The 72,089-nt window shown below is 38.1% G+C and overlaps 2 protein-coding genes across 3 annotated transcripts; one reads left to right on the forward strand and one right to left on the reverse strand.

The window, feature by feature from the left end:
• The first annotated feature begins 15,810 nt into the window (after positions 1-15,810).
• LOC104248019 (sterol 3-beta-glucosyltransferase UGT80A2-like) lies at positions 15,811-32,109 on the forward strand. 2 transcript variants are annotated; one of them, XM_009804193.2, is made up of 15 exons: positions 15,811-16,477; positions 18,226-18,404; positions 19,525-19,767; positions 20,080-20,191; positions 23,790-23,960; positions 25,121-25,184; positions 25,398-25,455; positions 25,553-25,730; positions 25,821-25,862; positions 29,645-29,775; positions 30,060-30,162; positions 30,268-30,344; positions 31,019-31,066; positions 31,153-31,302; positions 31,540-32,109. In XM_009804193.2, the coding sequence occupies exons 1-15, from the start codon at positions 16,312-16,314 to the stop codon at positions 31,711-31,713; spliced, it is 1,896 nt and encodes a 631-aa protein (XP_009802495.1). In that variant the 5' UTR covers positions 15,811-16,311; the 3' UTR covers positions 31,714-32,109. The 2 variants fall into 2 exon arrangements, with proteins under 2 accessions (XP_009802495.1, XP_009802496.1); XM_009804194.2 differs by lacking the exon at positions 25,821-25,862 and having other exon boundaries at positions 15,812-16,477.
• An 853-nt stretch (positions 32,110-32,962) lies between these two features.
• On the reverse strand, positions 32,963-44,486 carry LOC104248018 (protein LUTEIN DEFICIENT 5, chloroplastic). The gene is made up of 16 exons (XM_009804192.2): positions 44,262-44,486; positions 44,019-44,184; positions 41,371-41,578; positions 41,173-41,244; positions 40,951-41,061; positions 40,563-40,754; positions 40,280-40,441; positions 38,360-38,455; positions 38,179-38,280; positions 37,617-37,649; positions 37,449-37,529; positions 37,285-37,367; positions 36,201-36,332; positions 33,805-33,865; positions 33,589-33,654; positions 32,963-33,417 (listed from the first exon to the last, which is right to left on the reverse strand). Exons 1-16 carry the CDS (start codon positions 44,356-44,358, stop codon positions 33,223-33,225), a joined length of 1,857 nt encoding a protein of 618 aa, XP_009802494.1. The 5' UTR covers positions 44,359-44,486; the 3' UTR covers positions 32,963-33,222.
• Between the last annotated feature and the right edge of the window lie 27,603 nt (positions 44,487-72,089).

The following is a 72,089-nucleotide window of genomic DNA, read 5'->3' on the forward strand; positions in this document are numbered from 1 at the left end:
ACCAGTTCAAGCCAAAATGACCTACGACTCTCTAAATCAATATCCGGACATACTTCTAGGTCCAAAATCACCATACGAAACTATCAAAACCATCAAAACTCTATTCTAGAGTCAATTATATATAAATCAATATCCGGTCAATTCTTTCAACTCAAGCTTCCAACTATGGGACTAAGTGTCCTGATTCATTCCAAAACATCCTCGGAACCAAACCAACCACCCCGAAAAATTATATAACCATAAATGAAGATAGAATAAGCAATAAATGGGGGAACAAAACTACAATTCCCAAAATGAATGATATGGTCGTTGCAAAAATCCAAGGTCTTTCTCTCTCTACACTTTCTCGTTTCAGCATTTAAAAAGGAGTAGGATGCGTAGCCCTTCTACATAAGTTATGCATGGGCTACCTTTCCTTCATCCAGTTGGTTTATATTCTGGAGTTGCCTATGCAGGACTCATGTAGTAGCTTAGCTGCTCTGCTACTCTTTAAAAAAAATATCATTACTACTTGTACAAATATTCAAGTAATAAACGGTTTGAAGTGCTGAAAATTAGGCACATAGAACTTTCATTTGATAGATTGTCCACCATATAATTCTTCATATCTTTCCTTTGTCCTTCCCCCCAATTTTTGCCCTCTCACTAGTGGTTACTCCCGATCCGATGCCCCCTCTTCAATCAATGTTTTGGCCTTCGTCTCTTTTGCCCTTTTAATTAGTTTTTTGCATGTGTAGGGGCACTTTTTTAACCTAATCGATAGTTGTTAGGATGAATCACACGTGGGAGAGATATGAAATCTCTGAGCTATGGCTTCCTCACTTGACCTTCTTTCTAGCCTTTTATTTTGATTTGAAATGGCACAATGTTTAACACATGTAATTGGAGTCTATTTCGGGTAAACTGATTCCATTTTGCTAATAGGGTTCCAAACCTTCCCCTGAGATCTAGAATCTATAAATACCTTTTCAACTCAAGAAATGCTAAAGCTATTTAGAGTTGGTATTTCTAACTAAGTCGGAAGGAGGGCTGCTCACTCTCATTCCAGGAATCAGAGGAAGGCATTCTGTCTGGTAATGAAGTTAGAAGTTTCCGGCCCAGAGGGTAGTTCAGAGAGAGAAAGTTTGATTGATAAGGGCATTCTGTGAATGGAGGAATTGGCACAAATCTGATCTGAAGTAATGTGTTGCCGCGAATCGATTCTTGATGCTTGAAAGCAGCTGTTCCAGATAGTTTTCTTTGAAAGCTGGGCTCCGTCAAGCCTGTACGAGTAGTGAAGAAGTATAGAGTACTTTGGTTAGTTGTTGACCAACGGAAAGCATGGGAGATAAAAATATGCACAAACGAAAAAGGGCTGGCATCTTTTATAAGAAAAGACTTTCTCAGTGGAACTAAAAAAAAGAGTTTGAATAGGAAGGTGCCTCTAGCAGATTGCCCTTTCTTTTCCTATCCTGGGCTAGGTAACCGTTAATGGAATATCCGAGGCAATAATTTTTTGCTTTGTGGAGCGCAAAGAAGCCAGGCGAAAAGCGCACATGAAGATTATAAATAATATGTTAAAATCGAATCATCGACAAGATGTTTATCAGAGAGATTTTATTATGGGATACAATCGAAGGATTAGATCTACAGCCGAGATGGGGCCATCCCTGGAGTCAAAGAGTTATCACCCGATGTATCATTGACGTGGACGGGGCTTCCTCGCATCATACCGCCGTTTCATTGAAAGTGGTAGAGAATGGGAATAGAGAGTTGCTACCATAAACGAATGAATGGGACTCCTGGTCCTGATCGAACCATAGATTTCGTCAACCCGGGGAATCGGCAGAAAGAGATGGGTCGGATACTGGAATCTGCCCAAAAGTCCTGACTTTTTCGAGGCAAGCCTTGGTTTAAATGAAAGAAGAGATCATTCTAGCGATTCAGTTCCTAGAGGGTTCCAAACCTAGCCTTCCAATATGAGAGCGAGACAAGCAAGCCTAAATCCATCCAATGAAGAAATCTGTGTGTAGGCAAGAGAAACCCCTTTTTTCCCTCTAAAGCCCCTCGCTCCACTCATTTTTGAACTTCTAATCAGACCTGGCTGAACTTTCCACTTAATAGATCAAAGGGTCATTCATTAGCCCTACTAGGTCGTTCCCAACGTTTAGATTGAGTAGACATCAAAGGGGAGAGAAGACGATAGCCTGCACCAGCTAAGCGTTGTAGAACAGACATTGAAATGCTGTATTTACCCGCTAACTACTTTAAAGATTAAGAGGATAGAGGGTCTCCCTTCCATAGATTTGATAGGGATTGATTCGAAAAATATGGCGCGGGTTTATCTCTCTCGACCAGTTCAGGTTCAAGGGAGGGTGATCGAGGGGACCCATACTTTCGATCTCTTCTCTATGGCGGGAGCTTCCCTGAAATGGAACTTTCATGTTGGAGCAAGAACTAGCATGAAAGTCGATCTATTATGACCAACCTTTCTTCAAAATAAAGATATATAAACTAAAAGAAAGCTAAATCGAATCGAAATAGGATAAAGAACGCACGAAGGATCAGAGAGAAAGAGGATTCTAAAAGCAAAAGGCCTAGAAGACTAGATTAGGCTCGAACTTGCCATAAAACCTCGGGGATAAAAGAGCCAATCAATCCAATGATCCCCATCCTCTGAAAAAAGAAAAGGCAATCCACACCTTCTTTCACCTTCAGCTGGCCATCGTTTTCTGGCAAATTCTAAAGCTTTCGGATCTGCTGTGGATAATTCCAGTTCCAAATTGATGCCCTATCGAGAACAGAAGGAGCGAATCTCTCTTTCGACGGCATCCTTTCGCATTGGCGGCAGTGTAGTGCCACAATCCCATTCATCATTTTTGATCTACATAAGCCAAAGCCCATAGCACTGGCGACGTCTCCGGCATAAATGTTGTGGTTTTGAGTTCCTTGGCTTGTGTCTAATAGTAACCACAGTGTTTGTTGTAGACTTCAGAGAAGAGAAAAGAGGCATTCGTCAATGTAGGAAGGCCAACCGAGCGAAGCTCTTTCTTTTTTTTGGCCATGCCGTGAAGTGAAATTGCCTAGAAATCAAAATGAGGTAATATAATTTTTCATCTAAATCCTTTTTGGATAAACATGTCGGGTTCACGAGGTTCTACCACCGCAGGGCACAATCATAATAAAAAAGAAAGAGTTCTCTCTTTTTTTCCCATGTTGTCTGTTGGTCAACAACCAACCTATTTATAGTGGTTTGTTCCTGCATCAATAGTAGCTACGTAGTAAGGAAAGGAAGTGAGGGCACTCATTCGAATCGAATAGCTGAAACTACTATAACTCCTATTTTTCTGCTTTAAGAGAAGCCTTTCGCTATAAGCTGAGTTCCCAAGTTGGGGAGTACAGGTCCCAGGTCTTTCCTTTCCTCTATGGCAGGAAGTCCCTCTAGCTTGATCTGCTGTGGAAACCCGCCTCAAAACAAAGATTCTATTTTCAATAGTTTCAACGGTTTGAAGGAGCGTAGCCTTATTCAAAAGGAATTGATAGGAAGACTTTTCTCTCTCCGATTATCTCCTACAATAAGTTAAGAGGTAAGAAGGAAGGAAGACTATTTATGAATAGCCCTTTTCAGTTCCAATGCATCAGAATTCTCCGATTTAATAGAGTCAGCAAGATCCGGGTGACCAGAGTGATCAGCAGCTTGATCAGCTTAAAGGGAAGTTTCACAGGTTTGTGAAGACAAATTCTCGTCACTCAGTTTTCAGAGCTGAGCCAACTGATTCAGTGGTCTCCCTCTCTCCCTATATTTCGAACCAAGACTCTTCTTCAGACTTAGGTTCTCTAGCTTCTATTCTCGGGGTACGTAGATCCACTTGTCTTCGTATTCTCCACCCATTATTATCTCTATTATAGAGATGAGATGTCGAAAGATAGAGATAGAATCAAGACAGATCTTCTTTCTTCTATCTCTCTTATGGCATTCATATTCTCTTTCTGCAATTGCTGCCGAAATGGGGAAACTGCAAAATGAAATTCAAGAGCACCGTAGAGTGCTAAACTTCCTTTTGAGAAGTGTTAGTGACCCATCATATCATCCGAAGAAACAGAAAATACCAAAAAGTTCGAATTCATAGCTAATAAGATTGATTCAATTTATGATACAAAAAATACCTTCTAGTTATTATCAAGTTACTAAAGAGGCTGATATGTTGGGATTCTTCTAGTGGTGGATTTAGACTAAACACAAGGGGTTCAAGAATTACATTGATTTGGGGCACTTCTTCTCCTTATTTAGCTTTCAAGTGGGAGAGGACTATTCCCTCTTTTGGTCTATCTACATTCCAGGAAATTCATACGCTCCACGGACGGAGCAAATATTGGAGTCACCTACTAGTAAAGGGAAAATGGAAGTGCGCTCCTGCGACCAACACCATCAACCCCATTTTTCACTGGGTCAAAGCCTAAAATCTGATGAATAGAAGGAAAGGAGATCAGAAAGATAGGCGGGATATCCAAAAGAATAGGCCTTGAAGGAAGGCATGAATGAGGGAGACTGGTCTAAGGGCAACAAGATATGCTACAAGGTTGAATCAGTCCACTAAGGGCTGATCTTATACATCCATAGTTGTGGATCTCGATCCAAAGGTTCTTTCTTGATCTAGCTACAAGGATGGGGTAGTATGGAAAGAAAAAATGTGGAACCTAATTGAAATTACTACTAGTTGGACCAAAAAAAGGATTTTTTCAAGCGATTCTCCTCGTGATCGAAGTTGACCCCAGAAGTTGGGTATTCCTTCTTAAGAGGACACTAACCCTCTCGATCTTGCTAGTCGGGGGCTCAGTCTTTCAAGATTCAATCTTTCCCCTTCCGGTCCCAGGGAATCGCTCTTATAATAGGAGGTTTACTATGTCCCCAACGACCTCTCATTATTATTACTATTTCACTTTTATGCTTCAATTAGGCCTATATTCGCATTTGAATGATACCAATTGAGATGGCTTTTTCAGGGACTGGCCTCTTCCCTGAGACAATCCCTGGGATTCAAAAGAGAGAGAAGGAACTTTCTGTGTCCTTAAGCCATTAGGTGTAGGCGCTTTCCAGAGGTGGAATCTTCTATTTCTTCCTATTTGACCCGAAACCGATCGATCTAGCCATGAGCAGGTTGAAAAGAGCTCTAACAGGCCTCATATCTGGGGAAGAGAGAAAAATAACTAGCATAGGGTATGAAATCCTTGTTGATCCTTCTCTCCTCTTGCTCGACGAACCAACTTCAAGCCTTGATTCGTCCTCCTTGCAATTTATAATGCATTAAGGGGACAAAGACTAGAAACTCTTCGCTGAATGTGGCTCATAACAGGTACCGGTGCAGTGAGGTAAAGGACCTCAAAATCCGACGACCTTGATTGAAAAACTCCCAATTAGGTCAGTAGCTGGCCCAAGATTCAAGGCTATTCCTTTCACACCGCTGGCAAATTCAACCAATTCCCCAGCTTGAATCTCGTTCAATCCATAAACACGTGCAATCCCATCTCCAACTAAATCAAAAGATAGGAGAGCACCCCTTCTCCCGAAGTTACGAGGTCATTTTGCCGAGTTCCTTCGACATGGTTCTCTCAAGCGCCCTAGTATACTCTACTTGTTCACAGGCTTCTGATTGAACTTTAAGGTAATGGGAGAGAAAGCAATCGACAGATAACTGGTAAGTAAAGCTATGGACTGGGTTCACACTCTAAGCCAGTACTAGTAATTTGAAACAACGATAGACATCTAGCGCATTCACTCGTTTTTTCTTTCTGATAGGCCAACTCAAAGAGGGAAATGCAAGAGGCGTTAGCGGTCTTTTTCTATGATGTTAGAGATCTTTGTCTCGCAGAGGGTGAAATGGCGATCTATTAATCGCCACTCCTTGGACGAAATAAGGTCTTCCCATTGTTTTTTCTCTCGGTATCTCTATTGAAATAATCTACTTCAAGTATTGCCTTAAAAGCTTCAATCTCTTCCTCTGAAACGAAACTAGAGTTCGAGTACCTGCTGCTTCAACCTCAACCCCTGGTGCAAGTGACGATTCCCCTATTTCTTTTATGATTCCTTCTCTCACTTCTTGAAGACTTTCTTTTTCATTCAATAGAGAATCTCAATCCTTCTGCCTCACCTTCTGAAAGGGTAGTAAGAAGGGGGGTTCAGGTGCGCTTCTTCTTCCTGCCGGTCCCTCCCATCCCAGGAATAATTGAAGAGAGTTATCTCTAGTCACCAACATTGGCATAAAAAAAGTAGGAATGGATAAATAACACATAAATCGAGGGCTATGCGGATCCTCAGCCTTCCTTCTCCTTTCAGGGAGAGCTAATGCGGGTATTTTGGTTTGTAGGTAATAAAACCGACTATTCCGCTATGAGGGAAAGGAGTGAAAAGCTATGTGAAGTAAAAGAGGAAAGGCTCTCCGACTCAACAAAATGGTGTACATTATGATCTATCTTATCCTTTATAAAGCTAAAAGCAAGCCATCGTTTAGGTTTCTAAGTAGCTAAAGTTAAGATAGAATAGGTCATCACATCCTGGGGTTGAAGAATGAGCAGCTTTAAAAAGGAAATGGCAAGCAGGAAGGAGTCATTTAGAGTTAGAGTCCATCCATGGAGATTCTAGTCTTGATCCTCAAGTGTGTGTACCTGCAAATAGGTTGAAAAAGCTGCTAAGAAGAAAAGTTTTCTTTTCTCTTGCGACCTTCCACGCCAAGGAGGGTTGAAGGGATCGATCCCAATAGCCTTTCACGAGGACAGCCCAAACTAATTTACTTTTTTTTGGAAAGGAAGGAATGCAGGGAAGAAGTCTTTCCTTTCCACTGGTTCTTGAAAGCTATCAATCCCCGCTTCTCTTGGAAAGCTGCTACTGTGAACAACAAAGTAAATGATGCTTCCAGAAACCGTCGAGGTTCTTCCTAGGAAGATTCCTTCTTTTTGTCCCATTGAGAGGATGATCCCTGGCCATCGCTTGTGGTGTTAGATCAAAAAGGTGACCACATCCTCTTTTTTTTGGGGGGAGCAGAGCAGTCAAAGAATGAACCAAACTAAATGATTTTTCTAGAATGGCTATTCCTCACAATTGGTTTAAGCTTTGAAGCTCATTTTCCAGCATTCCTTTCAATTCTTTCAACCGATTTGGCAACTTTCAGCTATACAAAGTTAGGTGATTTACCTCGGTCCGAGACAGGTCAACAATCGTGGAAGGCCCAGGATGGTCGCTATAACGTCTTTTTCGGCACGGTAACAAGGTCCAACGATGAATCTAACATGGAAGACGGTTATTGTTCCTTAAACGCTTTATTCAATTCATTCCTATCCTTTTTGTTTTCAGTCTCGGGTTTCCTTTCCTCTCCAAGCCAATCGATCGCCTTCTTAGTTTACTATGGAACCCGCATTTTCCCATCGGTGGATGAAGAATCGCGAACATAATAATTTCTGGTTCTGCCTTATTCCATGAGATCTAGAAGCACTTCTGCTACTTTCTCTCTTCCCTAGCGCTCTTTTTTTTTTACTTTTTTCAAAGGGCAATGAAGGACTTCCTTATAAGTTCTCACTCGATCGAAAGGATATAACACATGCGGTTGGACGGTGTCTTTCTCTGTTTTGTTCCTTCCTCGGCAAGCTTGGGAGTTTCCTGATGTAAGCTCCCTAGGTATGGCTTCAGAGTTTATGTAAATGCCCTATCTTCAAAGGAAGCTGCTGACTTAAGGTATCCCCTGATCCGAGGGTGAGCTAGAATTTCATATGGTGAAGAGGAAAGGAAGAAGTCATTGTAAAGGAAGATGACATTTACCATTTCCGCTTCCTGCCTAAAGGCTTATTGGTAGCTCTTAGGTTCTCTGTCAGTAGAGTGATTGCCAAAACCTAGGTATGTTTTCGGAGAATAATAAGAAGAGATGGTTGTAGCTTTTAGAGACTATCCTCTGCAGCTGTAGCTACGTGGAAGCCAGCTGCTTAAAGACAGGCCCCCTAACCATTCCGCTATTCCTGCCCTAAAGCAAGGGAATCCGCTCTGACCCACCACCCTGGTAGGAATTGCCAGATTTACAGTTTCTGAATCCTTGTAATACAAGTTCTTTCCTCTAACGATGGCTACGAACTACGCGAACTGAACTGTCAAGGCTTTCAAACCAAGACTGAGAAAGCTCAATCAATAAAGAGTATTTTAGTGGAATGGCTTAACTTACTCCCCATACGAGACCGGAAAGGAAGAGACCAAAGGCATTTAGTTCATCTTTGAATAGGTAGCCCGGTTAACTAGACAAGCTGGAGGGACTTCCTGCCATAGAGGAAAGGAAAGACCTGGGACCTGTACTCCCCAACTTGGGAAATCAGCTTATAGCGAAGGGTTCCAACGAACTGGACCGGGAGAGAGAAAGAATTATTTTTTCAAGGCTGCCGGTGGGCTGGGCCCGAGCTCGGTTAAGCACTCTTTCAGTGAAGTAATGCCTTTAGAGCCTATAGTATAGCTGAGTAGCTAAGAGCTTCTGGTAATTTAAAAACGTAGGAATTGACTTCTTTTGCGTTAATGGGGCGAAAGAAGAGATCTTTCTAGCGATTCAGTTCCTAGAGGGTTCCAAACCTAGCCTTCCAATATGAGAGCGATACAAGGTAATCGACCAAGTAATCCACATACATGATAAAAGAGCATTCCAGCCCTAGTGTATTTATCCACTGGCATTGAAGGCGCCTTCCTTCTTCGAATCTTTTGGTATGTATTGCCCCTAACTATAGATCAGATCCACCAGACAAGAAACTCAATTTCGCACTGCTGCTGAGTCGTCAGACTTATCCATCAAGGGATTCCTTTTGAAAGTTTAGTACTATTATTGTTGGCATGGAAGGAGTTCATCTTGAATTGCCAGTATAGTGATTGGAGGTCTTCCTCACCTGTTCTAGTGACATAGGCCCATCCGGTCGAGGTAAATGGATTTAGGAATACATACCCGGTTCAAGGGAAAAGACAATGAACCTTCAACAGGCATGGTACGAGAGGAATTGTGCCGGACCAATGATACGAGCTTCTGGAATCCAATGGAATCTTCATAAAGTCGATCATTACGAGTGTTACGATTCATTCGATTGGCAGGTTCTATCTTTCGAGCTTCTTTCCATCCTGGGGATTTCTTCTCATTCCGTCCGTTCTGCTAGCTGGTGTCGCCTTCGCCCTATCTAAGCAGATTTCCCCTCTCCTCTACGGAAGTAATCTTTTAATCTATTTCAGTTCCTGTGTCTGTCGCTATCGCCCCATTCTCTCTCAATTGCCTATCCTTTCTAGATGAGTGGGAGTCCCTTAGCAGTAGCTTCCAACACTTAAGATTGACCTCCTCAAGTGCCAGATATGATCTTTTTTGGGGTTAGTCTGACTGTCCTCATTATAGTTGGTAGGCGTGTGAGTAAGAGTGTGAAGGGAGAGGACTCTGTGGGCGGAAGCTACTCTGTTATCTTGCTTTCCTCATTCGCACGAGAGCGCTCCGCTAGGATACTATCTTGGTTACCTAGCATTGAATTAGGTAGGACACTCGTCCTACTTCATAGATAGAAAAAGAACTAGTAAGAGCTCTTCTATTTGAGATTACGGAGTCACAAGTAACTGATTGTTAGAGCGTAACTGTCAACCTCGACTCATTATTCTTGAAGGAATCCTTTAGCTACTAATCTAGCCTTGGATCTATCTATCGATCCATCTGTTTTATACTTGATCTTGTAAATCCACTTGCAGCCAATCGATCGACGTGACAATCATGCCAGCTTGACAAAGCCTTTTTCATTCAGTCTCCCAATAAACGAAAAAGGATTTCTGGTGACACGAGTGACTAAAACACCAGAAACGGGGACTACCCAAGATAATGATAGAGGCAAGAACATATATTGGTAATGAAAGGCAATGTACTAAGAAAGTGCAACTCTATTAGACCTTTATCTGGAAAAAGCTGGAAGAAAGGCGAGAAAGAAAGGGCACCAACAATGCTACGATATTTCGTTGCATCAGAGAGAGGAGCACCCTCGTATGCAAAGAGCTTTAAGCCAGACGCAAGGGGTGTGGGACATGGCTTGGAGTCTTGCAAATGAGTTCGAGTAATTCCAAGGTGTATTTAGTCTGAGTCAAGACTAGAGAAGCCTAACAAGTTGCTGGCTTTTCATCAGCCGTTGCACGCTAGCCTTTTCCCAACCTAGTAAAAGGGCTGCTAGGATCTTCTATTGAACAAGTGGACTCCCCCCTTTGACTTGAGCATTGAATTGACTCTTCTTCGATAGCTTTCAAGCGCTGAACCCTATCCAATTCATTTCGTAGTCGTAGCGTTCGACCTGAGGAAAGTGAGGTCAGATTCAGAATCCCTAATGTCTTGGTCTTTACCTTCGCTTCGAGGGACAAGCACCGCATCTAGGTAAGCAACATCTGATTGAATTGATTCACCGGATCTTCCATCTACGAAAATGGAAGACTTTGTTGTACCGGGTTAACAAGAGACGACCCTCTTTATTCACTACAGTCCCGGAACAGAACAATCATATGTCATAAGAAAAACTATTATCCAAACTGCGGTTTCCTCCAGTCCGTTCCCGGGTTGGGTTAGGGGAACATCCGAGCGATTGCCTTCACGGATCCAAACGCACTCACAAGGCGCACAATAAGAAAAGGACCAATAGAGACTCGGCCTAAGCAAGCCTGACCGAACACCCGAAAGAAGTTCTTTCTCCATCGAACGGGAATGGACGTAGAACGAGGAGGCATTCTTCATAGAGAATTCATATACATAAGAATTATATAAGAAGAAGAAGAATCTTTGATTTTTTTTTCTTTCTCCAACCTTCGAAGATCCTCCTGCAGGCAAATCATCAAAGTCAAGAAGAAGTGATGGGCCTGATCTTCCGATATCGATATCTGATCCCTAAGCTGAGCTCCATAGGCTTGTCTTTCTTTCAGAACCTTGTTACTTTTAAGCTGTCTTTTTGCCTGAGGCTTTCGGACAAGATTACTTACTCCAGTAGGCTAGAAAATTGCTGTTTTTCGGAAAATACTGGGATGACTAACGGGGTTGGGGTTATTAGTTTCATTGTAGGAGAAGGTATCAAATATATAGGGGGCGGACGCATCTCTTCTTATCTTTTCTTGTATTTAGCTTATGTTTCAGTCAAACCAGATAGTCCATTTCCTTTCTTTTCTCGCTCCTCAAGAAAGACGGCTAGAAACTTCCTATTAGGAATGACTTCCTTTCAGGTTGTGTTGTTACAACCATACTTGGAGCACGAATTCATACGTAAGATGCCCAGTTGGATCACTAATTCGTAGATAGACAACCTCTATAAAGGATCTCCCTCGAAAGGAGAATAAATACCATTGTAGCTAGGAGTGGTGAGCAGCACGGAACTTGTTTCAATCAAATGGCATAGTATAAGGGTAGGAGGCTTTCCTTTGTTATAGAAATCCACATACAACATTCTGGAATTTCCAAAGGTTAGTACTTGCAGGTTCAATCTCTCTTACTAGTATAGAGAAAAGAAGTCTACCTTTCTCTATACTAGAGCATACGGGGAATCAAATCTAAAAACCAATATATGAACAAGAGAGCATATGAGGTAATAAAAAGAAAATCAATCGAATAGCTAGTCCTTCCTTTCTTTCTCGATCAAAGAGCTGACGAAGGGGATGAGCGGAATAGGGAGTCTACTGGACGCGGTTCAACTAGCAGAGACTCTTGGACAACTGGAGTAAGAAGTCCCCAAGTGAGCGTCTTATGGGGGGCCGTCAAGCACATACGATACGGATCAAGGGAGATCTCGTTGTTGCACAGCTCAGGTCGGAGCAAGGTGCCATCGGACGTTCAACAGGTAGTCTCATGATCGGACACTCATGCCCCGACATTGTCATTGTATACTCCCGCGGGTCGGAAGGCGGCGGGGGAAGGAGGGGGACACTAGGCGAGTCCGTATCATGGTGAAGATAAGGTAAGGCTGTGATTCTTGCTCAAAAAACAGACCGAACGCTTCATCACTCGACTCTAAACCAAATTAAAAACACTCGGCTATAGGATGATAATTCTTCACTCCGGAAGGGTCGGTTCCATACCGAATGGCTACCCGCTTTCGAGTGAACTGAACTCTTGGACTGGCTTCTTTCTTCGTACAAATGCTCATTTAAAGTAGAATTTTTGCAAACTTATTTGAAACTTTAGTCCATCATACAATTTTCAACTTGGCTTGGTCTTAGGACTCTTCCTAGGCCCTAAACCGCTTTTAATGTATCTTGTACACCTATTATCATATTTATGTGATATCATTTATATTATTAACCCTAGTTCATACACGAACTAATATAATTAGTATATCTCAATCTTCTTTATCCTTTAAATATTTTAAAAAAATTCGGGGTGATATGGTGATTACCTTGTCTTTTTCTCCCAGACAACCCTTTCGATTTTATACCTTTGTTTATCAAATATGCAAGAACAGTACATCATACTGTGATTGAACGGGCAAACAGACTTTAATCCTATTTTAGACATGTTTATTAAATAATTTTCAGTTTAAATTTTAAAACCATCCATATTTTTGTTTTTCTCGTAATACTGAATAACATTATTTTTTTTTTACAAATTAAGCATTTAAGTTTAGTAAGTGACCCCCAAATACTATCCTTCAATTTAAAATTATAGTGGTAGGTTGCAAAACAATTATGGGAGATAGTATTGTTTTTATAGTTAATTGGAAAAAGATATAGGAATGGTTACTTTTTGGTTATATGATTTTATTTTATAAGATAAATTTTATATTTAGATGTCAAAAAGTATAATTAAAAACAATAATATTAATGGGTTCCTAAATTTGTGGAAGTTGAAATTTTTTCGAGATTAATTTCCTAAAGTAAACACTTAACTAAAGTTAAGATGCTTGATAAGTTAATTTAATTTAAGCATTTGAAGTTTAAAATAAATAAGTATCAATCATTTAAGTATGCATTTGAGGATATGGAGAGAAAGTAATTGGGGAGGAGTGGGATTCGTAGCTTATGGCGGCATTTTGGTTCAAAAATTAAGAAGATTTTTTGTCAAAAAAAGTACTTCTTTTTTTTTTTGCAAAAAATGATTTTCAACAAAATTGAGAAAATATTTTTTTTTCTATTTATTGAACAATTTAGCTGATATAGTAAATAATATTGATTATATCACAAATTAAGGGTAGTTTATAACCAGTCTTCATCCATTCAAATATTTTCAAGATTTTTTACAACACCACTCGATTTATACTCACTTTTCATAGTTGAAATTCTAAGGCCCATTCTTCAAGCTTGCAATAATTGTAAATTTTAGATGGTATTTTAATTTATTCCGTGAAATCTTGTTTATAAGAGTTATATTACACCCCATATTTTCGTACGTGAGAGTGCGTTATAAGTCAATTGACGTAAGCTTAGAAGTCAAATCATCTTTGAAAGTACATAATGTAAGTTAATCATATTACTTTGGAGGTCACAAATATTTAAGATCATGAATAATAAGTACCAAGAGGGTTGGAAGGCTTAGAAACTAAACGAATTTAAAAAAAAGTTTCGTAGAAAGTCGACAAGTTAAGAATGTAATAACATATACTTTTGGGGTGAGACTAGGGTTCTTAACATGATAAGGAAGTTATGTTATCAGTTATTTTAGTCATATGATAGTTATATGTTATATTTTGAAGTCAAGCGAGTTGTGGAATAAAAGTTGGCAAAGGTCATCATAAGTCACATTCATAATGTGCTGAAAATTAGGTCAAATGTACTTGAGATTTTCTCCCAATATACTTGGAATTATGGGATGATCCGCCTACCAAATTGAAGATCTACGAGTCTAGTTTCTAACTCATTGAACTATTCGTCGATATGATATTGGAGTAGATAGATATTCGCGTTTTCGCGAGACTGCGCAGGAAGCCCCTATGAGACCCACTTAGGCGATTGATGATTCTCCAACCTTATCGGAGCAAGGCTTATTTGGGTTTATTTTTCGACCCAACCAGATCCTATACTCTCCCAAAATACCCTCAAAGCAGTCTACATGATTCTAAAGTGAAAAATAAAGATAAAAACATGAATCCAACGCTAGAAATCTCGTGATGCTTGCTAGGTCGTAGTTCTTCATCTTGTGACTATTTTGGAGGATTCTTCAAAGTGAAGTAACCTCAGGTTTTGTGTTGTTCTTGTTGATTAAAGTAAAAATCAGTCCCTCCTTTATATATATTGGAGTTTCAAGGTGAACTACAAGTGTTTACACACCAACTTGAACACCAAAAGTTGATTTAAGAAGAGAAGTATTGTGGTGCCATTGAGGATAGTTGTGGGCTGTATTCAGCTGGAAAATCGTGTTGTTTCTACTAGTTAAGGTGAGTATAACAACTTACTACATGTGCTTGAAGTTGTTTGTATGTTGGTTGCATTATTTGAGCAAAATACTACAAGAGAAGATTTGAAATAGTTTGAGATGTTATTGTTTTTAATGGACTATTTTGGAAAGGTTGTTTCCATGAACTTTAAATGGTTGAAAACCTTGAAAAATGACTTTCTTACGATATTTTTGTTATAAATATATTGTCTAAATATCGAACTTGATGTTGGTACTATGAATATGGAGAGAAAGGACAATATAATAATAAAAAGTTATACTTGTTGTTGTTGTTGGATTGTTGGGCTGTTTGAGGGTGAATTAGGAGATGAATAGGAGGTTAGAAGTCCTCCCATTGTACATAATATCATACTAAGTATGTCGTTAAGTTAATGAATGAATGACTTTGGGTTAAAAGATTCAAAAGAAATTCAATCCGAGCTTGTCGTTCGCCATGTTAAATTGTAGTTTCGTTGGTGATGTTTTATTCACTTATTGTTGAGTAGCTTGTTTGTGTTGTGATGCTGAAAGTATATAGGTGAAGGTTGTATGGGTTCTTCTTAGTTTATGGACTTGGGAAAACAAGGAAAATAGAGTATATGTCGCCTGTTTTAATATAAAATAAGATTATCGTTCGTTGTACAATAGTTGCATCTTTCGTAGCTTAACAATAGCATTATTATCGTTGTTGTAGATTAAGGTGCGACGAGACGAGTTCAACGTAGTTATTGGACAGATGGTGATAATGTATGTTAAGTCTGAACTTTTTTGTTCATTTGATCCTATAACTACATGCGTTTGATAACGAGACATAAATGGCAGTTTGTATTCGTCAGCTTATGTACATTATCCTAGTCTCATAAGTTATAATAGTATTCTCCCATATCGGGACCTTATATTCATTTAAGTATTATTATATAGACCCTTTGCATATATATAATGTGTAGTATATATATAGTATTATAATATTTTCATCACTGTCAAGCTATAATCCGTCGGCAGGCCCTATTGGGCAGTATTATAGTATTTTCAACTCTATCGAGCTATAATCGGTGGGCAGACTCCTATTGGACAACCTCAAATCAAATAGTAAAGTTATATACTGAGCCTATTGTGGTCGGACGGACGCCTATGAGCGAGTTCAGAATGGCCGAGATACACATCCTAGTACGGCCGAGCGCCTATGAGCGAACCTACTACGGTAGAGCAGTTACACATACCAAACCTTATAGGGCCGGACAACTTTATTTTCTATTCATTAGTATAAATCGCCATGTAATGTGAAACAATTGGGAATATTTAATAGGTGTTAAGTAATTTTTTTATAAATATTAAACATAATTATTTATTTTACTAACTTTATTTTCTATTCATTAGTATAAATCGCCACGTAAGGTGAAACAATTGGGAATATTAAATAGGAGTTAAGTAATTTTTTTAGGAATTTTTGGTGCCGGTGCCGGTGCCGGTGCCGGGTGCAAGTCTGTAGGAGAGGGAGACAAAAGGGTAATGTTGCGAAGGAAAAGGGTCGCAACAATAAACAAATCTGTACATAGTGCGCATACAACACAGTACGTGGCCTCACCTTGGAAATAACGTGTCCCCCCCAACCGCTCTCTCTTTCTCTGTTTCTATTTCTGCATGAATTTCCCCGCCACCCACTTTCTCCTCTTCCAATTCTTCACACACACACACATATATATATTTACACATAGCGTCTTCCCCCACCTACTATTTCTATAATCCTAATAAAATCACTTTTTGTACTAGTAGTAAGTATACCCTTACCTAATTAGCTTCTCCTACTTTTCTTCCCCCCACAAAAACCCATCTGCTTATATTCCCATTTTATCTGCTTTTTTAGATTCCGTTTCTCTTCTATACACCTTTAAAGCGGGAAAAGAAAAAGGAAAACTACAGTTGTCTGTTTCCCTTTCTTTTGGGTTGTTGCCAAATGGCGGATTCATTGGAAAAGAATAATAATGGGCTTGATCGACGGTTGAGTCCGTCGGCTGATTCCGGCGAGGTTCCGGTTGATTTCGAAGTGGAAATTGTACAAGGTGATAATGGGGATGAAACGCACAAGGAGACTGATGTTAATAGTATGAATATTGTTGAAGGTACTATTTGTTTTCTGCTCTGGCATTGTTTTGATGTTTTCCTGAGAAAGGTTTGAAATGCTGCGGCTTAGCATTTTCTCTGCTTGATTATTAGCTATATGTGTCATTTGCCTTTTCTTGTCCAATAAAAAATTGTGTCATTTTATTTGCTTTTGGACTTGGTGCAAGTATTTGTATGACACTGACTATGGATGTTCGTGCTATGGGTGAATGTGGTCCGAGTAAAAGAATGTGACCAAAATTAATCAAGCTGAGTTGGCTAGGTGTTTAGCCAATATTTTAAAATCTGCACCAGTTATATGCCCTTTCAAACAAGGGCCTGGATATCATACTTACTTGTCGATACACATTAGACTTGGTATTGTGGGAAAGTAGATGGAGCAATTGAAAGAACATATATATCTAAAAGTGCTTAACTTTTTTATGTGTTGAAGACATAATTAAGTAGTAAATAAAGGTGTGCTCTCTCTAACAACCTAAGCTTTTAGATGAAATACTCAAACATGGTATTACAACACAGGTAGAGGCCCTAAGTTCGAGTCTCATCGTCACCCATTTTTTTTGTGCTTGGCCCGTACAACACAATTAAGTAAATGAAAGTGTGCTTAGATGAGATGGTCAACACAGTTGAATATTACGTACTTAAAGTTTTGTTTTCTTTTCTTTTGTTCATTACCAACCTAGAGATTTTCCATAAAGAAGGTGAATCTTTGTGCTTCCTGACATAGATAAATTGCGGTTCTATACAGGGTTAGTGCACAAAACTTGTGATGTTAAAATAGACATCTAACTTGTGTGCATGAATTCTTTTACATGGTGGGAACTGCCTCCCTTGCATCATCACCTTCTGCTTTGGCTAGCACCTTTTCGATTGAATCAACTTTCCTTTCTAATGTTTGTTTCCACAAATGAAAGATAATTTGATGTCGGGATGGCGTGTAAGCAGAGGCGAATCTATGATTTTAATTTAATAGGTTCAAACTTGTATTAAACTCATTATACTATTAAAACTATGGGTTCAAATCTAACATTTGTTAAGATTTTAATAGGTTTTTACATATATATCTGTACTCCGTGTTGAAAACACTGTGTCCAGATGAACCCATAGACTGTAAGCTACATCCGTCTTTGCATGTACGCATGAATTCTTTGAGCTTTCCTTTCTAGTTAGTACTTTTCTGTCCCAATTTATGTGATGTACTTCCTTTTTAGTCTGTTTCGAAAGAATGATATCTTTCTACATTTAGAAACAATTTAACTTTAAACAATTTATGGCTTTAGAATGATATCTACATGGGCTTTTCTACATTTCTACAATTTAACTTTTCTACATTTAGAATGATATCTTTCTACATTTAGAAACAATTTAACTTTAAACTTCCCATTTTACCTTTAATGAAATGATTTATAGCCACAAACATTTATGGCTTATTTTCGGCCACAAGTTTCAAAAGTTTTTCTGTGCTTCTTAAACTCCGTGCCCAGTCAAAGTGCATCACTTCGTACAGAAATTCTGAAGTACTTTTATTCCAAATAGACCTTCTTTGGGCGATTGGTTTGGTGTCATTCTAACTTCTGATCGGCTACTGGGAGGAAGTCTGCTTCTAGTTAGTTACTATTTTATGGACTTATGCTATTATTGATTTATCAATTTCAAATATATGTTATATCATATTTTACTATTTGATGGCTATTCTTAAGTTATTTGTTACTCATTTTGTGTCTCAATATTAATACACCTCGATCAGGATCTGTTAACGGGAATTCGGCTGGGCCTAGCGCTACAAATGTGGAAAAGCCGGTGGAGATATCAGAACTTGGTATCCGTCAACCGGTTAAAGCTGGAAGACGCAAACAAAACCAGAATCGGGCTCTAGGTCTGCTAGCAGCAAAGCTTTTTGATGATAAAGTTCCTTTAAGAAAAAAGGCAGGTGTAAAATGTCAAAATTGTTTATGCAGTTGTTTACACGTTCTTTGATGTATTTGTTTTTGATTTGCTGAGGGATTGGTGGAGAAGCCTCACATTGTTGAGATCTTCTTAAAATTTATTTCAGGACATCTTTTTGTTAGAATGAAACCCTTTAGTTTGCGTCATGATTGATATCAGAGGCGGATCTAGGATTCAAAGTCTTTGGGTTCAACTTTAAAGTTTTTAGTCTTAAACCCATTATATTTTTAAAGCTATGGGTTCAGATTACTATTTGTTCCAACTTTATTGATTTTTACACATAAAGTTATGCTCCGCGTCAAAAATTATGGGTTCAATTGAACCCGATTTTTTTACCTTACATCCGCCCCTGATTGATATCAAGCATTTTGAATAGGCATATTTAATAGTATCTTGTGAATAAAGTATAACGCCTGTTTCCTTCTGGGCAGGTGTTTTCTTGTCTAAGAATATGAAATTAACTTGCTTGATTTTTGTACCTTTCTGAAGCAACCAAAGAACTTGCTGCTAAACGCTAATTATTGGGGCCTACTTTGGGTTCACTGAAGATACACAAATTAAATCATTGGATCGAAACAGCAAGCTCCACATCTGTATTAGCTTGTATAGATGTTTGTTAAAGTGTGTGTAGTTTAATTTTTTTAATTTTAGGTGTTGTCTAGGTGCTTGTCAAGCTCCAAGTTTTTTGCCCCTGGTTAGGTGGGGATTTACATCAGTTTTCAGCCTTTCAAAGGATACTGAAGATGGATTTTCCCATGAACATACTTAATCACTCCTCATGGTAGTCCTAGGTAAACTTGGATACATTTAAATGTTCTGAAATCACAGGTCTCTTTCTACCTTATCTGTTCACCTGTTCTTAGAGCCTTCAACTTTGTCTTCCATTTAGAAGGGCTAAAGTCCCATAAATTAATTTACTTGGGCTTCTGTTCATTTACCATCACTTGGGTGTGTTTGTGTTGCTTTTATCATGTAATACTCTGGAAAGTTTAATAATGGAGCTTCCTTGTTACCAGACAACTATCTTCTTTCAGACATGATGTTTTTAATGAAACTTGTGCCTGTTCTTGTAATTTGTGATAAAACCTAAAATTTGCAGCTCAAATTGTTCAATAGGCTTGCCACTGTTCAAGATGACGGCACTGTGCAATTTGAAGTTCCGGGGGATATTAAACCCGAAAAACTTGATTTTGGCACTGGAGTTGTTTACAATGGGGCTACAGCTGAAACAGCAAATGATGTAGCTGATACACCAGAATTACCTCCATTGCAAATTGTTATGCTCATTGTCGGGACTAGGGGAGATGTGCAACCGTTTGTTGCCATTGGGAAGAAGTTTCAGGTTTACTTGCCCTTCCTACTCAACAAACACAACCATCTGCAATTTAATAATTTACTACATTTTATTAGTTAACATAGTCACTTGCTTTTCCTATTAGTTAAAGATAACTTTTTATATCTTTCCAATCCATGAATTTCTGGCTGATACATGTGCATCCTTTTACAATGTGAGTATGCAATAATGATATCAATGTTTGTTTAGGAAAATAACATCTGTGGCATTTGCTGGACGAGTCTTTGATAATTATTCCTGTTAACTTTGAAGTCAAATAATAGGCGTATTATAACTTGGAAGTGGAAATTTCTTTTGCAGGAAAGTGGTCATAGGGTGAGACTAGCAACTCATGCCAATTTTAGAGAGTTCGTCTTGAGTGCTGGATTGGAATTTTATCCTCTAGGTGGAGACCCAAAAGTTCTTGCTGCTTGTGAGTAATCTTCTCTGAAAACCTTATCCACTGGCCTTTTCATTATGTCATATTTCTCATATTCAGGTTTTAGTCAAGCATATAAACCACCACTAAAAATATTATGCAACTTAATTTCTGTCTAGTGCCCTTAAAATGGTTTGTACTTGAGTTGAGGGGCTCATGGCATATACCTACCTCAGAGCTTTATCATATTGTCTTTTTGGTAACATATTTTCGTCCTTTGTAAGAATCTAATAGAAGTAAATGTGCTTGTAGAAAGCTAATTCAGTCCTTGAACTCTGACATTAGTCAAGTTACTTGTTTGTTTTAAAATTACTGGTCACCGAGTTGGTAATGCAATTAGCTTCAGCTTTCAGCCACGAAGCATTTAGGAAAGTACTTGCGTCAAGTGTGATTTTGGATGTGAAGCCTCGAGGCACGTTTGACTCAAGGTTGAAAGCATTTTACTGTTTCCTTGTTTTTACCCTGGAAATTTGAGACCCAACACCAGAAAGAAGAAATCATATGGGAAGAATAAAAATGTGGAAGCATGAAAAAACCTGTAGAACTTTCTGCAATAGAATAAAGATCAAACCAGCAAGGCTGTTTCATCATAGAAGTAACGGGTATGTTTTGCCTCTTTTTAATGAAATCTATTACCTTATCTAAAAAAATCGTGGAAGTGGTTTTGACCCTTCAAACAGTGTTTCCGTGGGGCATAGTGGTGTCGACTTCCAATTGCTTTATCAACGTGGTTTCAGGATTTCTAACTCTACTGTGAATAGAAACAATTTGAAGAACCATATAAAAAAATGAAAACAATCTGAAGAATAAATATGCTTCCTTTTAAATAAGGTAAGGGGCTGAAAATTTTAACTCAAGACGGATGTCTAAACCAGTTTTGCTTTTGTAGCTACAACTAGTTCACTGCATATCTTGAAAGAATTGAGCATCAATACTGGTTGGATGATCTCATTATGTGCTCCCCAAGTCATCATGTTTTTTAATTTTCTTATTTTTGATTTTATAACCGAGAAATCCCAAGGGCTCGTGGGGCATGGTTCCATGGTTCGAACTCGGTAGTAATGGGCCTGCCCCTCTACCCTTTTCCACTTAAATACCGTGCTTTTGTCTGCGGCAGGGTTTGAACCCGTGAAGTGCGGCTAACCTACACATCTCTTGTTGTGCTCTTACCACTGGATCAATACCCTAATTCATCGTAGCTTAACATGTCTATCCTTTTATATCTTTTTCTTTTTATGTTGTTAACCTTGTCGATTGGTCTTTGGTCACAGAGGCCCCAAAACAGAAAACAGTTTTTAACTTTTATAAAACTTAATATACCTATAAATGTGTTTAAAAATAATAAATTAAAAGAATAGTTGATGTTGTTGTTATTGTTACTGTCACTATTACTACATCATCATCACCTCCATTAACATTATCATTGTCAGTATCATTAGTTTGTCCCTTCCAATTCATGAATCTATTTAACCAGGATAGGGTTTTAAGATGGAAGTTGTTTAAAATGACATTATTAGTGAAATGGTGTCAAACATTTTGGAATGTCTCAGAATGGAGAGAGACTATATTTGTAAGGATGTCTACCTCATGGTGCTATGATGAAGTCAGAACTCTAAGAGGTCGTTTGGTTACAGGTTTAGAGAAATAATCCCTGTATACAATTTAGAATTGTTTTATCCCCGTTTGGTTGGATCTTTGTTTTTGGCATAAGCAATATCAAACATTATTTTATTCCACAATTTTGGTATTATTTTATACCGGATTCAACATGAGTTTCTAATACGGGATTAGCAAGCATAAGATAAAACACCTAAAAGACCAGACTTTCCTTGACCACCTCTTTTTTTCTCATCTTTCCCTTAAAAATAAGGATAAAACTGTAAACAAAACTTCAACTTAAAACCAAACATGTTTTTCACTATAAACAGCGAAGCCATTTCGAATGCAATGAACGGAACTTGGTCAGCACTTAACAATCCAAGGATCATTAATCCTAGTACTAGTATTACAATCCCTGCATTATAATCCTGGCATAACTCTGTGTATGAACCAAATGATTCCTGAAGGTTAGATGAGGGCTTGTTAATCCTTCAAACTCTTTTGCACCTCTTTAGGGTTGGTGGTATTAAAATTCATTGGATTTCAATTTTTAGAGTCTCAAGGTTGGGGATACTTGAACTGGGTGTTGCTGGTGTAGTAAAAGTGGTGATGGGTGAGATGAGAATCCTAAATGTAGCGGTAGAGGATTGGGAAATTGGACCTACATAGGAGCTTGTCTTCTTTGTTGTATCCAATGTACTTGGACCCAAAAAATAAAAATAAAAACTGTTAGTTTTCTTAACATTGGAAATGATACAGAAGGGGAAGCAGGGTTTTTTCGGCGAAGTCCTCCTACCACCAGCTTTTAAGAAGAGAGGATCCTGTTTTCTTCACTTGATCGGTAGCGCACGGAGGTTCACCCTCACATCTGGAAATTTCAGGAGGAAGATAGGAGGGAGATAGCTGGTGCTACATGTGTAACTGTTGTTCAGGAGAACGCATGTGGATCACTTACTGTTATAATGCTGGGTGGACGTGCTGTTTGGAAACAACGGGCAATGCAAATTATAGTAAAGGATGTGATGTTTAGTTGGACTTCAGACAGTGTAGACCACACGATGTAGCTTGTTTGGCTCTTACGTGTGTACTTAAGAGTAAGAAATAGAATAGCCTTTCAAGGGGTGTCACATGATTTCGTACATATAAACTTTGTTTTTAATTAATTTTTGATGCACCCATGAGGTTCCTGCTAGACTAGATGACTTGTCTGGAGGTATTTGTAGAACACTCCTTATATACGAGGCTTAAATAAGTAGTAGCACTTTATCAAAGGAGTGAGTGGCTACCAAGTACTATGCTTCCCAGTTTTGCATCGCGTAGTAAAACATGCTGGAGAGTTCCCTTGGAAGTTGTTTGCAACTTAGAGGAACAAAATTTGTGCTGTGTCCTGTACTGTACTACTCTGTACAGCTAGTAGCTAAGAGAACGAGTACAGCTTGTTCATAGCATTTTCTTATTTCTTTTTGTGTGCATTTTGGAGAAATGAAGGACCGCACTTGTCAACAACCTCTTCCGATGGCTTTTGATCTTTCGGATCTGGTTTACTGTTCATATGAGGTACATTTTGGTAGTCATTAGGACTGAAATCTACAAGTGTTATACTCAAGCTTGGAAATTGTATCCTCATTATCTGGGGCAATTTGGATGCAGAAAACAAGAGATCATTTGAATCACTAACTTCTACCCCGGTAGTTGTAGATATATGCCATTTGTCTGTGCTCAGGCTGACTCGCCTTTCTGCCTATATCTTGTATTGAAACAGAGAAATTCCATTATTAGCATTACACAATTTCACTTATTAAGTTGGGTGCTGATAACAAAAGTGTCCTGGTTGGATTGTATTGTATTTCACAACCTTGGTATATTTATAGTCGAAACTGGTTAATGCTTCTCTCTCTCTCTCTCTCCTTATTACTTGTGGTTATGAATTGCTCCCAATCAAATTTAGAATGCATAATCAGCAAATTTGATCACTGCGTATATGCTTTTGCAGACATGGTAAAGAATAAAGGGTTTTTGCCATCTGGACCTTCTGAAATACATATTCAACGAAATCAGATAAAAGATATCGTATTCTCCTTGTTACCTGCATGCGTAGATCCTGATCCAGAGTCCAATGTTCCATTCAAAGTAAATGCCATTGTTGCCAATCCTCCTGCATATGGTAAGACTATCTGCTTGATGTTTTTTTTTTTTTTTGGAAAAAGGTTTATCCAACCGCAGCTTGATAAATTGTGATATGAACTACTCATGCTTTGATAAACGTTACTTGTGTTGTAAGTTTACCTTCAAGTTGTTGCTCAGGATAAGTGTACATCATTATTCCCTATTTTTATACTGCATACGTCAAAAGGATTGGTTCTTGAATACTTTTGAACAACTCGTGATGTCAAAAAATTAAATTCCATCTATTTATGTAGTGGGGTTTTGTAAGCACAAACAAAGACCACAGTATATGAGATTCAAAGTTTCAGAGATATACTGATTCCTCTCCTTCAGGTCCGTGGATATAGCGACTATTAGACTATAACTGCGCTATACTTTTCCGTATATTAAAACTTTGGAGAAAGGAACACACTCCTGATGGCAGCGCAAGCGCTAGCAGATATTTTCCAGATCTTCTGTACTCATGTTGAACTCTTGCAGTCAATGTTGTGCGTTTGGAATTTTTCATATTCTGCTAAAGATAGGATTTTGAAACTTTATCCTTCTTTTGGAGTTAGTTATTGAGACTGAAAATATTTCCACTCTTAGTTGTTATCTTATTCCATGCCATTGGTTGGGTTGTGACAAGTACTATCTCAACCTCATTATCAAGTGATTTGTCTTACATTGTTTTGGTTGTGTAATATATCTGATTGATTGATTTTAAAGACGTCAATTTGCACTAGTCATATTGGAAGTGATGAAAAATTTGGTCAAAGCTTTAAGTTTGGATAACATTGCTGATTGCTCATACGTAAAGCAAATCGGTTGATTACTGCATGGAAAAATCTGCAATGTAGTATTTAAACCTTTCCTTGCCGATGTTGTATTTATATGAGACATTAGTTTCACAAAGTTGGCAGAAATTTGACATTTCGATCCGCATAACTTGGTTGATATGCCATTGACTCTCTTGTCACGGGTGCTTTCTGCCAGTATTGCTGGCATGTGGAAGAAATTGTGGTAAACTAACTCTACTTTTATTTAGTTGGAAAAGTTTTTGGTTCAAAAGTACATATATATCTGCTGAATTTTATCACAATTGATGATATGTTAGATCAAGCAAAATTTCCCACATATTTGTGCGTGATTTATCTTATCCTTTGCTTTGTTGTTTAGGACATATGCATGTAGCAGAAGCCCTGAAAGTGCCATTGCATATATTTTTCACGATGCCATGGACGTAAGTGGTCTATTTCGTTGCTTTCCAACTCCTAATATACTCTATTTGCAATCAAGTGGCTCCAGTGAGAACTCTGAATGCTTACTGGTCAAAAATAGATTTTTTTCACAGTTTCTTGCAAATCTTGTTCTTTTTATATGGGTATGATTATACAGTTTCTTGTAACATGTGAGCTTTCTACTCTTTAAGTTTCCTGCTTTAATTCCCTGGCAGGCCTACTAGTGAGTTTCCACATCCTCTCTCTCGTGTCAAACAGGCAGTTGGTTATAGAGTTAGTGTTTGATGATATTCATTTTCTTTAGCATTTTGACTTCACTTGATAGTCCTTTTGTATCGTCTGTATCTTAATCTCTGAATGCCTGGTGCAGTTATCATATCAAGTCGTTGATGGACTGATCTGGCTTGGGATTCGAGATGTGGTAAATGACTTCAGGAAGAAAAAGTTGAAGCTAAGGCCAGTAACTTATTTGAGTAACTCCAACAGTTTTCATCCAGATGTGCCTTATGGGTATATATGGAGTCCGCACCTAGTTCCTAAACCCAAAGGTCTCTTTCTAAATATCTTGCAGTAGTCTCTACCTTGTGAGTTTCATGGTTGAGATGCACCGTAAATTGTATATGGTTCATTCTTTGCAGAGCTTAATATATGGAGTCTGCACCTAGTTCCTAAACCCAAAGGTCTCTTTCTAAATATCTTGCAGTAGTCTCTACCTTGTGAGATTCATGGTTGAGATGCACCGTAAATCGTATATGGCTCATTCTTTGCATAGCTTAATGGTCTTTTATAGTAAATTCCGGGATGTTTTTGCCCCAACCTGTCTGCCCTTTTAGTTACTTCACTTTTTGTTTGGTCAGGAGAAGACTCATTGCTTCAAAAATTGATAGTTGAAATTTAATGGAATGGTATATCCGTTCTCATTCTAGATTCGTCTTTGTAATGTGCTTCAGATGGTCAGTTTGGACCAAATAATGTGTAGGTTTGGGTCATATTCAAAAACAAATTTTGCATTTAATTGGAAGCTGTTTCATGTTATGACCATGTAATAAGCCGAAATATTTCGGGTTCAACAAGCTTCTGTATGTATTCTCTTTCCTTTAAACAACATTGAAATGACTGAGCTTTGGCTAGAGGTAGACACAACACTAAATACGAATTTAGTCAAAAATAAGAAAAAAGTTTTAAAGTCAGAAGGAGATGTTACTTCCCAAAAGTAGAAACAAGAGAAGACTCTGTAATGGGTAATGGAAGGTCAAGAATGACTCATTAGGTTATATGTCATTTTAACTTTCTGTTTTAATTCATTAGGCCTTTTAATCTTGTCTCTTATACCTTCAATAGTTAAGTTCATTTTAATTGTTGTAGGATCTCTCTCCTGTTTCTCATAGGATGAATGTAAATCTTCTCTTTCCCATAGATAACCAGTGGGTCTTTATCAATGGATAAATGAGATTTGTTGCTTCATTAGTTTAGTTTATCTTGGCAAAGGGATATTCTCGGTGTTGGGAACTACACAAGTATTCTCACATATGGTATACTTGTGAGAAAATACAAGACTGTTTTGAAGTGCTTCCAAGCTGCTTTTAATAGTCCGTAGTTGAATGTTTTCTCTTTCTTGGGCATATATATAAACAGAACTTGCCGCCATATTTGATTGTTGTGATAGGAGTTGAAGTTGGGTGGGAGTTCGCTGGGGACTATTTGGTGCTGTTCTATTATTTGAGAAGCATACTTGAAGAAGTTTTGGGGGCTTTATCAAGGATTAGTTTTCGAGTTATATGGGAGTAGAGGCAGGATAATAGTACACTATACTTGTTAGTTAGAACCTGCACTGGAAATGCTTAGTTACCAACTCTTCTCATTTGTGACCAATTAGCAAGTCCTACTCAACGGTTGGATAGGGAAGTGAACCTGTTCATTAAGAGAGATTCATGTAAAAATTGGTAGGAATCTGTGATCATTTGTCTCTCTTCTAGTTGGTTCTGAAAATAATACTTTGGTGATTATTATTTTGTTCACGTGCTGATGAAATGTTTCTGTTATTTCTTTCTTTTCTACTTACAAAATTCTGGAAACAAGCATTTTAAAATTGTCTCTATGTTTTGCCCGATGATCCGTAAGCTTACCTCTGATTTGAAGTAACAAATGTTGTTTCCACTTGTTGTGGAGACACAAAACACGAAGGTAGTATTTCGCTGTTAAGAAGGACCTGCCAAGAAACCCATGATAGTATTCTTGTCTTCTGTACTAGAAGAAGAGCACCCTCTCCTTCTGTTGGGACTACTGTTATTTTTCGTCACCTTTCTAGCTCCTTCTGCCTCTATCCCGATCCTCTCTCTCTCTCTCTCTCAGACAGAGACGTATATCCCATTCTCAAGATAGTCTCACAGTAGTAGTTAATTATTACTACCAACTTCTTGTACCAGGGAGGAATAGCCTAGCCTTAAGGACCATCCATTTCCAACTATAAGGTTGAGGGTTCAAGGAAGCAAGAGAGTAAAAGGGATGAAGGGCCGCATTGAGCTCTTGGCTTAGGGAGTTTTGTTCCCCCCGGGGGGGGGGGGGCTCTAAGTCCAACTATGTTATGGATTAGTTCGAATGTGCCTTCCAAGGATACTAGCCTTCTACAATTCAAACCACAGCCAACAGAAGAGCTCAAACTACAGTAAGGCAAGGATGATTCTTCAGGTTTAAAAGGTTTATTGCGATAGCTGTTTTATTGATAGATATGTAAGCACATAATGCTTAGAAATCTTAGTAGAGTAAAGAAAATTAATATCTTTGCTTTGATCCAAAGCTAGACTAGGAAGAAGCAAAAAAGAGAAAATTGGAGTCATGAGCAAGGAATTTCAAATGGCCAAAGTGACTAATCACAAAGTTGATTAACGATAATAAACCCAACGTAATCCCACAAAGTGGGGTCTGGGGTGGGTGGAATGTACTCCTACCTTGGTAATAAAAACAACAACAAACCCAATGTAATCCCACAAAATGGGGTCTGGGGAGGGTGGAGTGTATGCAGACCTTACCCTTACCTTACGAAGGTAGAGAGGTTGTTTCCAAAAGACCCGCGGCTTAAGTAAAAATGGAAAAAAAATAGAAACAACAAGTATCAACAGCAACAACAACAAGCAAAGGTGATAGATTATTCGAAGTGAAAGGAACAACATATAGTAAAAGAGATGTGGATAAGGAGAAACGAAAATACGAGACTAATGCTAATGCTACTGGCATGAAAATGAGACATGCCCGCTTATCCACTAACTTTCTACCTTAATTCTCAACCTCCATACCCTTCTATCATGGGTTATGTCCTCAGTAAGCTGGAGTTGCGTCATGTCATGCCTAATCATCTATCCCCAATACTTTTTAGGCCTACCTCTACCTTTCCTCCGCCCCACCATGAGCAACCTCTCACACCTCCTCACGGGGGTATTAATGCACCTTCTCTTCACATGCCCGTAGCATCTCAACCTAGCTTCCCGCATCTTGTCCTCCACGGGGGCCACTCCCTCCCGAGTATCAACATTCCTTATCTTATCTAACCTAGTATGCCCACACACCCATATCAACATCCTCATTTTGTGCTACTTTCATCTTCTGGACATGGCTGTGTTCTTAATATGCCAACACTCTACAACATAGTAGGTCTAACCACTACTCTGTAGAACTTACCCTTAAGTTTTGGTGGCACTTTCTTATCACACAAAACCGCGGAACCGAGCCTCCATTTCATCCATCCCGCTCCAATTCGATGTGTGAAATCCTCGTTAATCTCATCATTACCTTAGATTATTGATCTGAGGTACTTGAAACTTTCCTTGCTCATAGTGACCTTGCTCATACTGAGGGAAAGGATAATACAGCTGAAATAGTTGTATCTGCTTCCTCTATCTAATTGCTTCTTTTCCTTTGATATGTTTTAAATTCACTTTCTAGTATTTTTCCAAAACTAATGTGCATATTTTTCTGTTGATTCATGACTACAGAAATTTGATTTAGAATGTTGGAGATTTTCTCCGTTTTCCTACTCTTAGTATGTCTTTTATTCATTCGTATATATGTATTAGCTAGATGTAGCCTTTTTCAGCATTCAAGTTTCTTCTTAGCTTCTAAGTTGCTAAGTTCGTTACTCTATAACTGTTATTGATTCACTTCTTCGCAAAACTAATCCGAGATAGGTGCCTTATGAAACAAAGAAAGTGCATCTCTGAGTGTAACATGCTGCTATTCTTTTTGATAATGATGAAATGTTGCATCACAAAGGTTACTGTATGTTCTGCAAGTAGATATCCTTAGAAGATAAAGCTTCTGGCTTTCTCCATTTTCCCTTTGAACATGATTGTTGAATTGTCACTAATAAGTTGTCTATGTATCATTTTGGTGTTTTTCTTATTACCGAGGGAACTGGCAGCAGAACATGCTGTTTCACTAACACTTATTTCTACCTTGTGATCTGCAGATTGGGGCCCAAAAATTGACGTGGTGGGCTTTTGCTTCCTAGACCTTGCTTCCAATTATGAACCCCCAGAAGAACTCGTTAAATGGCTTGAAGATGGTGAAAAGCCTATCTATATTGGCTTTGGAAGTCTTGTAAGTTAACCACTGTTAATTTCCTTTTGCTACTATGAGTGTAAGCTACATGGGACTCAAAATCAACTGAAATTTTATACTCATTTAAGTCAATCATGCTTACTTTTTAAAGTCCTGTATGTATTTCAATAACCGCCATTAATTTCTTTGTTGCTACCCGTGAGTCTGCATACCTACATGGGATTCAAAATCAACTGAAATGTTATGCTAATTTAATGGGCTTTTGAAGTATTGTGCTGACCTTTTAGTGACAATTTTCTCAAGATATTAAGTGTTTTTCACAGCCTGTTCAAGAACCTGAAAAAATGACCGAGATAATTATTCAAGCTCTGGAAATGACTGGACAAAGAGGTATCATTAACAAAGGCTGGGGTGGCCTTGGGAACTGTAAGTACTTAAATTTTTTAGTTGTCACACCAAAAAAACCTACTGCAATTCACAAGGTTTATGATCGATTATATTGGCTGATAAGACTATTTCGTGTTATCTCAGTGAAGGAGCCAAAGGATTTTGTGTACCTGTTGGATAATTGCCCTCATGATTGGCTATTTCTGCAATGTGCTGCTGTGGTATAACCTCTTTACCTCAGTTTATTGGTCTGTTTTCATCTGAATTTGGACGTACCCCTGCATACATGCCTGCTCCTCCACCTTTTCATCTTAAACTGTTAAAAGACTGAATTTTAGATTGATGATCTATGATATGGTTGTGCAATAAATTGTTTAAGTTGATAAAGGGTGATTCAGTCCACCTTTAGAGGTCTTTGTATCTCCTCTATCACAAACATACTTTAATTATGGAACTCCTTGGGTGATCCACTTAGTTCATTGATCCAGTTTAAGTTTTGCTTAGTTCCTATTGCCGTTTACCCTATAATTTAAGCGTTGTTTAATTTTCTTTTCATGGCTGCAAAAGGTAATTCTGCTTATTATCCTAAACCGTTTGGGTTATGGCAGCTTAATCTATACTTTACGGGCAGCTTAATCTATACTTCACGCGAAAATTGAATATGAGTTTGACTGTTATTGAATAAAATCTATGGAAACCCTTTATCTGATATAGTGCATACTGTATTGGGACAGAAAATGAACTGCCTTTCATGTCCAAGCCATATGTGCATCAACTTTAGCCTCCCCTCAACTTGATAAAGTAGTTGTTCTAACATCCGTTATAAGTAAATTTGTTTGACCTTTTAATCATAACAGCCACTGATATGTGGAGATTGTATTGTTCATTCTTCCAGGTGCATCATGGAGGTGCTGGAACAACCGCTGCTGGACTCAAAGCCGCGGTAATTATTTGATTTCATACATGACTGTAATCCTTTAGTTTGTTTTAGTGGCTTACTTTGACTGATAACACATGAATGTTTTTCAGTGCCCAACAACTGTGGTACCTTTCTTTGGGGATCAACCCTTTTGGGGTGAACGTGTGCATGCTAGGGGAGTTGGCCCTGCTCCCATCTCCGTGGATGAGTTCTCACTTGAAAAGCTGGTTGCTGCCATCCGCTTCATGCTAGATCCAAAGGTAGGTAGTTTTCCATAGTGTTTCTTTTTCAATCGGCTATTTCTGGAGGGACGTCCATATTTGGTTTGCTTCTTTTTCAAAAGATATTTTCGTCTGTCGAATATTTCATGAGGTGACCAAGTGACGAATTCTCTGAGTTAATATTTAGTCTGATCGTCTATATAGAACCAGATACAAAAATATTTGAGTGGTCCAAAGCCATGATACATGCTGGTCAATATACTTTGTGATGTGCAGGTAAAAGAACGTGCTGTAGAACTAGCAAAAGCCATGGAGAATGAGGACGGAGTGACTGGGGCTGTGAAAGCATTCTATCAACATTTCCCCCGAGAATCACTTGAGCCTAAGCCTGAGGTCTCACCTCGTCCTCACCATTTCTTTTCCCTAAGACGCTGTTTTGGTCATGCCTAATTTTTTAATTTAAAGTCTACTTCTGTGTGATCATTGATGTTGTAGAGATAGAACAGCTTGTCGGAATTATAACCTCGGCAACAAAGATATCCATAAAAATTTAGGATCCAACACTCATGATGGAACATGTCCCTGATATTGATTGTAATTTTGATAATGTAGTTTGGTGTTTGTTTAAAATGGAGTGAGAGGAGTTATGGGTGGTAATATTTTGTTGCAAAAGGAAGTTATGGATGGAAATGTTGGTTTTCATATCCCTAATCTCTTTCGCTTTCAATGACTTGTTTAAGCATATGACGGTTCTGGTGCTGATTTTTCCTTGGATTGGAGAAAATGGTGCAAAGTCGTGTACTATAAATATTGTCAGACAAGGAGCAACTTGAACTAGTAGCAAAACATACTGGTGTATGCACAGTCTTGTGTATAAATTACGATCAAGTGAATAGTTCGCCAAGAAGGTTTTGCTCCACTGCCAAAGTAGACAACCTAAGCAATAAGAGGTCACAGGTCCGCACTGTTTTGGAGCTTGTTTTGCTTAGCGAGTGTTTCTTTTTCCAGACAAATTGGGGAATAGGCATCATCTGGATTAAGGAACGTCATACACTTGAATTAAACTATATTAAGTTATATAACTTGGTTATATTAATTGTTTAATCATAATTGTTTTTTTGAAGTTGTGTAGAGTATGAAAGAAACCCAGATATTTTTGGCGTTTCCTTTGTAGTCTTTTCGATTATTTAGATAAGTGATTATATCTAATTGACTATACATTATTTTGGTTTTTGAGAGGATAGTGATTCATACATTAAGCTAAAGTTTAGACATAGATTTGGTCGAAACTTGAAGAAAATGAGATGATTGAAATTATGTTTGGATAAACATTTTACTTGAAATGAATTTGAAGTTTGTGTGGAAAACTTTATAAACTACTCTAGAGATATTTTTGAGATTTTAAGATTTTGTTTTTAAAATCTGCCAAAAATGATTGAAATTTATAAACAAACCGGTAGTTGAAAACAAAATTTGAAAAATATTTATGGCCAAACGGGTGAAGTGACCGTAACAAATTTCGATTGAGAGGCTGAATAGTCGAAACGTCTTATTAAGTCGCGCCATGAAATCATAACCTAATACGCTCTTACTGGCTTCCATATTTTCAAGCATACTTCTTGTTCGTGGCGCTTTTCCATACGTTACCAATTACAAGAAAAAAAGTGCTAAAGGATTGATGATTACAACATCAGAGAGCTCAATTGAAATGAAATCTGATCATTTCAAGGCTCGAGAAGAATACAGGTATAGGCCACCAGAAGTGGATTCAATTCTAATGAGATTGTTGCCTATAAGGATCCACCTTATAAATGCTTACAGCAACATAACTTAGAATTATGGACTTCCTTTTCTTGATGACTTCAACTCATGAGCTTCCAAGGTCCCAATGATGAATAAAAATTGTGTAGGACTTAGTTCCCTGGTTTAAATATATACTGTCGCTAGTATTCGGTTCTATTAGGACCGAACAGTAGAAGCTTCAGTTTCTGCTCTTTGGTTTGACACCGAGTTGATGTCTGAACTATTCACAGATGAATCTACTTCTAATGTTGCCATCTCCAAGTTGGGCACCACTGGAGGTCTTGTTCTTCGTGTTACGGTCATATTTAATCCTTCCGTAGTGTGGATTGTAGCCCCAGTTGTCATTTTAACCTGCAGAGAAGTTGATTATCCTAAATAATTTCTTGAGTAGGTAAAATAAAAATCATATCCTCAAGTTCATCCAGGTGTAATAAGTACAGAAACAAACAATATGTCAGTAAAATAAATCTATCATTTACCAAAAGGAAATGACAAAAATTAGGAGAGGACATCATAACTTACAGGAGGAGCTCCAAGAGCCATTTGAAAATCAAATCGTCGGACAAGCATTGCAACTGCCACTACATTCTGAAATTAGATAAAAGGTTTTGAGAGGGAGTTCTGAAGATGCTATAAGAATATTAAGGAGAAGCTAAATGCAGTCATATCAAGCAACCTCACTTAGATATAATTGAAAACCCTTGTCCCACAACTGCAGTCTACTAGTTGAAGGATTACCTCAAATGTGGCAAACATGTCTCCAACACATTTTCTTGGTCCTCCACCAAAGGGCAGATAACTGATAGAATGGAGTGGAAAAAGTTTTTTTAGCTTATGTATATTTCAAGCTTTAAAACGAAAAACTACTAGGATAATTTCACATGTAAAGCATACAATATATTAGCTCAACATGGAAATAAACAGAGAAATATTTTGATATGACCTGGAAGTTGTTCATACATGTCTCCAGGAGGATGTGGATGAAATGAATTCTATGCAATCTTATCCAGAATGAACACAAGTGAGGAAACTTGCTAAATTGCTTGGTTGTGCAAATATTGAATGAAAGTCTACCCCTCACTTCTACAAGGCACCAACACTATCCAGTCCATATGTTTGTTACTTGTTTTAGTAAAGGATATGAAAACTAACCCGACCTAAAGCAAACTTTCTTTCCTTTCTGACTATTATATTCTTATGTGCCCTCATCCATAAGCTTCCTTCTATTAAAAAGAATATAGACCGATGGTAAGAAAAGAAAGAGCACGGCTTTGTGAATTACCCATGGCTAGTTCATTTGTAGATTGTATTGCTTGCTACCAACTACATTGTTGAAGATACTTATTCTGATGTACCTAATAGCCTCTGAATAGACGCAAATGACTCGCTTGAATAGAATAATTGCTAGCTCTGAAAGATTAAATGAACTGGTAGCATCCAAAGCAAGAAAATAGAAAAGTCTATACACCTCGCAAACCATTTGTTCTGTTAATACTTCATTATCTCAATTTACCACACTTACTTTCCATCTTCATCTGCGACATCTTCACACTTGTTTCCCCTAAAAATTCAAACTAACACTACTCTATATTACTTGTCTACTTATCTATTATCAGTACCTTTATTTCAACTGTTTTAAAAAATATATATATAATATTCCTGAACTTTCTTTTTCTTACCCTCTAGAAAATGGTAGATAAATATAGATCTCTGCAAAAATAGAGGCAAAGTAGGATAAAAATAAAAAACCTAGCATGTCTCAATGTTAGCATAAAAGCATAGTAAGGAGTCTGAAACAAGGATAAGAGCAGCGTCAAGAGGTCTATAGGGGCAAACACAAAGTTGATATATGAAAAATGGCTAATTATGCGAGTCATATTTTCAGTTTCAACTTTTGATTTACAATGATATTGCAACAAGTTGCATTTAGCAACTGTTATCTGACAGAAGTTGAAATTGATTTTACATATTAAGAGTGCTACGTGGCAGGAATCAAATATCAGTTAGTGAACAACAAATTTTTCAAAGTCAAGATTCTTCAAAATAACTGAAAAAGTACTGTGCAGATCCTCATCAATGAGTAAATTTTCCAACGGAGTGATATTTTCCCTTAAAAGTAACTACCTCGTGGGAGTTATTATACAAAACAGGGAAGAAGACAAATGAAATATAGAGGACAAATAAATAAATCTCGAGTAGGGAATGAAAGGACATCTATCTCATTATTGCTTAATGACTTGCTGACTACGCGATAGATTGATCAACTACCTTCTAGAATAATATAATATATACTCCTATTTATATAATATATTCTTTTTATAACCGCGGTGTCGAGGCCAGCTCGCACCTCGACTAATTATACGGGATACCTCTACCTCCCAAGTCCAACCAACACAGGTACCAGGTAACTTTGTCTATCAAGGTTTGGACAGAAGAAATCACCATGTGATTTTTCAACCAGTGAGATTTAAACCGAGACCTTATGGTTCTCAACCCACTTTATTGACCACTAGACCACACCTTTACACAACAACAAGTACCCAATAAACAATAATTCATTTGATAAAAGAGTTGTTAACTTAACCTATGTTTTAGGCATACATATTTTCCAACTATTATCATTTAACTGTATTGCAAACTCTGTTCCACCCATCATTGCCCTGCCACGTAAACTGAAGGGAGAATCTAAATGTAAAAATATCTCTCATAGTCAATTTCCCCGAGCACATTACTCCAAATGGTGAAAGCGAAACCACATTTAACATGGCTCACATCCACAAGGTCACAGTATTGATGACAAACATAGAGTTGCTGAGCCTAGTCACTCAAATTTGACATGTTAACTATAATTGCCTTTGATCAAGTCATTTGCAACGGTATTTCATTTTTAAACAAAATAAGGCAAAACATTTCTCTAAACACTCTGATTAAAATTAACATGCACTACAAGAATGAGTAGTTCTTTCCTAAAAACACAGGCACAAATTTAAGCTACTCTTTTTATTTTGCATAAACTTAGTTACTAAAGGTAACAAGAATTTAAAAAAATTATAATATATCAAAAGAGTGTGGCTAATAACCTGAGTTTTCCAAAAGTTACATTATAGATGCTGATAAGCTGAAAACTGCAATACCTGTAATTTTGGTTTGTCTCATTTGGGTTAGGTCCATCTAAAGGCCACCTCTCAGGATTGAATTTATCAGCTTCTTCCCAATGATTGGGGCACCGATGCAAGTTCCAAACAGAAATGAAAATGTCTTCACCCCTGTGAAAGTGCTTAATAATTTCAGAAATATGATGACTGAAAAATGATGTCAGAGAACCTAAACCAACACATAGTCCCAGAGATCTAGACAGTTGATAATGGCCATACGCTAAATATGGTGCAGATGTAAGTTCATCTTTTAAGGTTTATGATGATAAAACCTCAGTTGATCACTAGGCATGTTACCCATGCCAAACCCAAACTACTGGAAACCTAAAAATGCTAATAGAAGCCTATGATCAATCTGTTAATAAATAACTAACTGTTACAATTTCCTTTATGGTATCTTCAAAGTGCAGTATGCAAAAACTCAATCACTATCTTAGTGTTTCTAATTCAGCTTTTTCAAGATAATCAGTGAACTACAGCACATAATTTCTCCAATTTGTCTGAAGCCAATTACAGTGAACTTAGTGTTTCTAATTCAGCTTTTTCAAGATAATCAGTGAACCACAGCACATAATTTCTCCAATTTGTCTGAAGCCAATTACAGTGAATGACCACGATTGATCATGAACACTCTTTGACTATACCATTTTCCACTTTGTCCTTGCAGAATGTTCAAGGCAGAAAGAAAAGTATATAATATGCATGGTGAAGGCTTCTGTTTTCGATGTTAAGATACTGTTATGAGAAGGGAAGACATTATAGTGCTAAGTCAGACAAGAGAGAGAAGTCTGTCAAAATTATTGCCAAACTACAGAACAAGTTTAAAGAACATAGCTGACAAAATGACGCCAATATACTACTATCCCAATATTAAGGGTGCAAATGTTTCTGCAAACAATGAACACCTGTTTCTTTCTTTCTCGGAGCAGGATAGAACTTATCTGCGGTATTCACTTGTTTCAGCATCTCTACACCCTAGGCATAGGCAAATTTACCCTAAATTTAATTTAACATGCATGAGAGGCTTGTGCAGAATGCTTCTAAAAACATATTTCAGGATAACCTTTTTATTGGGTAACCTCCAAGTACGTCCTCATCAATAGAACGACGAATCAAGACGGGTGGCTGTGGGTATAGTCTTAAAGACTGCAAAATGAAAAGAAGTATTACACAAAGGAAACAGTTGTGAGCACAAGGATTTATGCTTACAGGTAACATTCTTCTCACTTCATTAATCACACGAGTTGTGTATCTGAGTTTCTTTAGATCTTCAATGGTTGGAAACCTATCCCCCAGAACTGAATCGACCTGAAGTAACAATAAATACACTAAATATGAGATACAAGTAGCTGCTTTCAATAAAAGCTGATTTAATTATATTTTATTTTAACCTACCTCATCTTGAAGTTTGGCCATGACACTAGGCTCCTGCAGTTATTTAGGATTGAAACGAAGGTCAAAGACTATAAAGGAAGAACTTAATAACTACCTATTGAAATAAGATCTCTTTTCTCATATCACAAATAAACCATAATCTCCAAAGGTTCAACCATGAGAAAAACTTAAGATCTTGCAAGTATGGGTGTTGAGTAAAACACGACATACTCAAAACACGACATGTAGACAATCTTAATTGACACTAAAACATCTATTCTGTGCATATTCTTTTTGAAGGAAAAGGCTTCACATAGAACTGAAAAACATCTGCATAGGTTATCTGAACTCCATATTCTCAAGCTTCAAGTAATTGATTATCATTCTATTTTATGAAAGCTGTACGCACATAAGACGACATACTTCTGATTAGTTTATATATGCACCTGTTACTGTTACTGACAGAAAGTCCAAAATGAAGAAGGAAAACCGAAAAAGGAAGGAACCTTTCACCCCTAAAAGGCAGCTGAAAGAAGGATTAAATACTTATGCTTCTACCTGAACTTGAAAGGGGTAGACTAACCTTGGACAACAGATAAAATGTCCAAGTGAGCACTGCTGCAGATGTCTCGTGTCCAGCAATAAGCATTGTCATGAGGTCATCACGGAGTTGCTTGCTTGACACCTACAACTTAGGGCATGAGAATTTTCCCAACCAAATTTTTGGGCAGTATAAATGCCTTCAAAACTCCGATATGTCATACCTCATCACCAGACGCTAACAGGAAATGGAGGATGCTAGGATCTTTTTCGTTCATGTATTCCTCGTGAAACTGTAACTCTTCTTCGTCTACCATCCTCTTAAATGCATTTGTAGGTACGCACAATTCAGAACAAAATTACAAGCAAAAGATCAAGCAAAATCAATTTTAATACGTGTCAGAAAGGCACTGGCAACATAGGAAAAAGAGTTAAAATACTTGCATGTGAGTACTCACCCAAAGCAGCATCTCTTCAAAATTTCTATTTGCAATAAAGTTTGCAGCGTATTTCCTAAAGGCTTGGTTCTGGTGCTTAAGCAGTCGTCTCTTTTGCCTTTATTTTTTTTTTTGATGACCGAGAAATCCGTCTGAGGCCGATCCTTTGGACCAACCGCAGCCTTCGAAACTCGGTGGATAATGGGCCCACCCCTCTACCCTTCTCCACTTAAATACCGGGCTTTGCTTGGCATGGTGTGGGGGCTTGAACCTGTGACCTAAGACACAAATCCACCACCCTTTGCCACTTGAGCTAGGTGTGGGGGCTTGAACCTGTGACCTAAGACACAAATCCACCACCCTTTACCTTTATTTCTTGACTCTATCACTGTTTCTTATTATTAGAAGAGGAACAATACATCTTTTTTTGCTAAGATCATACATCTTACTGGGAATAGTTGGACAAGCTATTCTCAAACAAAATTGAGAAGACATCAATTAGACAAAGCCTTTGGATCATACTGCAGGTCAGTTAAGAAGATATAACAAACTAGCCATGGAGCTTTGCAGTATTAGAAAGGGGACCACTCTGTCCAAGTCTCAGTCCACAGAGATGTATAGGTCTAGAAAAAACCCACACATCCACTTCAATAAAGCCACTATGCTATTTCAGTTATAGGACACGTTCACAGAATCTTTCCCATATCAGATTACCACTTTTTGTTGATTATTAGTTTGTATCTGCTGAGATTTCATCCTGAATCATACTAACTCCTGCCATATTCAAGCATGTTATTGTCTTTAATTATTACTAAGGTAATTTTTTTTTTTTTGAAATTTATAACATAAACGCTACTAGAAGTTACGAAGAAACAGCGAAAGGAGAAAAAACTCATAAATTTGCGGTACTAGGATTGTTAGGATCTCAGAATTCCACTTGTGATCCTATTAGATCCTTACTGATCCTAGGATGATCCTGTTCCAATCTAACCACTTTTGACATATGCGATCTGTTCTCATGCTTTGTACCTGGTGTGATAGAATAACTTACACATAGGAGTTTCCTAATGGGTTCTACAAGTAGCATAATACTTTCTTCTATTATTGGACAATACATCTAATATCCTAACACACTGCTTCAAATCCAATGTGGAGAACGAAACAGTGACAGAAAGAGATGTCGTGGCACCGGAACAGCCATTGGAAAGAGTCATGGAGTGGCCAGAACGAACACTGAAAAGAGATTGGAATAGTGAAACTAGGAAGAAGAATGAAAATTTTGGCCGATGGAGCAGCTGTAGTAAGTCATTACCAAGATCGTACCATGTGAGAAAATAAGAGAAGACATTGGGAGAATGTTTTAGACAAGTCCAATATCTAGGAGCTGTTATAGATAATTTGTACAATACTTGTAATATTTTTTTTCTCATCTCACATTCAAACGTTCTACCAGTCCAATACTTGGGTTGTGGAATTGCATGAACCTCTGCGACTTGCAATTTCATTGACGCGGTTCAAAAGTTTTTTTCCAAAAACAGCAAAAGGCTAGGGGTTTCTTTTACGGAAAATGCCCTTTTCTAGAGGTCTGCATAATGCTTCATCTCAAGTCTACGTACAAACTAACTGGTTATTTTTATCATCCAAACAACAATAAAGTTTGTAAAGCAAGTAGTTCCGATTGATCTCTGAACCAAATAACTATATTACCTTACATAGAGCAATCAAATCATCCAAGGTGTCATTAATCAACTTTAGAGCTGTGTTGACCTTTTTTAGCTTAGGAGAGATATCTTTCCAGATAGGTATCTCCCAAACTGGAATAGGTGCAACACTGCGATCTTCTGCTTCTCTAAGCACTGTATATACAGCCTGAACAAGACAAAGAATCACAAGCGCAGGCACGATCATGGCTTTTAACAATAAGTAAAACTAGCAATAGCTGCAACAAAATAGACTAAACAAATAAAATAACTTAAGAAAAACGTTGTACCTCCACAATACCAGTGTCTACTGTTAACGAGTCGAAATCATAATTAAATACAGCTTTGCCAATGATGTCTAATGTTAGACGGGAAAATAGTGATTCCATCTCAACGTCTTCTCCATCAGATGCAGCAGCATCAAGCTTTTTGCACAACCTGTCGGTTGCTTGACCAAATAAGCCAATCATAGCTGCTACATACTACAATCAGCAATGGAAAATGATAACAAAAGTAAAATTTTAGAAGGATTTGTCCTTCTTAATACTACACAAATAGATGAATAGATAACTTAAAAAAATTGAATTAGCTCAACAGATATCAGTAGGAGATCAACTAACATTAACAAATAGTAATACAATAAGTAAGCCACAAGAAGCAGTACAATTGCATATTTACCTTTTGATGCAATGCTGGTACAATAGCGCGCCGCCTGACGCGCCAAATTTCTCCATCTGCAGGTATAAGTCCCTTTCCCATCACAAAGTCCAATATTTCAGCTAGGATACCCTGGATGTGGAGAAGGCAGAAGAAATCATCTTAGGAATTGTGAGTTGATTATTCTTTCCTTCACTTTCACTTTTCGACAAACTAATAGATACAGGTTGCAAGCTGCTTTACCTTAGAATAAGCCTTTGAATTATCTTTCAGAATGTGTTTGGCTATTGAAGGATCAGAAACTATTAAGAAAGACTGCACAATAAGGTCAAATCATCAAACAATCATTCAGAGGAGGTCAAATTTACCTTTAAGCTTTCAATTGATTTTTAAATGCACTGCTGAAGAAAAAAAAGTATATCTTCATGAAAATGAACAAACCTTGGGACCGAAGGTCAAACGAAAAATTCCACCATAAGTAAGGAAAAGCTCATAAAGTGGGATGAAGAAAGCTTCATTCCGAACAGCACTAATAGATCCTTTTGCCTCTGGAATGCGAGGATAATCACCCAGCCATTGAGAGAAGAACTGGAAGAACTCCTTAGGCACACCCAATTTAGACAAACCATTTTTGACCAGTGATGGGAATCTAGTCCACAGAAGAAAAAGAGCTTAAATTTAACAACAGAAGAAACCATTAACTTCAATTGCCTATTATTCATGTTAGAAATAGAAATATGTTGCATCAAAAGAACGCATCAAATCAAGTAGATAGTTTAAGTTCACGAGGAATACAACAACAACAACAACATATCCGGTGTAATCCCACTAGTGCGGCCTGGGGAGAGTATAGAGTACGCATGCTTACCCCTACCTTGTGCAGGTAGAGAGGCTATTACCGGTTAACCCTCTGCTCAAAGCAAGCATGCATAATCACAACAGTATAAAAAAAAGATTTGCAGTAGTGAAAAAGTCAAAGAAGCAGTAACAACAGCAAGATAATAGTAAAATCGAAACACAGCATTGTAGATAGTAATAGAAATCTAACAATATGGGAGTACGAGAATAACACTGTCACTACTGGGATGAAATGAAAGACACTCGACTCCTTACTATGCTTCTACCCTGATTCTCGACCTCCATACTCTCCTATCAAGGATCATGTCCTCGGTAAAATGAAGATGCACCATGTCTTGTCTAATGACTTTTTCCCAATACTTCTTCGGCCTACCTCGACCTCTCCTCAAACCCACCATAATCAATCTCTTACATCTCCTCACTGGGGCATCCGGACATCTCCTCTCTACATGCCCGGACCATCTCAATCTTGTTTCCCGCAACTTGTCCACCACTGAGGCCACGCCTATCTTTGCCCGGATATCTTCATTTCTAACCATATCAATCCTAGTGTGCCCATACATCATCTCAGCATCCTCATCTCTGCCACTTTCATCTTCTACATATGAGAATTCTTGACTGGCCAACATTCCATCCAATAGAACATAGTCGATCTAACCACCACTATGTAAAACCTACCTTTAAGTCTTGGTGGCATGTTCTTATCACACAAGACACTAGATGCTAGCTTCCATTTCATCCACCCCGCTCCAATACAATATAATATCCTCGTCGATCTACCTATTGCCTTCTATCCGAACTTTCTTTTCTATTCAGACAAAAAGAACAATAACTTTTCCGCTTTCTCACAATTTCCCTTCCTTTTTCTACCCTTCCCTTCTTTCCAAACAAAGGGTAAAATTCCAAATGAGGATAAACTACCACTAAAATTTACATTATACAACATTGGTTGAAAGAGCTTCCTCATGCTTTAAATTCAAAATGTACGTCCTTTACAACAACAACCCAGTAAAATCTCACAGGTGCGGGGTCTGGGGAGGGTAGTATGTACGCAGACCTTACCCCTACCCCGATGGAGTAGAGAGGCTATTTCCGATAGACTCTCGGCTCAAGAAAACGAAAAAGAGGAAAAGAGACAATATATCAGTACTATCAACAGATAGAAATAATAACAATATCATAAGAACCGAAAAATAGATAAAATCCAATAACAATAACCAATAAAGAAGGCTCGGTTATAAAAAATGGAAGAACAGTGTGAACACAATATTGACCGCTAGCAGTCTAAGACAAACCCTATCAGACTAGCCTCATACCCGGTACGAAGTAGAAAAATGCTCAACTACCTCCTAACCTACAATCCTAATGCTCAACCTCTACACATTCCCATCAATGGCCATCTCCTCGAAAATCTGAAGTCACACCATGTCATGCCTGATCACCTCTCCCCAATACTTCTTAGGCCATACTCTACCTTTTCTCGTACCCGCCAAAGCCAACCGCTCACACCTTCTTACTGGGATACCAGGGCTTCACCTCCGCACATGCCCAAACCATCTGAGCCCGCTTCCCGCATCTTGTCTTCTATAGGAGCCACACCCACCTTCTCTCGAATATCTTCATTCCTAATCTTATCCATCCTAGTGTGCCCGCACATCCACCTCAACATCCTCATTTCTGTTACTTTCATCTTCTGTATATGTGAGTTATTAACCGGCTAACACTCAACCTCATACAACATGGCCGGTCTAACTATCGCTCTCTAAAACTTACCTTTGAGTATCAATGTCACTTTCTTGTCACACAGGACTCCAGATGCTAACCTCCATTTCATCCATCCCACCTTTATACGTTGTGTGACATCCTCGTCGATCTTCCCATTCTCCTGGATAACCTCCAATACACTAATTACTCGGGGAGTGTGCCACCATCCAGGAGGTCGGAACTAGCCTCCTAAAAAATTTAAGGTAAGACTGCATACATAACACCCAATGTGGTCCAGACCTTCGCTGGATCCACGCATAGCGGTAGCTTAGTGCACCGAGCTAACTCTTTTTTAATTACTCGAGGATGTTCTCATTATTAGATTTGATTTCAGAAGTTTAAATATAAAGTGAAAAATTGTTTAAAGGATATGCAAAACCACTATAAACCATACAAAGATTATCCACTACAGTAAAGCAGAGAAAAAGACAAAAAAGAAATTCTTTCAGAAGTGTAAGTGAAGATACCCAGTTTGTTCAACAGTGAACTCGCCAGAAGCAATACGAGCAGATAATTCAGCTCTCCGTTTTTCTTCTAGAAGCTTCTCCACAGTCTTAACTCCCTCGTTTACCGACTCTGGCTCTCTTCCATTTGAAGAACTACACCTAATTGTGCAGCAATACCCAAAATTCCCTAATAAGAGGGAAAAATAACATATTAATGATTTTTCTACCTAAAAAAGGGAAAATGGAATAGCTTAATGATGATACCATTGAACTTAGGAGAAGTAGTGGGTCTGAATCTGGAAAGTGTCGTTTTGTGAAGGGAGTGAGTTGGGAATTGAAGAAGTGGAACAGAAGCTGCCATGAAAATGATGATAATGGAGAGTGAAGTTTGTGCTGTTAAAAAGGCAACCGCTAAAACGGAGAAAAGATACTCCCAGCCGTCCGAAAGTATCTTTGTTTTGGTTAACTTAAGGCCAACTATATAAGGATTGGAAAATTTGGACTACCCAATGTTTGGAAGGAGGTTAAATTTGCCGAGGGATTTTGTCATTATTTGCTCCGAATTCATATAAATTTAGACCATGTTTGGAACAGGGAATTGGACGCAAGTAATTACACTTTCCAATTTTTAAGAAATAATAATTGTAAGATGACTTTTCAAATTCTCTTTTATTTTTCAAGGGATATACTGGTCTTGCACGTTGAATCGAGAACACACTTTCACAGAATAGTGGAGTTGTTAAGTGTAATACTTGTGGTAATGTTTCCGTATTTCATTGCTTCCCAGCTGAAGAACACTTGTAAAAACTATTTTGTCTTTTACTTTTTTTTTTTCTATTTATTATAGAAATATTTACTAAACTCTTATATATTCTTTTGTTATTTAAAAAAATGAAAGAAATCATGAATTCCATTATATTCATGAGTGGTAACTAGTAAGATACCAATTAGTCATTACAATATGAGTTACTAAATTATAATCATTAAATATAGTAGAGAAGCGCGCTTTTATAAATTCTGTTGGATTTAATAATCTTTTTTATAAATTCAATCCAAATAGAAATAATAATTTCTTATTTAATTATAAACACATGTGAAATATGTCTATATATTGATCAAGTCACAAATATATAATTCTTATTAGAATTTGAGCTTCGTCAATTGCATTTTACGTTATCAGTTTTTTTTTTTTTTTGGTAAAAGAAATTTAAAGAAATTTGTACTTTTGTGTGGTGATGTGCTTTTAATACATGACTCTTAGTTTAATTATATATTAGATACACGAATGTATCACACATTTGTCTTCGTTCTTCCGCTAATAGTAGTATTTGATTTTCTACAATTTTTAAGTTAAATGAACATGAAATGAAAAGTAAGAAACTACAACAACAGTCATTACTGTCACACGCCCTGTTTACCCCTCCAAAATATAACACAAAAAGTTATGGATCGTGGATTAAAAAGTTTTTTCCAATTTAAAGTGACATATTTGAGTAGGGATTATTTTATTTACAGAGTCACCACTTAGAATTTGATTTTTTGGGTGTTCCAAATCACATTTTATTTGAAATCCCTATTCAAAGGAAGATTTAACTCTTTTTATGTTGGTCTGCGAAAACAAAGTTCGGGTAAGGAATTCTGTTGATCAGGGAGAAGGTGTAAGGCATTCCCCAAGTCCCGTGGTTCTAGCACGGTCGCTTTATTGACTTAAACTTGGCTTGAATTAATTCTGGATAAACTGTGATTTATTTGCCTTAAATTATTATTGTCTAGTATCGCTTAATAGATAATTAAATTTTATTAACAGGTGCCTAGGAGCGTGTAAGCACACAAGGTTTTTATTTGATGACGTGCATTTAGCCAAGGAGCGGGTATGAACACATGGTCAAATACAATTTATTATTGACGAGTCAATGAGTGGAGATGCACACATGACCATTTATTATTTGATATTAATCAAGGATCGTACATGAACACTTGGTCAATACTTGAGGACGCGCATAAAATTGCCTAGGGAATTAAACTAATTTTACTAAAAAAAATCACTAAAAGCCTTTGTCGATTTTGACACTTTGGGCCGACTTTCATTTCTTTTCCCATTTTTTTAAGGAAGGAATGGAACAACTTTGTTTATTACAGAAGTGAGCTTAGTAATTACTTTTGGTCTAATTCCTATTTTTATTCAACAAAATAAAACCCAAAAATACAGTTTTAGTAGTAACCCATTTGTTATTTTTCTTTTCTGTAAATTCTCTGCAACAACAGATGACGAGTTTAATCAAAACTTAGACATAATTGGATTTAGACCATCAAAATCAATAACTAAATAACGGATCCACCATCTCTTTTAAACAATTAGAAATATCCTTACAAAAGAACCTTTTTTTTTCTCAGTCAACTTAATAAAGTATTCCTCTAAAATTATTCATGGCATCTAGCTTCAAGAGCCTAAAGAATATACTTGATTTCATTTCTATTGGTAATTTAAAAAAAACAAAAAGGAAAACATTGCTACTTAATGAGAAATACATATTGTAAAACTTTTACTTTAAATTCCTAAAGAACTCTATTCTAACATGAAGACTTAAAGACGGATTTTACTACAATTTATGGACTTTAAAACCAATTTTCTATTTAAACTATAAGTTTTATAGTTCCAAACAAATACAACATTTTTTTTTTCTTTTGCTCAATCTGCTCTTAGCATATTAATGAAAAACAAAGAATAAAACAAGCCTGTTGCCTAGTCAGATAATTTTAACATCCCTCTTCAAAGTTTATTAACACAAAAATACCTAAAGAACATTGCCAGAAACTTCTAACACATTTTGTTATATCTTGGAACTTCGGGAAGATAAATAAAAGCACAACATCACAGGTTTGTTATTTACACAAAAAAAATTATTTTTAAAGTTTATGAACTACGTACGAATGAACTCTAATATCCAAGTATTCATTCTTGGTACCAATCAACTTAAACCATATTTCAGATAATACGGACAGGTTCATATAGCTAAAATAAACTCATATTCCATAAACTTCATTCCAAGATTTACACTATTAAAGGTAAAGAGGAATACCTGATGCAAAAACTTTGCACAAAGAAAATTCAAAGTCCAACTCATAAGGCTCTTTACAAGTTTTAACCAATAAAGCCAGTAGGAATCAGCAAGCAAATAGTGCTATCAATAAATAGTTCTTTAAACGCAACAGAGCCAATCGATCATAACCTCAACGGTGACCTCAAACCATGATCTCGATGAAAACTATACCGACTCGACTAGATTTGGACAACTGGTTCTGATGTAAAATGGGTCGTTTTGATGGATGTTTGTGGCTGGTTTTAGACGGTGTTTTGTCGGGTTTTTGGTGCTGATTTTGGGACAACTTTTCTAGGTTTTCGGACTAGTTTTTAGCAAATTTGCAGTTGGTTTGGCTGCTCATTCTTCCCCCTTTTTTCTCGCGTTCTCTCTCTTTTTATATGGGAATGGAGTCTGTCCCTACCTCTATAATGGTGTTGTTATTTTTTTATGTGTGTGCAGATGATGGAGGAGGATATTGGGAATGTCAGTGGAGAAAATGGAGAAGGGGCGTGAAAGGTGGGATGAGTGGAGAAAGTTGGGTAATTGAATGGGGGACAGGCGTAGGGAACCAAAAAAAGTGGGTGTGTGCTGTGAGAAAATAAGGGAAAGGGGTTATGAGTGGGAATGTGAGTTGTAAAGAGTAGGAGTGGGAAGATGAGGGAAATCATGGGGTATTGTCTGGGAATAATTGTGTTGGTGGTAATGTATGTGCTATATAACGTGAGCGAGTTGGAAAGAAAAATTCAAACATGGTCAAAAATTAGATGCTCACAACATGCCCCTCTTTGCTTGAAAACATGAAGAGTTTTCAGGCAAAGAAAAGATTAGCGATATAACTAATTTTTGGCCATACCCTTATTTGAAATTGGAGATATAAAAGACGAAGAGTGCAACTGAGTCCTGATTTGGACGGCCTATATATCCTGGGTTATAAGGGAATCAGATCGTTTGCAGTTCAAGAAAAAGGTTGGAATGGTGAGTTGAGGAGTCGGGTGAGGTTCCGTCGAGGCTCTGGTCCGCGACCTTATTTATTACATCAAAAATAAAAGAAAATTACAATAAAGAAAGGAAAAATACAAGATCCTATCTATAAGTATTCTAAAACTTGATCTTGTGTCTTGATTGGTTCTTCACGCAAACTCTGATCTGATCCTTGATGCTTGCTAGCTGCACGTGCTAGTTCATTCTTTTACGGCTTATTTTGATCAAAATAGGAAAATGCAATTCTCGTGATTTCAGTCATGTCTTGAGCAGTCCACATTTTTCATCTGCTTCTGCATTTTGGATTCACTTTTTCTTTTTCTTTTATTCTTGATTTATACTTCTTTTGGTTGTCTCGAACCATGTGCCTCGAGATAAGACCTGCTCAGACACTAATGTGAGCACGTGATTTTTGCCTCACGAAAACTACTCCAAAATAAATCAAAAAATAAAACAAAATTCTCTTAGTGTGCAATTTTTAGATTTTATGTGGCATTTATTAATTATTTGTGTTTTGTCCGTAAATGTTTGCTTTGTTATAATTAAACGAAAATAAAATATAAATACATGTTGCATGCATATCTAGGATTTAATTATGCATTTAAGAGATAATTAAAAAAGGAAAATCACAAAAAATATGCATTTATTCTATTTTTTGTAATTTAAATGTGTCATTGTGTGTTTAATGTCTTGCCTTGTATGTTAATGGTTGTTAAAAGGTAATTAATATTTTTAAGGGTAACTTAGATTTTTTATAATTAAAATTAGGAATTTAATAATTAGGAATAAAATTAGAAAATGAAAAGAGTGAGAAAATAATAGAAAAAACGGGCTGGGCCATTTAATTAAAAGATATCAGGCCCAAAACGATGTACTTACCCAGCCCAGATCTGTCAACCCAAAAGACATCAAAAGACGTAGTATAGGGCAGAAGCTACGTCGTTTTGATGGTACCCATTCAGGTGAGCCCCAGACAATCAACGACACCGTATTGGTATGTTTATCTGAACCGTTGATCAAATTGATCTAACGACCCAGTTCAGCTCTTTCATTAAACCAAACGATGACGTATGATCATATTTGATCAGGACCGTTCATTGTTTCTGATCCAAGGGCTCCTGGAGTTTCGACCTTACCCGTAATCCCTGCCCGACCCGTCGACCCAATTCAGCCCGACCCCAACATTAAACCAAACGACATCGTTTGGTTAAATGAACTGATCCTGACCATGGATCATGTTTGATCCGACGGTCATTATCAATCCACCCCATCCCTATAAAAGCCTAAATCCTACCCCAGCCTCCCAGACCAAACACCCCACCCCCTGTCCTGTTCATCATCTCTTTCAAGAGATCAGATGAACTCCACCGTCCACCACCGTGCACCGCCCACCGGAAATCGCCTCACGGTGGTTCCGGTGGTCCAAACAACCCCACCTTAACACCCTCGACTCCTCACAACCCCCTCTTTACGGATCTGGTGTTAGTTTCCCTCGAATCAGACCACATAGTCTCGAATCTTCGATCGAAGGTTGGTCTGAAAACCCAACTTTCTCCGATGACTTCCAAATTAACACCATAGCTTCCCCTAACTACCCTCATTACGGATCTGTTGTTCGTTGGCCTCGAATCACCTCAGAGCTTCTCGAATCTTCATTTGAAGATTCGAATGAAACCTAACCCTACCCCAACTTACCTCAAACTCACACCAGTTATCCACCTGACCTCCCTCGTGCCTAAAATACCATTGGTTTGATTCGAACATATCTAGAAGTGTTCGACTTTGAGATCAAAAAATCTGAAACCCTAAAAAATTCCAATCGTGGAATTTGCCCGAATTAAGTGAGGGATTGAGGTCTAAGAGACTTTAATCGAGGTATTCTCAATTGAGAATACTTCGAATAAAGTCTGTTCAGCCTCAAAAAGTCCAAATCCAAGTTGAGCTTGTGTCCATATAAATTTGAAGGTTCAAAGGTATTTTTCTTACTCCTTTTTGTATTCTATGTGTGTATTGTTGTTTGTTTCAGTAGTCTATATAATTCTCCTATTTGTTTATTTGATTCTGTCTCATACCCGTCTATTTGATCAAATAAGGGCATTGTTTCTGTTGGTTGTGATTATTTACAATGTGTGTAATTGACTCGATTAAGTTCGTCGATTAGTTATATTATAAAATCCTGTTTCTGATAATGCTGATTGAAATAACCTGTTTATCTACTTATAGACTGTTTGTTGACAATCATTATAGATAGTCAGTTGATTAGTACTCGTAAATTAAATCATGTTTGTTTGCAAATCAGTAAATTCATCAAATGGATGTTACGTATGTTGGTTTCTGGGCAGTAAGTTTCAGGGCACTGTCAATATACTGACAATGCCCCTGCATTCATGCATATTTCAAATTCAGTTTAAATTGTTCTTTGAATTCTGTGTGATATTATTGTGATGTTGGGTTTAAATTCAATTTTACAAGTATTGATTAGACATAATTGTGTTAGAAGGTTGCATTCTCAGTTAAGATTCAGTCCAGAACTTAAGAGAATTGGTTATAGCTGTTTAATCAGAAACCAGGTTGATAATTAAGTTTGAACAGATTATAAAATCTGTTTTGTATTAGATTCTAATTTTTGTATTAAGGGCAGTAATAATAGCAGGATTATAAGGGTATTTTGGGGAATGAAACAATAAGAATAGTATGTTAGTATTAATGTGTTATAGTGGAATGTTAGTGGCTATTAATTAATGTAATAATGGGAAACCAAAGGAAGTGGAAGGGCTGAAAATCAGGAAAAAGTTTACTTAATGGGATTTAAAGTAATAAAGCAGAATTTTAGTGAGATTTTCTGATTTTTTAAAAGAGAAAAGGGGTCAGACAGTAGGCTGCTAAAGGGGGGGGGGGCAGACCTCTATAAGATAGAGGAGTTGGGACTGATTTTTGGGGGAAGAGAGAAAAACACAAGGAAAAACCAAGAGAGAGAGGATACACACAGGGAAAGGAGAACCACATAGAGAGGAATCTGAAAAAGAGATTGAGAAGAGAAGAAAAAAACAGAACTAAGAAAAAAAAAAAAAAGAGAAGAAAGAATCTGGAACAGAAAAAAAATAGAAGAGAAAGAAAGAAAATCTGAAACATTGTTTCTTGAATCTGTTGGGGTTTTGTTTGTCGATATTGCTTGGTTTTAATCTAAAATTCTTCTTAAATTTCTGTTACTGTTCGTTTGGTTTCACGGGACTTGTTGTTTTGCTCAAATTTGCTGCATTATTGGTATATTCTGTTGGTTTTGCTGCTGCTGCTACTGCTGAAATTTGCCTCTTTTACCCTCATTTCCAGGTATATATCTTTAGACTCGTGCTGTGGAAAGTTTCAACATTGCAAAAATGAATGAAGTTTGGAATTAATATTATGTCTTCTACTCGTTTAAGTCTATTAGTTTAAATTGCAGTTTTGTTTCAGTTGGTTAATATAATAGTATGCTTGACATGATGACTATTAGTTAATCATTCCCTTTTGAAGTTCGTATAAGTGTTGTAATAATGTTATCTATTTCAGAATTTCATTAAAGTATAGTTATGATTGAATTGTCAAGATAGGGAACATGGCATAAAGTTGGCCATTAATTAAGTCTTGTGACATTGTTAGTTAAGTAAAGAATAGTATGGAAATGTCAAAAAACTATATTACTAGCCTATTTTGTCAGATATTCGATTTAGTTATGGATTGAATGATGTTAGTTGTATTTTATTCATATATGGCGTACTAATGGTTATGTTTATAATCAATAGTTGAAAGGTGCATTGATACAATCCGTTATGTTCACAATGTTGGAATATGGCGAATGGTGTAGAGGTATATTTACGTTATATGTGATATCATCTTATTAAGTCAACAGGTAGATTAGTTCTCTTTCTTAATAACAAATGGCCTAGTTATTTGAATGCAATCAACTCATTTCTTTAAAAATAATGTAAAAGATACGTCAACATTTTTACAACGTGTAAAGTTAGTGTTTGCCAATAGTTCGCATAGGTTGAGAATAAAAATTGGTTTGATTATGTATATCCCAAACTCAATCATAAGCAGAATTAACCAAAATAATCATGCCTATTGGATTAAGAACAAATGATGTAAAAGGAGATTAGGCTTATAAATTGTAACAATTTTAAGAATATAAAATAGCATTCGCTACAAATAGAATAATGAAAATTCTTCGAAAATATCACTTCCTTTCATAAATCAATTCTTTTTTCTAGTTTTATACGCAATTCACTTTTGGGTATACACATATTGTATTTACGAGAAAAATGATAGTATTAATCACACGTTGTTTATTTTTTTTTACTCTTTAAATTTGAATGGCTTGGAGGAATATAATTCATACGCGAAAAATATAACTTGCGGTCAACATCCAATAAATTGTGAATTCTTTTCGAGGAATTTAGAGGCGTCCCAAATAGTGATTTCTCATGACTTTCACATAAAATATATGGATGTAATAAACAATTTGTGAAACATTTATACTACCATCAAGAATATTTGGTGTAATTAGGGATGCGTTCGCGTGACCTGATTATACTCCCAAAGGCAATTCGGATTATGCGTTCGCGCAATTTAGAGCATATTTTTAATAAAAAAGGTTCTTCTGAGGATGTTAAATCAAACCCGAGATGTGCAGTTCACTATTTAATCATACAAGGGTGACGATGTTCTTAATTTTATTTTAAATTACGAACATATGATTTTTTTTATATAATAAAAATATAAAATAATATTATCAATCTTATTGTGTACACGTATGCGTGACACGATTCTTCACGTTCATAAAAAATATATAACACGAATATACGTACGCGTGATTCGTTTAAAGGTCTATAATTATAAACAATCTAAGGCGGTAACGGAATTATATAACAACAGAAAATATATTTAGTAAATCAAGATAATTAAGCCAAGTATAAAAATGGTTAAGCGACCGTGCTAGAACCACGGAATTTGGGAATGCCTAACACCTTCTCTCGAATTAACAGAATTCCTTACTCGGATTTTCTGGTTCGCAGAATGACAAACAGAGTCATATTCTCCTCGATTCGGGATTAAAACCGGTGACTTGGGACGCCTTGAAATTCCCAGGTGGCGACTCTGAAACAAACAAACAAATCACGTTTCGACTGTCCTTCAATTGGAGAAAACTCCCTTGCACCCTCACGGGGGCGGAAAAAGGAGGTGTGACAGCTCTGGCGACTCTGCTGGGGAATAAAAGTTAACCCAGAACCACTAGTTCAGTGTTTAAGAATTCGAGCTTAAAATAACTGTTATAGTTGGCTTTATTTATTATCTGATGTTTACATGATATATGCCTAATGTGCTAAATGATGCTTTTACCGCTTTAATATTATCTGAATTGTGTATATACAACTGCTATGAAACCCCCTTCTTTCTGAATCTTCTGAATTTATGGTGCACACGTGCGCGTGGCCCACCTTTCTGTTAAAGTCATACCAAATAAGACGAAGTTGGGACAAGTAACTAGGCCGGGTAGACTTTCGTGCTCCCGGTACGTTGCCCCCACTTCGTCTCAAATTGTCCGTTTGGGTAAGCCAGGTTTAGAACAATCTGCCTCAGGTTTTTCACTTAGAATAACTCAGCCATGTACCGGATCCCTAGTAGGAACGTCTATTTGCATCATGTACATTTGGCCTTGGAGACTCAACACAGGGGTTGGGTCTGTCTAGGACAGGTGAACCCGAAATAAAAAGACCATCCTGATGCATCCTACTTGCTACCTGTGCATTCATTTGCCTCGGATTTGCTTGTTGACCAGCTTAATTGAAAAAAAATATCATTATGAAAGCCGAGGGATAAAATGGGTTGTTTTTTTTTCAAAAAAAAAGGTTTTAAGTTTTGAAAAAAAGAAAGAAGTGTTAAATAAAAAAAAATATAATTTTTTTATTTATTTATGAGTGTCTATTTTCAAAATGAGTCTTGATTTTGTTAAAATTAATTTCAGATACAAAATGAGCACCACCCAAAACCCACCATCCGCAAATGCAGATGAGTTTCTATTTCGGCTTCAGATATGGTGGCATGAGTTAGGAGAAGATGGTCAAAAATGGGTCATTAAGCATTTGGGAACTCTCACAGATATTATGAAAGTTAAACCACGTGATGACTTGATTGCGACATTAGTAACTTTTTGGGACCCTGTTCACAATGTCTTTCGCTTCTCTGATTTCGAGCTTACTCCTACATTAGAAGAAATAGTTGGATATGCCAGTTTTGACGGATATTTAAGAAACCAAAGTCTTATATTCCCAAAAGCTCCCTCAGTGCATCGATTCTTCGGGCTCCTTAACATCAGTAATCAAATCAGAAAAAGCAATGTTATCAACGGGTGTTGTTCTTTCAACTTCCTATATTCAAGGTTCGGAAAACCAGATGGATTTGAAATTCATGAGAAGGGCCTTACTAACAAGCAGAACAAAGACACCTGGCAGGTTCACCGTCGCTTCGCATTCATGATGGCTTTTCTAGGAATCATGGTCTTACCAAACAAAGAACGAACAATTGATATTCGCACAGCGAAAGTCGTACAGGTCCTCACTACTAAGGAAAATCACACCCTTGCCCCGATCATTCTCTCAGACATTTATCGAGCATTGACCTTATGTAAATCGGGGGCAAAGATCTTCGAAGGGTGCAAAATTTTGTTGCAAATGTGGATGATTGAACATCTCCAACATCACCCCAAGTTCATACAGTATGGTCCAAGCCATGATAATTTCATCGAGAGTTATGAAGAAAGAACAAAGGATTATAAGTCTCCAGAAGGGGTCGAAGCCTGAGTATCTCATCTAAGATCTTTAACGGCAAATCAAATTGAGTGGACTTTGGATGGCTCCCGATAAGGGAAGTGATACACATGTCAACCTCGAATAGTTATTTGTTACTATTGGGATTAAGAAGCATCCAGCCATATGCACCACAGAGAGTTCTGAGACAACTAGGGAGATACCAAGTAGTTCCTGATGATGAAGATTTAAGTATGCAAGTAATCGAGTTACACCCTGAAGCCACTCTTCCCGAGGCTTTAATTCAGCAGATGTGGAATGGATGTCGATACTTGAGAAGTGATACTCAAGTTCCAGACACTACAAAGGGCGAGATAAATCCAGGATATGCAAGGTGGTTTGAGAAACGGTCCCACGTGGATGATGCACCAGAACCCGATCTAAGAAGGCCAACAAAAAGACCCCATTTTCAAACCTTTAACGACAAAATCCAAGAGCGGTTGATTTGGGGAGAAAAGGAAAAAGGGTACAAAGCAACTATCCATGCCCTAAAGGAAAATCTGAGGAGCCTCAGTTTGGAGAAAGATTTGCAAGCACAAGAAGCAGAAGGCGAGAAGAAGAGTCTAGCTTGTGAGAATAAAAATCTTCACGCTCAATTTCAAAAAATGAAGAAAGCTTCTGAAACACCAATGAAGAGTTGGAAGGATCAAAAAATCATCGCCAATCTTTTTGAAAAAATGCAAGATTGTGATTCCATTTTGGCAAAAACCGAAAAGGCGTTGAGCAAAGCTAAAGAAAGAATCCAACAATTAAATGAAGAGGCCAGATCTAATAAGGAACACCAAGTAAGGCAATCCGAAGAAGACAGGGCACAATTCAAGAAGGAAAAAGACCGTTGGATACATTCAGAAGCCCAACTTCATGCACAACTGGAAGAAGCGAGAAGATACAACAGAGAGCATCAGCATGCAGACATCGACAGAGAAAGAGCACAAGCAAGACTTGATCAGGCCAGACTCCGAGCTCAATTAGAGTCAGCTTTAGATCGTGAAGACCGTATTAGAGATATAGTCACCACTCGCCAACAACAACTGCAAAACCAAGACCAACGTCTCCAAGACTTCAGGGCACAAATCCATGATTTAGCGGTTTACACATCTCAAAGTTATGTAAACTGCCAAGGGATGGATTGTGAAAGGTTTATAGAGCATGCACCTATTTTTGCCCGTCATCTGGCAATGGAGTTAGAAAGAATGTATCGTACGCTGAGAGGTCATCCGGGTCAAGCCCCACCATGAGCAGATAATCCGATGATTGACAACAAAAGTGGGAAGTGGAGCATGTTTAGAGATGTTAAGAGTTGTGTCTTTTATTTGATTTGGGTGTGTGTCGAGTTTTTAAACCATTTTCGTATAATGTTTTCCAAATGTAATGTTTGTTCCATTTTTATAAAATAAATAAAAGTGTTGACAATTGCCTTACCGTCCGAACTACGCAAGGTCTGATTCATGCGTGGGCATGATACGTAGGCAATCTCTATAAGATTCGACCACAATCATAAAAAAATAATAAATAAATTGAGAGTGAGTAACAATAAAAAGACCAAGAAAAGCTGGGATGACACAAGCAGCCGAGCAAATGCATAATAGAAAAGGGTTATTTGTCTAGGAAACATTGCATCTCAACGTGTAATTATATATGTGTTAAAACTCTCAAAACTAACAAGTTTGCTCATTTCCAGAATTCAAGCAGTTAGTTTTTCTAAGAGATACTGGCACATTATCATTATCACACAAGATCAAAAGGACCGATATCCGAAAGTATGTCTATTCCGGATGTCGACACAGGTATTGAGATAGAGGAGATGGACATTGGTAAAATGAAAGAAGAAATGCTTAAACTCAAACAGCAAATGGCTGAGATGTACCGAGCCTGGTCTACAGGGCAATCTCCCCCATCTTACCCAGCTAACCCTGCTCCATCACTAGCCCAAGCTCAGGATAATCTTACCACTGAACTATCCCCAAATTTCCCCATCTACCAACACTACCGAGGCACCACCTCTCAGACACCGCAGTCTCCACCTCCGAAACCAGTTCCATACCTGCCTCCACCAGTGACTCCTGTCTTCGTAGTACCTCCCCCGGCTACATTCCACAAATCTCCTAGTGAGCCTATACTCCAGGCCCAGGACAATCAATACTACCCCCCGGAGCCCACCTTCAAAACCTCCGAAATCCATTCAACTACTCCTCGTTTTGACCTCCCAACCGAAATTGACAAGCCAGCCAAAAATGCTGAACAAGAAGAGATGTTCAGGAAGGTCAAAAGCCTAGAACAATCGTTCCGAGACATGCGAGGGTTAGGTGGGCAAGTCAGTGTAGCCTACAAGGATTTGTGTTTGTTCCCAAATGTACAATTACCCGTTGGTTTCAAAATGCCCAAATTTGACCTATACAATGGGCACGGCGACCTAGTAGCCCACTTAAGGGGTTTCTGCAGCAAAATGCGAGGAGCCGGGGGAAGAGACGAATTATTGATGGCTTACTTCAGTCAAAGTTTAAGCAGATCAACTTTGGAGTGGTATACACGCCAGGACCATGGGAGATGGTACACCTGGGATGACCTGGCACAGGCATTTGCATACCATTTCCAATACAATCTGGAAATCATCCCAGATCGACTATCTTTGACAAAATTTGAGAAAAAACACAATGAAAGTTTCAGAGAGTATGGCTTCCGGTGGAGAGAACAGGCAGCAAGAGTGGATCCTCCTATGAAGGAGAGTGAAATGGTAGACTACTTCCTTCAAGCCTTGGAACCAACTTACTATGCCCATTTGGTTTCAGCGGTAGGAAAATCATTCAACGAAGTAGTGAAGATGGGAGGTATGGTGGAAGAAGGCCTCAAGACAAATAAAATCATGAGCTATTCGGCTATTAAGGCGACTACTCAAGCTATTCAAGGCGGGGTAGGAGGAATCGGAAGAAAGAAAAGGGAGGAAGCAGCGGTAGTTGATTCAGGAACTTGGTCAGGATCTGGAGGTTCACCTTATTACTACAATCAACATCGATCCCACCAATCAACTTACCACCACAATTCACCCCAACACTACTATCACCCGTCGGAACCTCATTTTTCCGTCAATCATGCACAAGCATACAATCAATCACCTGCCCACGCTCATTGGCGTGCCCCTGTCATACCAAGTACTTACCCATGAACCTACCCCGGACCAGGTTTCAAGCCTAGTCAAGCATTCAGGGGAGAAAGGGGACAGAAAAAAAAAACCTTCACTCCATTGGGTGAATCCTACACTAGTCTGTTCCACAGGTTGAGACAGCTAGACATACTAAGGCCAATACAATCCAAGCTGCCCAATCCTCCTCCAAAGAATCTGGACTACACTATAAGCTGTGAGTATTGTTCTGGTACACCAGGCCATGATGCAGAAAAATGCTGGCATTTGAAGAATGCAATACAAGAATTGATTGATACTAACAAAACTGAAGTTCAAACCCCCGAAGCTCCCAATATCAACAAAAATCCAATGCCAGCCCACCAGGAGGCCAATATGATAGAAATAGTACGGGCTGATGGGGAAACAAAGAAGCCATCGCAAACCGTCATGATGATTAGGTCTCATGAAGCCAAGCCAGATGAGCAGTTAACAGAGGAGAAGTCGGTACCTAAGCAGAACAAAAAGGGTGATGAACCATCTGTGGTATTTGAGAAGGGATCTTCAAGCAAAATTGCTACAAAGCAGGAAGGATTAAAAGTGATTGTACCAGGGGTCGCCAACAAGCCCATTGTAGTCGTGGAAGGAGCCCGTATAGAGCGGGTTATTATCAAGCCAGTAACCCAGTTACCAGTGATCAACAACAAGGCCATTCCATGGAACTATGAACGGGTGACGGTAATGTACAAAGGAAAAGAAGTCAAGGAAGAAGTCTGTGAGGTGCAAGGGTTGACCCGCTCGGGAAGATGTTTCACTCCCGAGGAGTTAAGAAAAATAAAAAATAATCCAACACCAATAAAGAAAGCTGTGACGGAAGAAGAAGCGGAAGAGTTTTAAGAAAGATGAAGCTCCATGACTATTCTGTTGTGGAACAATTGAAAAAGACGCCCGCCCAAATTTCATTATTGTCATTAGTAATCCATTCAGAAGAGCACCGTCAAGCTTTGATGAAAATCCTGAATGAGGCACACGTTCCCGACAAAATCTCCGTAAATCATTTGGGAAGAATAGCCAACAGAATCTTTGAGGCAAACAGAATTACATTTTCTGATGATGAATTGCCTGTGGAAGGTACTGAGCACACCAAAGCTCTTTACCTCACCGTGAAATGTGAAAACTCCGTAGTAACCCGGGTATTGGTTGACAACGGGTCAAGTGCAAACATCTGCCCTCTCTCCACTTTAAACAAGTTGAAAATAAAAGAGGAGAGGAACCAGAAGAATAGTATTTGCGTACGGGGGTTTGACGGTGGAAGCAGAGATTCATTTGGCGACATAGTGCTGGAGCTGACAATAGGGCCAGTTGAATTCACAATGGAGTTTCAAGTGCTGGACATAACTGTTTCTTATAATTTGCTGTTGGGTCGACCATGGATCCATGCTGCTAAAGCAGTCCCGTCAACACTACACCAGGTAGTCAAGTTTGAATGGGATAAACAGGAAATAGTTGTGCATGGGGAAGACAGTTTGAATGCTCCCAGCAGTGCCATTGTGCCGGTCGAGGGAATAGAAAATGACCAGGGACCATGGGTTTACCAAGTGTCCGACACAGTGTCGGTAGAGAAAATTCCAGAGGGAAAGTACCTTCCAAATCCACAGACAACCTCTGCATCAGTCATGGTAGCCTATGAAATGTTAAAAAATGGTTTTGTACCCGGCAAAGGTTTGGGCTCATCTTTGCAAGGAATTATACAACCAGTATCTCTCCCCGAGAACTGGGGAACATTTGGTTTAGGATTCATACCCACTCTCACAGACGAGAAAAAGGCCAGAAAGCTGAAACAAAAGGCATGGGTTCTTCCAAAACCAGTCCCACATCTATCAAAGTCTTTTGTCAAGATCGGTGCTAAAAATCACCCGATAACAACAATTCCTAAATCCCTGGTCAATCCTGAGGAAGAATTAATTGAAAGATTCGAGAAATTGTTTGACGACGTGAATATGGTGGAAAGCGGGGAAGGTTCTAGCAACGCAGAAGTCCAATTCGTTGAGCCAGAAACAAGGCTTAATAATTGGAAAGCCACTCCTCTCCCTATTCGAAAGGAGTCTTGGTAGTTTATTTTGATTTTCCTTCAGTTTGTTTGGGTTACCTCAGGGTTGTAATCCCAATGTTTATCTTACAGTTTGTTTGAAGTGTGCAAACCTTGTTATCTTTCATCATCCAATAAAATACAGTTTCCCTTTCATTATCATTCCTGATATTTTTCTTTTCTTTTCTTCTTTTTCTGTACAGTTCTTTTTACGCTGGCTCTAGTGATATGGCATGCATGAGGAATCCTCAGCCCAGTCTTAAAAATCAATCTGATTCCGAAATAATAATTCAAGAAGTATATTGTGATTATGAATCAGAATATGATGAGGATGAGGCTTTCGAAGAGATTAGTAAAGAGTTAATTCATTTTGAGGAAAAAACCAAACCTAACCTGAGTGATACCGAAGACATCAACATAGGGGACACGAATAATATCTGAGAAACTAAAATAAGTGTCCATCTCGAACCAAAGATCCGAGAAGAGTTAATTAAAGCACTCATAGAATTCAAAGATGTTTTTGCATGGTCGTATGACGACATGCCAGGTTTGAGCACTGATTTAGTGGTTCACAAATTGCCCACTGATCCAATGGTGCCTCCTGTCAAGCAAAAATTGAGAAAATTCAAGCCTGATATGAGTGTGAGAATTAAAGAAGAAATCACCAAACAGTTGGAGGCAAAGGTCATTCGAGTTACTCGATATCCTGTTTGGTTGGCTAATATCGTTCCTGTGCCAAAGAAAGACGGCAAGATCAGAGTATGCGTCGACTATCACAATCTCAACAAAGCAAGTCCAAAGGATAATTTCCCATTACCCAATATCCATATTTTGATCAATAATTGTGCCACGCATGAGATAGGATCATTTGTGGATTGTTATGCCAGGTATCATCAAATTCTAATGGATGAAGAAGATGCGGAGAAGATGGCATTCATCACACCATGTGGAACTTATTGCTACCGGGTAATGCCATTCGGTTTGAAGAACGCCGGGGCAACCTACATGAGAGCAATGACCACGATGTTTCATGATATGATACATAAGGAGATTGAGGTATACGTGACGATGTGATCATAAAATCAAAGCATCAGGCCAACCACGTTAGGGATTTGAGGAAATTCTTCTTGAGACTTCGCAGGTACAACCTCAAGCTTAACCCTGCCAAGTGCGCATTTGGTGTTCCGTCTGGAAAGCTGTTGGGATTCATAGTCAGTCGGCGAGGCATCGAGCTAGACCCATCAAAGATCAAAGCCATCCAAGAATTGCCACCTCCAAGGAACAAAACTGAAGTAATGAGTTTGTTAGGGAGGTTGAATTACATCAGCAGGTTTATTGCTCAGCTCACGGCAACCTGTGAGCCTATTTTCAAATTGTTGAAGAAAGATGTTGCGGTCAAGTGGACTGATGAGTGTCAAGAAGCATTTGATAAGATAAAGGGATACTTGTCAAACCCACCCGTGCTGGTTCCGCCAGAGCCAGGAAGACCTTTGATTCTTTACTTGACGGTCTTAGAAAATTCCTTTGGTTGTGTATTGGGGCAACATGACCTCACCGGCAGAAAAGAACAGGCCATCTACTACCTTAGCAAGAAATTCACAGCTTATGAGGTTAAGTACACTCATCTGGAAAAGACATGTTGCGCCCTAACTTGGGTAGCTCAGAAATTGAAACACTATTTGTCATCCTACACTACTTACCTCATTTCGCGTCTGGATCCGTTGAAATATATTTTTCAAAAGCCTATGCCAACAGGAAGACTTGCAAAATGGCAGATATTGCTCACAGAATTTGACATCATCTATGTGACTCGGACTGCAATGAAAGCCCAAGCATTGGCCGATCATTTAGCCGAAAACCCGGTCGACGAGAAGTACGAGCCATTGAAAACCTATTTTCCCGATGAAGAAACAATGCATATCGATGAGATGGAGCAAATTGAAAAACCTAGCTGGAAACTTTTCTTTGATGGGGCCGCTAACATGAAAGGAGTCGGGATAGGAGCTGTAATTATTTCTGAAACAGGGCATCACTACCCTGTGACGGCTCAACTTCGATTTTATTGCACCAATAATATGGCTGAATATGAAGCTTGTATTTTGGGTTTAAGGCTAACCGCCGACATGGGTATCCAGGAAATCTTGGTCTTGAGAGATTCGGATCTTCTGGTACATCAAATGCAAGGAGAATGGGAGACACGAGATTTGAAGCTCATACCATACCGGCAATGTTTACATGATCTTTGTCAGTGGTTTCGATCAGTGGAGTTCAGGCATATTCCGAGGATCCATAATGAAGTCGTCGATGCATTGGATACCCTGGCATCAATGTTGCACCATCCGGACAAAGCTTATGTGGATCCACTACATATTCGAGTCCACGATCAGCACGCTTACTGCAACATGGTTGAAGAGGAATTTGACGGTGAACCATGGTTCCACGACATCAAGGAGTATATCAGAATGGGGATATATCCAGCACAAGCCACAGGGGATCAAAAGAGAACCATTAGGCGATTGGCAAATGGATTCTTCTTAAGCGGAGGAGTTTTGTATAAAAGAACACCAGACCTTGGATTGTTAAGATGCATAGATGCCAGACAAGCTGCGGTTGTCATGTCTGAAGTACATTCAGGAGTTTGCGGACCCCACATGAGTGGATATGTGTTGGCAAAGAAAATTCTCCGAGCTGGTTACTATTGGCTTACCATGGAGCGAGATTGTATCAGTTTTGTGCGCAAATGTCATCAATACCAGATACACGGGGATTTGATTCATTCTCCACCATCCGAGTTGCACACAATGTCGGCACCATGGCCCTTCGTCGCTTGGGGCATGGATGTCATTGGACCAATTGAGCCGGCAGCATCCAATGGGCACAAGTTCATTCTGGTAGCCATTGATTATTTCACCAAATGGGTTGAGGCCAAAACATTCAAATCAGTGACCAAGAAAGCTGTGGTCGATTTTGTTCACTCAAATATCATATGTCGATTCGGAATCCCAAAGGTGATCATCACAGATAACGGTGCTAATCTTAACAGTAACTTAATGAAGGAAGTATGTCAACAGTTTAAGATTACACATCGCAACTCTACCCCATATCGGCCCAAGGCGAATGGAGCAGTCGAGGCAGCCAACAAAAACATAAAGAAGATACTTCGGAAAATGGTAGAAGGTTCAAGACAATGGCATGAAAAATTACCATTTGCGTTATTGGGATATCGCACTACTGTTCGCACTTCAGTAGGAGCAACTCCTTATTTGTTGGTATATGGCACTGAGGCAGTAATTCCTGCAGAAGTTGAAATTCCTTCCCTTCGGATCATCGCCGAAGCTAAGATTGATGATGATGAATGGGTCAAAACCCGTCTGGAACAGTTAAACTTGATTGATGAAAAACGATTGGCAGCAGTATGTCATGGCCAATTATATCAAAGAAGAATAGCAAGGGCATACAACAAAAAGGTGCGTCCCCGAAAGTTTGAAGTGGGTCAACATGTGCTGAAACGTATTCTTCCACATCAGGTCGAAGCAAAGGGCAAATTTGCCCCGAATTGGCAAGGACCATTCATTGTGACCAGAGTATTGTCCAATAGTGCATTATGTTTAACAGATATTGAAGGAAAACGCATAGACATGGCTATCAATTCTGATGCGGTAAAGAGATATTATGCATAATGTTTCTTTGGTATAGTTATTAAATGTTTGTATTCGGCATTATTTCGAAGATTGGAATGACAAAGGCAATTTATTCTGCTATCCAAACACTGTACCCTTTGTTTCCCCTTTGAGCCACATTCGTTTCTTTCTTACCCTCTCTTGGAATCAATGAAAGTCGAATAAAAAAAAATATATAATAAAAAAAAAAGATAAAAGAAAAATAGAAAATCACTATTATTGGAGTGAACTACGTTTGACCTGATTCCTCAAAGAAGGAAATGTAGGAGCCTCACGGCTCGGTCATAGGGTGCATAACATGCATAATGTGCATATAATGAAACATCAAGAGACCCCAATCAAGAAATTGGGGCAGGAATTGTATTGGCAAATAAGAAAAATGATTCCAAGGGTTGTAATTTTTAAAACCCCTATCAAAATTGTTTAACTTTTGATACATTTTCATTCCAACCACATACCAAAAGACCTTTTGACCAATCTTAGAAAAGTGCCGAGTCAAGAAAATGGAGATGGTTCATAACACTCTGGTCCAAACAAGAAAAGCAATGAAAATGAGAGAGTCTTATAGGTGAAAACCCACACGGGCACCATAAGACGACGGAAGCTGAGAGAAAGTAAAAATGAGAGAGTCTTATTGGTGAAAACCTTCGCAGGCACCATAAGGTGAAAAGGAATTAAGAAATGAACAAATGAGGAAGGTTTGTCGGTGAAAACTCTTTTAGATGCTGCAAGTCGAACAAGGTTTGTAAATTGGCAAAAGTAAAATTGGGTTGTGGAAATTTTGGGAAAACAAAATGAAACAATTGGAAAAGAGATTGGTTAAAAAGACTGGGTTGATTAATCCAAAATGCATACCCTGATCATTGGTGCCAGTGAATCCAATCAGATAAGTTCTTTATTCCTTCTCCAACAGTCATCCAAATTTGGATTTTTCTTTTCATTCTAGATTGTCGAAATCGTCATGTTTTCGTCACTAATAATCTTACTCTTCTAAAGCTTTTGAGGTAAGTTTTGTTCCAAACAAATAAGAAGGAATGTCAAGGTATACTACCAAGATTCAAGATTGCATAGGGCAAAATACGGCCATGATGGGCAGGAGGTAATAGGATAAAAATAAGATACGGGTGTAAGAAAAGTTGAATCAAAAAGTGGTTCAGCAATGTCAGGAGAGACATATGATTACAATTGAAAGGGTTTGAAGTGAAAACAACAGTTGGGGATCCTATGGTTAAGGATCAATTACAAAGACAAAACTGTCTTTTCAACCGCTCCAAGGCAGTAAAACAAGACAAAGAGAAACCCCACCCTCAGCAAGAATGCCACAACTGACCACCCTACTTTAAACTAACAAAATTTTCTTTGATTTGAAACAGGGGCAAAAACAACATTTGTGTCAAGAAACACCCAGTGAAGGAAATAGAAGAAATCAGGCGTCCACCTGGAGAATAAGGAAGAGTAATGGAAGTATTAGTAGTCAGGCATCCACTTGGAGAACAAGGATGAGGAAAGGAAATAGCAATCAGGCGTCCACCTGGAGAACAAGGAAGAGCAAAAGAAGTATTGGCAATCAAGCGTCCACCTGGAGAACAAGGATGAAGGAAGAAATAACAATCAGGCGTCCACCTGGAGAACAAGGATGAGGAATTGAAATGACAATCAGGCGTCCACCTGGAGAACAAGGATGAAGAAAGGAAATAGCAATCAGGCGTCCACCTGGAGAACAAGGATGAAGAAAGGAAATAGCAATCAGGCGTCCACCTGGAGAACAAGGATGAAGAAAGGAAATAGCAATCAGGCGTCCACCTGGAGAACAAGGATGAAGAAAGGAAATAGCAATCAGGCGTCCACCTGGAGAACAAGGATGAAGAAAGGAAATAGCAATCAGGCGTCCACCTGGAGAACAAGGATGAAGAAAGGAAATAGCAATCAGGCGTCCACCTGGAGAACAAGGATGAAGAAAGGAAATAGCAATCAGGCGTCCACCTGGAGAACAAGGATGAAGAAAGGAAATAGCAATCAGGCGTCCACCTGGAGAACAAGGATGAAGAAAGGAAATAGCAATCAGGCGTCCACCTGGAGAACAAGGATGAAGAAAGGAAATAGCAATCAGGCGTCCACCTGGAGAACAAGGATGAAGAAAGGAAATAGCAATCAGGCGTCCACCTGGAGAACAAGGATGAAGAAAGGAAAATAGCAATCAGGCGTCCACCTGGAGAACAAGGATGAAGAAAGGAAATAGCAATCAGGCCTCCACCTGGAGAACAAGGATGAAGAAAGGAAATAGCAATCAGGCGTCCACCTGGAGAACAAGGATGAAAAAAGGAAATAGCAATCAGGCGTCCACCTGGAGAACAAGGATGAAGAAAGGAAATAGCAATCAGGCGTCCACATGTAGAACAAGGATGAAGAAAGGAAAATAGCAATCAGGCGTCCACCTGGAGAACAAGGATGAAGAAAGGAAATAGCAATCAGGCGTCCACCTGGAGAACAAGGATGAAGAAAGGAAATAGCAATCAGGCGTCCACCTGGAGAACAAGGATGAAGAAAGGAAATAGTAATCAGGCGTCCACCTGGAGAACATGGATGAAGAAAGGAAATAGCAATCAGGCGTCCACATGGAGAACAAAGATGAAGAAAGGAAATAGCAATCAGGCGTCCACCTGGAGAACAAGGATGAAGAAAGGAAATAGCAATCAGGAGTCCACCTGGAGAACAAGGATGAAGAAAGGAAATAGCAATCAGGCGTCCACCTGGAGAACAAGGATGAAGAAAGGAAATAGCAATCAGGCGTCCACCTGGAGAACAAGGATGAAGAAAGGAAATAGCAATCAGGCGTCCACCTGGAGAACAAGGATGAAGAAAGGAAATAGCAATCAGGCGTCCACCTGGAGAACAAGGATGAGGAAAGGAAATAGCAATCAGGCGTCCACCTGGAGAATAAGGATGAAGAATTGAAATGGCAATCAGGCGTCCACCTGGAGAACAAGGATAAAGAAAGGAAATAGCAATCAGGCGTCCACCTGGAGAACCAGGATGAAGAAAGGAATTAGGAATCAGGCGTCCACCTGGAGAACAAGGATGAAGAAAGGAATTAGCAATCAGGTGTCCACCTGGAGAACAAGGAAAAGCAAGGGAAACAGAAGAAATCAGGCATCCACCTGGAGAACAAGGAAGAGCAATGAAGTATTAGAAATCAGGCGCCTACCTGGAGAACAAGGAAGAACAGTTGAAATGTCGGCAGTCAGGCGCCCACCTGGAGAATAAGGGAATACAATTGAAGTATCAACAATCAGGCGCCCCCCTGAAGAACAGAATGGCAATTTATTTTGACATTACAGGTTGAAGTCAAAAGCCCGCCCATATAAGAAAGGAGCACACTTGGAGTCAATAAAGCAGAGGAGACCAACCAAATCCCCAGCAGGACACAACAAGAGTCCCAAACAGATAAAGGAAATACGAGACACAATGAAAGGAAATGCGAAACAAGTCAGAAACAAAGGATGCCCGAGAGTCACCAAGACATCAAGACAACAAGGAACACAAGGGCATTATCTAGATAAGATTTTGTAATTCATATACCGTAGTCTAGTTTAGCTTTTTGTTTTTCCTTTAAAGCAGGGTGTAATAAGGAGGTCAGCAAGCAGTAAAAGCAGCACGAAACAGCAGTAACATCACAGTCCCATGGTAGTCCCAGCTACCCAAAACTTCCCGAACTACATTGACCTGATTCCTTTATAGCCAAGGATATGTAGGAAACCTTTGAAGCAGAGGTTCGGTCAAATCTTTCAAAAATGCTTCCCACGGAGTATTCGAACAGGCAAAAATCGCTCGTATCCGCTCACTTTATCTTTGCACGAAAACTCTTCGAGTTTCCGCACAAAGAGGGGCAGCTGTGAGCACGTGATTTTTGCCTCACGAAAACTACTCCAAAATAAATCAAAAAATAAAACAAAATTCTCTTAGTGTGCAATTTTTAGATTTTATGTGGCATTTATTAATTATTTGTGTTTTGTCCGTAAATGTTTGTTTTGTTATAATTAAACGAAAATAAAATATAAATACATGTTGCATGCATATCTAGGATTTAATTATGCATTTAAGAGATAATTAAAAAAGGAAAATCACAAAAAATATGCATTTATTCTATTTTTTGTCATTTAAATGTGTCATTGTGTGTTTAATGTCTTGCCTTGTGTGTTAATGGTTGTTAAAAGGTAATTAATATTTTTAAGGGTAACTTAGATTTTTTAAAATTAAATTTAAGAATTTAATAATTAGGAATAAAATTAGAAAATGAAAAGAGTGAGAAAATAATAGAAAAAATTGGACTAGGCCATTTAATTAAAAGATATCAGGCCCAAAACGATGTACTTACCCAGCCCAGATCTGTCAACCCAAAAGACATCAAACGATGTAGTATAGGGTAGAAGCTACGTCGTTTTGATGGTACCCATTCAGGTGAGTCCCAGACAATCAACGACATCGTATTGGTATGTTTATCTGAACCGTTGATCAAATTGATCTAACGACCCAGTTCAGCTCTTTCATTAAACCAAACGACGACGTATGATCATATTTGATCAGGACCGTTCATTGTTTCTGATCCAAGGGCTCCTGGAGTTTCGACCTTACCCATAATCCCTACCCGACCCATCGACCCAATTCAGCCCGACCCCAACATTAAACCAAACGACATCGTTTGGTTAAATGAACTTATCCTGACCGTGGATCATGTTTGATCCGACGGTCATTATCAATCCACCCCACCCCTATAAAAGCCTAAATCCTACCCCAGCCCCCAGACCAAACACCCCACCCCCTGTCCTGTTCATCATCTCTTTCAAGAGATCAGATGAACTCCACCGTCCCACCGTGCACCGCCCACCGAAAATCGCCTCACGGCGGTTCCGGTGGTCCAAACAATCCCACCTTAACACCCTCGACTCCTCACAACCCCCTCTTTACGGATCTGGTGTTAGTTTCCCTCGAATCAGACCACATAGTCTCGAATCTTCGATCGAAGGTTGGTCTGAAAACCCAACTTTCTCCGATGACTTCCAAATTAACACCATAGCTTCCCCTAATTACCCTCATTTCGGATCTGTTGTTCGTTGGCCTTGAATCACCTCAGAGCTTCTCGAATCTTCATTTGAAGATTCGAGTGAAACCTAACCCTACCCCAACTTACCTCAAACTCACACCAGTTATCCACCTGACCTCCCTCGTGCCTAAAACACCATTGGTTTGATTCGAACATATCTAGAAGTGTTCGAATTTGAGATCAAAAAATCTGAAACCCTAAAAAATTCCAATCGTGGAATTTTCCTGAATTAAGTGAGAGATTGAGGTCTAAGAGACTTTAATCGAGGTATTTCGAATAAAGTCTGTTCAGCCTCAAAAAGTCCAAATCCAAGTTGAGCCTGTGTCCATATAAATTTGAAGGTTCAAAGGTATTTTTCTTACTCCTTTTTGTATTCTATGTGTATATTGTTGTTTGTTTCAGTAGTCTATATAATTCTCCTATTTGTTTATTTGATTCTGTCTTATACCCGTCTATTTGATCAAATAAGGGCATTGTTTCTGTTGGTTGTGATTATTTACAATGTGTGTAATCGACTCGATTAAGTTCGTCGATTAGTTATATTATAAAATCCTGTTTCTGATAATGCTGATTGAAATAACCTGTTTATCTACTTATAGACTGTTTGTTGACAATCACTGTAGATAGTCAGTTGATTAGTACTCGTAAATTAAATCATGCTTGTTTGCAAATCAGTAAATTCATCAAATGGATGTTACGTATGTTGGTTTCTGGGCAGTAAGTTTCAGGGCACTGTCAATATACTGACAATGCCCCTGTATTCATATATATTTCAAATTCAGTTTAAATTGTTCTTTGAATTCTGTGTGATATTATTGTGATGTTGGGTTTAAATTCAATTTTACAAGTATTGATTAGACATAATTGTGTTAGAAGGTTGCATTCTCAGTTAAGATTCAGTCCAGAACTTAAGAGAATTGGTTATAGCTGTTTAATCAGAAACCAGGTTGATAATTAAGTTTGAACAGATTATAAAATCTGTTTTGTATTAGATTCTGATTTTTGTATTAAGGGCAGTAATAACAGCAGGATTATAAGGGTATTTTGGGGAATGAAACAGTAAGAATAGTATGTTAGTATTAATGTGTTATAGTGGAATGTTAGTGGCTATTAATTAATGTAATAATGGGAAACCAAAGGAAGTGGAAGGGCTGAAAATCAGGAAAAAGTTTACTTAATGGGATTTAAAGTAATAAAGCAGAATTTTAGTGAGACTTTCTGATTTTTTAAAAGAGAAAAGGGGTCCAGACAGTAGGCTGCTAAAGGGGGGGCAGACCTCTATAAGATAGAGGAGTTGGGACTGATTTTTGGGGGAAGAGAGAAAAACACAAGGAAAAACCAAGAGAGAGAGAGGATACACACAGGGAAAGGAGAACCACATAGAGAGGAATCTGAAAAAGAGATTGAGAAGAGAAGAAAAAAACAGAACTAAGAAAAAAAAAATAAAAGAGAAGAAAGAATCTGGAACAGAAAAAAATAGAAGAGAAAGAAAGAAAATCTGAAACATTGTTTCTTGAATCTGTTCGGGTTTTGTTTGTCGATATTGCTTGGTTTTAATCTGAAATTCTTCTTAAATTTCTGTTACTATTCGTTTGGTTTCACGGGACTTGTTGTTTTGCTCAAATTTGCTGCATTACTGGTATATTCTGTTGGTTTTGCTGCTGCTGCTACTGCTGAAATTTGCCTCTTTTACCCTCATTTCCAGGTATATATCTTTAGACTCGTGTTGTGGAAAGTTTCAACATTGCAAAAATGAATGAAGTTTGGAATTAATATTATGTCTTCTACTCGTTTAAGTCTATTAGTTTAAATTGCAGTTTTGTTTCAGTTGGTTAATATAGTAGTATGCTTGACATGATGACTATTAGTTAATCATTCCCTTTTGAAGTTCGTATAAGTGTTGTAATAATGTTATCTATTTCAGAATTTCATTAAAGTATAGTTATGATTGAATTGTCAAGATAGGGAACATGGCATAAAGTTGGCCATTAATTAAGTCTTGTGACATTGTTAGTTAAGTAAAGAATAGTATGGAAATGTCAAAAAACTATATTACTAGCCTATTTTGTCAGATATCCGATTTAGTTATGGATTGAATGATGATATTTGTATTTTGTTCATATATGGCGTACTAATGGTTATGTTTATAATCAATAGTTGAAAGGTGCATTTATACAATCCGTTATGTTCACAATGTTGGAATATGGCGAATGGTGTAGAGGTATATTTACGTTATATGTGATATCATCTTATTAAGTCAACAGGTAGATTAGTTCTCTTTCTTAATAACAAATGACCTAGTTATTTGAATGCAATCAACTCATTTCTTTAAAAATAATGTAAAAGATAAGTCAACATTTTTACAACGTGTAAAGTTAGTGTTTGCCAATAGTTCGCATAAGTTGAGAATAAAAATTGGTTTGATTATGTATATCCCAAACTCAATCATAAGCAGAATTAACCAAAATAATCATGCCTATTGGATTAAGAACAAGTGATGTAAAAGGAGATTAGGCTTATAAATTGTAACAATTTTAAGAATATAAAATAGCATTCGCTACAAATAGAATAATGAAAATTCTCTGAAAATATCACTTCCTTTCATAAATCAATTCCTTTTTCTAGTTTTATACGCAATTCACTTTTGGGTATACACATATTGTATTCACGAGAAAAATGATAGTATTAATCACACATTGTTTATTTTTTTTACTCTTTAAATTTGAATGTCTTGGAGGAATATAATTCATACGCGAAAAATATAACTTGCGGTCAACATCCAATAAATTGTGAATTCTTTTCGAGGAATTTAGAGGCGTCCCAAATAGTGATTTCTCATGACTTTCACATAAAATATATGGATGTAATAAATAATTTGTGAAAAATTTATACTACCATCAAGAATATTTGGTGTAATTAGGGATGCGTTCGCGTGACCTGATTATACTCCCAAAGGCAATTCGGATTATGCGTTCGCGCAATTTAGAGCATATTTCTCGGAGAATATCATTATTAATTTCATAAAAACCCGAGATGTGAGGTTCACTACTTAATTATACCAAAAGGGCGAATGTTCTTGATTTTATTTAAAGCATAATTTCGAAAATAATTATTTTAATAAAAATATTATCTATATTATTGTGTACACGTGCGCGTGACACAACTCCGCATGTTTTAAAAAATATAATTTATAAC

This window comes from Nicotiana sylvestris, chromosome 5 (genome assembly GCF_000393655.2).
Source record: "Nicotiana sylvestris chromosome 5, ASM39365v2, whole genome shotgun sequence".
Taxonomy (NCBI): domain Eukaryota; kingdom Viridiplantae; phylum Streptophyta; class Magnoliopsida; order Solanales; family Solanaceae; genus Nicotiana; species Nicotiana sylvestris.

Excerpts from the sequence above, each read along its gene's own strand:
- LOC104248019 (XM_009804193.2), top strand. The coding sequence starts at position 16,312 with ATGGCGGATTCATTGGAAAAGAATAATAATGGGCTTGATCGACGGTTG. Across the intron at positions 16,478-18,225 it reads TAGTATGAATATTGTTGAAG|GATCTGTTAACGGGAATTCG; the intron begins GTACTATTTGTT and ends CACCTCGATCAG. Across the intron at positions 31,303-31,539 it reads GCTTCATGCTAGATCCAAAG|GTAAAAGAACGTGCTGTAGA; the intron begins GTAGGTAGTTTT and ends TGTGATGTGCAG.
- LOC104248018 (XM_009804192.2), bottom strand. The coding sequence starts at position 44,358 with ATGGCAGCTTCTGTTCCACTTCTTCAATTCCCAACTCACTCCCTTCAC. Across the intron at positions 41,245-41,370 it reads GTTTGACCTTCGGTCCCAAG|TCTTTCTTAATAGTTTCTGA; the intron begins GTTTGTTCATTT and ends CTTATTGTGCAG. Across the intron at positions 40,755-40,950 it reads TACCAGCATTGCATCAAAAG|TATGTAGCAGCTATGATTGG; the intron begins GTAAATATGCAA and ends TGCTGATTGTAG.